This window comes from Mytilus galloprovincialis, chromosome 9 (assembly GCF_965363235.1).
Source record: "Mytilus galloprovincialis chromosome 9, xbMytGall1.hap1.1, whole genome shotgun sequence".
In the NCBI taxonomy this organism is placed as follows: Eukaryota; Metazoa; Mollusca; class Bivalvia; order Mytilida; family Mytilidae; genus Mytilus; species Mytilus galloprovincialis.
In genome coordinates, this window is record NC_134846.1 from 92,694,569 (window position 1) to 92,748,519 (window position 53,951).

The 53,951-nt window shown below is 32.8% G+C and overlaps 1 protein-coding gene and 2 long non-coding RNA genes across 3 annotated transcripts; 2 read left to right on the forward strand and 1 right to left on the reverse strand.

Annotated features, from left to right (window-relative positions):
• Positions 1-5,757: 5,757 nt before the first annotated feature.
• Positions 5,758-18,416, reverse strand: LOC143046376 (uncharacterized). The gene is made up of 8 exons (XM_076219517.1): positions 18,303-18,416; positions 12,185-12,244; positions 10,627-10,821; positions 9,917-10,087; positions 9,097-9,252; positions 8,656-8,692; positions 8,133-8,243; positions 5,758-7,337 (listed from the first exon to the last, which is right to left on the reverse strand). Exons 1-8 carry the CDS (start codon positions 18,382-18,384, stop codon positions 5,828-5,830), a joined length of 2,322 nt encoding a protein of 773 aa, XP_076075632.1. The 5' UTR covers positions 18,385-18,416; the 3' UTR covers positions 5,758-5,827.
• A 1,488-nt stretch (positions 18,417-19,904) lies between these two features.
• On the forward strand, positions 19,905-24,808 carry LOC143046378 (uncharacterized). The gene is made up of 6 exons (XR_012969148.1): positions 19,905-20,030; positions 21,325-21,399; positions 22,141-22,224; positions 22,736-22,783; positions 23,332-23,397; positions 24,489-24,808. It is a non-coding gene; the product is annotated as an uncharacterized LOC143046378 (long non-coding RNA).
• A 19,299-nt stretch (positions 24,809-44,107) lies between these two features.
• LOC143047115 (uncharacterized) lies at positions 44,108-53,712 on the forward strand. The gene is made up of 2 exons (XR_012969415.1): positions 44,108-44,213; positions 53,637-53,712. It is a non-coding gene; the product is annotated as an uncharacterized LOC143047115 (long non-coding RNA).
• The last annotated feature ends 239 nt before the right edge of the window (positions 53,713-53,951 follow it).

Genomic DNA, 53,951 nt, shown 5'->3' on the forward strand with positions numbered 1-53,951 from the left:
TGTCTCTTCAGTGATGCTCGTGGCCAAAATATTTGAAATCCAAAGCTTATATAAAAGATGAAGAGCAATTGTTAAAAAGGTCCAAAAAGTATAGCCAAATCCGTGAAAGGAATCAGAGCTTTGCACGAGGGAGATACATTCCTTAATTTATAATAACTTCTAATATTTATAACAGCAAATTTTAATAGCACAAAAAATCCGTATTTTCATACCAGTACCGAAGTACTAGCGGCTTGGTTGGTGATATTCTCGGGGACTAATAGTCAACCAGCAGAGGCATCGACCCAGTGGTAGTAATAACATTAACGGTAGCAATGTTCCTGCACCAGATGCGCATTTTGACAAAACATGTCTCTTCAGTGATGCTCGTGGCCAAAAAATTATAATTTGAACAAACTTACATCTTGTACACAACATATATATAATACAATTTCGTTTCAATCTGACATAATTTCAGTGGAATATATTATTCTGTGTCTTTCTGACAGGCAATGATTCATATAGTTTCATTCCACTGTCTGACATCCTTTCAAATTTATGCATATTTCAGTGGCAAGTAGATCCTGCTCAACACGCGACACCCGTCCCGTTGCTCATGTTATTACAACGCCGATAAATAGTCTAACTTGGTAGGTCACATTCATGAATAGGGAAGGGGATTGTAGTTACGACATAAGGAACATATCCGATATCATCGGTGAAACGGCTATTCCAGAACGGTCAACAAACCCGTGATGGCGTCCGTAAAATTTACAAAGTGATGATTTCAACTTCATCATTTGGACTCTTGGTCTAGGAAAATGAAAATTCACAATTGAGAAAACGAAATCATCCCTTTTGTCGTAAAGTTTGTTTTACAAACGACCCTCATAGTCAATATCTCGATTATATAAGTCCTAATCAAATGGCAAAAATCTAAAGCCCAAGTACATCAAACGAATGGATAACTGTCATATTTCTGACTTGGCACAGGCTTTTTCTTTTGTAGAAAATGGTGGATTAAATTGGATTTTATAGCGCTAAACCTCTCACTTATAAGAATGTCGCATCAAATTCCATTGTATTTACAACGGTGCGTGAACAACTTTTCAAAACAGACATAATAGGTAAAATTGTCAAAATAGGGGTACATCAGCCAACGTATATACAAATGTCTTATATTCAGGAGGGCCAATTCATACTTTGTCAGATACCGGTACCACTCTGATTCTAACAACTACTCTGAAAGAGAAATTATCAAGATGCTTGATTGCTTGATTGACAGCATCATAGCTACGTTTGGATGACTTGTTTCTGAACAAACAATCGGCATTCCAATGAGAACCAAGTGTGCTCCTCTTCTTAGCGACCAATTATTTTATTCATTTGAGGTTAACTTCATACAGGATTGTCTTGTTAAGTGCATCTTTGTCTTCGAACTTGAATTAAAGTTAACAAAAGATACAGTAAAGTCTAACTCATATCGTGACTTGTATCTAGAAATTGACAATTGCAGCAGTATTCCAGCAGCGCCTTCATATGGACTATATATCTCCCAGGTAAAACGGTATTTCAGAGCTTGCATTTCCTATCATGATTACCTTGATGGACGGTTTCTGCTTACAAGGAAACTATAAACGAAATGGAGTTCATAGCGGTGAATTTTATGAAAGCTATCAAGCATTGATTGACTGTTATGGATAAATCTGTTCGGTGACAATGAATATGATCAAATAATAATCATAACCCGTCCGTCTCGAATGTGACCTACCGAATTAAACTCATCATCGGATTTGTTCTTTTACTTACAACACGACCGGTGCCACATTTGGAGCACATGTAATCATCCCTAGTTGTGTTTAAAGCGGGTTATTGTTGCTTGCTTTTGTGTGTTGTTTTATACCGGTAACAGTCTCGTCTATCCCTTATCATACAAAACGTTTTTCTAATTAAAATTGTCACATTCACTAGTTAAAACATTTATTTTTGTTGTCTGCTATACGGTCGGGTTGATGTCGCTTTGACACATTCCCATTTCCTTTCTCAATTTTATTTGACCCATGGTTTATGAATTTGGTGATGTCTTGGTGTTAGATATCAATTACCAATCAGCTATTGTGAGATGACTTATCACTTGATATGAATTATCCATTTATCTTATAGAAATAACAAGTTTTGTGATCTCTTCTCTGGAGATTATCCACGGTTTAAGTCTAGTTCTAGTTGCTCAGTATTTAGTTTTCTATGGTATTTCAGGTTTTTGTCATGGCATTGTTGTTAGTTTGTCTTTTACTTATGACGTTCTTTTGTCACCTTTCGCCCGAGTCTCTTTTATAAAATTAGACATCATTCAAAAACTAATATTCGGCTTGAACATTCTTGATGACGGCGAATCCAGAAATGCACTTCGAATGCATGGCATTTAAACAGTGTTCATTTTATTATGGCGACAGTATAGTTAGCCGATGCTCACATCTCGTAACTCGATTAAGAAAAGAAATGGCAAGGTAAAAATCTTAGGGTATCGCATGAACTCCAAAAGAGAGAACGATTGAAATATATTTGTTCTTTTTTGATAAACAGGATTTTTTTTTATCAATATGATGTCATGTTGAACATTCATATCTCAGATGAAACAAAATGTCTAAACTTGCATTTCCCATAATGATTATCGTGATGGAGGGTTTCTCCAACAAGTAAGCTTTCAAAACAAGTGTTTCGAGTGCTGAAGTTGAAGTCATCGTATCAACAATTTTCGGACATGATCAGTTGACCGTTATGGAACATCTTTTTCACAGATGACTATGGATATTTTGTTATTTGTCGTATCCGCCGTCCTTAACTGCGTATGAAGCATGATAAGACTTATCACCGATATTTTAAGACTTTATCTGCCTGACCTACCTTTAATCCAGAGTGAATCTGTCAATAAATATACTTGATTCTTTAAAATAATAAGTAGTAATCACCGGTTTTCTCTCAACATTTTTTTAATGATTGAACCGTAAAAACAGTATGATAGTAAACTATGAATTATCTGAAACAATTTTAAGAATATAGTTGTCTTGAAAGAGGGACGAAAGATATCAAAGGGACAGAAAGTTACAAAGTAAAGTAAGAAAAATACCAAACTTCAAGAAAAATTCAAAACGGAAAGTTCCTAAACAAATGGCAAATGCAAAGCTCAAACACGCCAAACGAATGGAAAAACACGTATCATATTCCTGACTTGGTACAGGTATTTGGATGGCGGATGAGTCTTTGTTTGATGGCTTGCTAAAACTGTCACTTGTATGACAGTCATATAGAATTCTATTATATTGACAGAAACCTTGTGTCATAGCTTGCTAAAAGTCTCACCTGTATGACAGTCACATATAATTCTATTATATTACTAACGATGTTGTCAAGATAATTGAATTTGATGCGACTGTCATACAAGTGAGAGTTATAGCGTCTAAAAGCCAGGTTTAGTCCACTTTTTTCCAAATTTGAAAATGTCTATACAAAGTCAGAAATATGACAGTTGTCCGTTCGTTTGATGGTTTTATTAATATTTGATTTTACCATTTTATTAGGGACATTTTTTTTTTTTTTATAAATTTCCTGTTTACAAAACATTGAATTTGTCGAAAAACTAAGGATTTTCTTATCCCAGACATAGATTACTTTAGCCGTATGTGGCACAACTTTTTGGAATTTTGAATCCTCATTGCTCTTCAACTTCGTACTTGTTTGGCTTTATAAATATTTTGTTATGAGCGTCACTGATGAGTCTTGTGTAGACGAAACGCGCGTCTGGTGTACTAAATTATAATCCTGGTACCTTTGATAACTATTTACAGTCATAATAGGTAAAAATGCCAAACATTGAGGTTCATCAGTTAATATTGTTATATCCTCTTAATCGCATCAAATAAACAAATATGACAACAAAGAAAAACAAACATAGACACTCTATAGACAAACACATAATCCTGGTACCTTTTATAACTATAGGCAAAAATGAAAGACAAGAATAAAAAAAAAATGACAATAGCAAAAAATTGAAAACAAATCGTTTAATAATTTCTTGCGTCCGAAACGCTTTTCAAAATTGCAAAAGGGAGGAATATATAAAAGAGGGACGAGAAATAACAGAGGTAAATATCGAACCACGCCAAAAGGACTTAACATTAAAAGTGAAAAAAATATACAAAGACATCTAAAGAACACTATCATACGCTAATAAGATGATAAACAACGTCGGTACCTAGAATATATACTTCTTGGTATTTTCCATGAATCTTTGAAAATAAGGACGAGACGTTTTTGACATAACTATTGCTCATCAACTTTCTGCTCATATACTGGCGACGTTTATAAAGCCTAAACAGCGGTTGCAAGCTCTGGAATACCGATTCATCATCAATGAGTTTGGAAATACTATGAAGTAAGTATATTTCTGTTACGGTGTTGGAAGATCGATTCGTTTTTCATAGATTCTGGTACAGATAATTAACTTTTATTTCTGGAGGATAAATTAATGGAACCCATTCAAAAAAAGGTTTGAGCATGATTAATGCATCAATGGTATGATACTTAACACCTAACGGGAGAATTTGTACTTGACTTTGATGTGACGAATCAGTTTAATTGAGGTCTGGAGCTGGCATGTCAGTGAATGGTAATAGTCCTTTGTTCATTGATGTATCATTGTCATTTTGCTTAGTTTCTTTTGATACCTATTCTGACAATCGACTCGGACTTCCGTTTAACTGAGTTTAACTGTGTATTGCTATGTGTTTCTTTATTCTACAGTGGCTAGAGGTATAAGGAGTAGGTTGAATACCTATTGGTGGCCTTCGGTTGTTGTCTGCTCTTTGGTCGGGTTGTTGTCCCATTTCCATTCTCAATTTTATCTGAATGTGAAATTAAATTATCTGGCTTCTTTGATCTTCTTGTATTTGACAAGTTTCTATAGAAACTTCGACTCCATGAGTGGTCGGCAAGAAGAGGTGCACAGTTAGTTCCCATATGAATGCAAACATTTTCTGAAAAAGACAGCCTCCACGTTTAACAAATATATGTTCAATAAGAGACTCCAGCATACCTATCACTAGTTCCTCCGTGTAGCTTGATTTACCTTTTTGTTAACTATTAACAACATTTATCTGCAAAATGTTACTCGGAAAAAAAATCTTGTCGAATCTTCAAACGTTTTAAATCAATTTTGTCAAGTTCAAATTCATTCACATAAAATATGAATACACAAATATACAAAGAAACACTATTCTTCCTTTGTTTGTTTAATTTTTTTTTTTATATAAATTTCCTGTTTACAAAACTAGGATTTTTCGAAAAATTCGGGATTTTCTTATCCCAGCAATAGATTACCTGAGTTGTGCTTGGCACAACTTTTTTGGAATTTTGGGTCCTAACTGCTCTTCAACTTTGTACTTGTTTGGCCTTAAAATTTTTTTATCTGAGCGTCACTGATGAGTCTTATGTAGACGAAACGCGCGTCTGGCGTATTAGATTATAATCCTGGTACCTTTGATAACTACTTATACCTTGAAACATTAAAACAGTTTCAACAGCAATTGCTTATTCTTGTTTTTTCAAAGAAACCAGTTTTATAATTGTACGTCAAACGCACGTTTCGTACCAAATTCTTCAGTAACGCTGAGATAAAAATAAAAGTTAAAAAAAGTCCAAACAAAGTACTGAGTTAAAGAGCATTAAGGTAAAACATAGAAAATAATTTTAAAATTTGATTGCTTTCTATAATCAAACAACTTTAAATATAGTTTTTCTTTATTAGTGTAAAAATCTAATTGGTATAAAAAGGTTGAAATTTTGCTCATTATCAGCATGACTGGAAACTAGAAGCCGTGGGAATGCACGTTGAGGAAGCTGTAAAACTGGTACAATGCAAAGCCCGCAATACTGCTGGATTCTTCCACACGTGACACAGAAGAAAGTTTTGCCATTTTGTAGAATGAATTGCATACATCCCTTCCATCATGTTACGAGCTAGGACGATCTGACCTACCGACTCCAGGTTATGGAGTGTACTAAGCAAACTTGAATCTACTTTGGCGTTACTGACTTCAGTTGTATTCGGAGTTCCTCGGATGTCATCCAGATCGTATCCCCAGTAGCAGTGTTCTGTTGGAAGTAAATTATCAGCAATAAATCTCACAGTTTGGTATTTGTTTCGGAAAACGCTTCCTCGAACTTGTCTGTGAATTTTACAAATGACCTCATGATTATGAACTGCAGTTTTTATGGCGTTACCAATCAAACTTAACTCATGGCTACTGCATACTGGGACATTCATGTAGTTGTGAACTGTTGTCAGACCACGACGGATTTGATCGAGGTTTTGACCCCAGTAACACGATTTTGTGGGTAGTACAGATTTAGATATAAACTTCAGAAGATCAAAAAGATTGCTAAACATTTTCTTTGTTCTGACTGGCATACTTCTTTTAATAAATCTGAATATCACCACCGGATCTTGATTCTGTTGTTTTACCTTCCTATTGATTTCATCTAGAAACGCTTTTGTCTCTTTAACTTCTACTATTTTATGCTGTAGAGATTCAATATTTCCCGATAATTTGTTTACAATTGGTTGTAAGTAGTGTTGCTGAAGAGTTTTTAAGTTACTTGGATTAGAAAGAGCTACAATAGCAGGATTGCTGCATCTGTTATGTGAATGACCGTATGTACGCACGATAAAAAAGTTTAGTAAACGGAATGTGAACTCATACTGTTTCCCTTTACCTGATAGTTCCTCGAGATACTTGACGACATATTGACAAAATTTATTTTGAAATGATTTCATATCGTTGAAGGCGCGATCAAGTTTAGTCCTGGCTCTAATAAGGACGTTTTTGTTACTCTGCAATTGATTTCTTACTTTCTTCTCATCTAAGACACTTGAAACTACATCTACGATTCCAAAGGCAAATGATAGAACAGCACCGATGCCAGACATTGCTAGCGCCATTGAAGTGGCACTTTCTGCGACAAGTGCTGGCATAGCCATTAAGACCTCCATGGGAAGCATAGCGACGTCATTTCCGGCTGCAGACAATACACTGGATAACCAATCGTCATAGTGAGATAAAAAATTGTTCAGTTGAGGAAAATCATGTTTCATTGAGTTGTAAGTTTGCACTAAGCTAGACAAACTTATATTGAGGGTTGTGTGTAACTCTGGTATTTTTATTATTCTCTCTTGAATTATTTGAATTTGGTCATGTATTTTATCTACTACTGATTCAAACTCTTTTGGCTGTCCGTATAATGTCAGGAATCTCTCCTTCTCCTTTTTTAAGGATGGTAAAAGATGGTTCTTGATTTCATTTCTACAGTAAAAAGCAATTAGTAGTATCAAATATAACTGTGAATTCATTCAAAATAGTTTTATCAACCTTACAATAATCGTTACTGAATATTATAATTAACAGAAGTGTTTGTCAGGACTATTATTTTGTTTTATAATAAATTATGGATGTTGCATAATTTTAAATTAAATGTCAATATCTACCTATTTTAAAAAAATATTTCCTGAAATTTGTGTAATTTAACGAAACAGTCTTTACCAAAATCTACATTTTTACATCTTTATATATCATGTATATATACCAATAATAGTATTTCCGTATACAAAGTCCCCTTTAAGATATGATATAACAAATGAAAACAACACATTTTAAATTGCATGCGTCCGAGGCGCTTTATTTTGGTTTATCACCATCAGGAACGCTCAAAGCCGAATATTGCAAAGCCAAAATTGTTCACTAACAGTTGATGAACTATATGACCAAAAAGGGCCTATACAAAAATAGCAAATTACATAAGTACAACTTTCATAAGGGGATCTTTATGATTTATAAAGTTCTAATTGAAAATTGTAGAAGGTTTTGTTATAAATCATGTCAGTACCGAAAATCTGACTGCTGAGCTGATGATACCATCTGGAACTGCAGAGTTTCGATCCAGCCCTCTGAAAATAACACGCTATAATTGAATGCTTCTGATGCGTCTAACATATTGCTTTCTTATCTGCCATTTATCGTTATTCCTCCATATGAAAAACAAGGTTCTTAATCAAAATTGTATCCGAAGTAAAACCCTGTATTCTCTTTTAATATTATTACCTCATGGAACAAACACTTGGATAATACAGACATCCCTTTTTAGACTGTACTACATGTAACGTAGTTGTTGTCGCAGCGGTTATTACAGATACAGCAGCGAATATAGCCATACTAGAAATAAATATAGAATAAATATTGATATACGGTATAATGGAATAATGTTGTCAACTACAGATACAGCAGTGAATATAGCCATACTAGAACACATAAAGAATAAATATTGATACTTGGAATAGTGGAATGTTGTTGTCAACTTCAGACTATATCAGCGAAAATAGCCATGCTAGAAAAGTATGAAATATATATAAATAAGGTTATTCTGGGACATGCAAACTTTTTGCAAATGTTCCTTTAAGTGCAGAGATTGTGCTAGTTTCCATCGTATACATGAGCTGCGGCATATTTTTTTTTAATGTTAAGTGAACTATAAGGTTTTACGTCAAACTGAAGAAGACAAGGTATTACTATATTTGTGAATTGCTTAATTTTTGTGGCCAGGTAAAACATAAGAATGGCTACTTACAAGATAAATCTCTTTACTCTCACTCCTGGTAAATGATCTAAACAATGAAGATTTAATAAAGACAAAATAAATGTATGTATCAAAATGGCGGTGGAAATCTTTCAGTTTAAAAGTGATATTTCAAAAACATTTATATTTGCTTCATATTATGTCAAATATACAAATTTGTTTAAATAGTGTACTAATTAATAGATGGTTTCTTGTCATATGAAGGAAACATTCACATTGAGTAGAGGAAGTGAAATGTACGTGAGTGAACAAATACATTAAAAGTAGTAAAATGTAACCACTTGTAGAAGTTATACGGGGAGGTAAATCAACAGCAAAATATGTTTTCTCTAAAAACATGTTCCTTTCTACACTGGACAACAAACCACCATGCTATTTACAGTTGACTGACACAAAGCGCCGTAAAAAAAGGTGTACTGCAATACAACATACCTTTTACACATTCCAAGCGAAAAGTTTCGTCCAACTCCCATGTAATATCCGTTCCATTTTTGTTTGGTATCAACATTCCTGGAACACCATCTCCGGGGAATGAGGCATTTATTGGTTGAATCATAGATACAAAACTGCCATTGATAGTTGATTTTCCTATAAAAATAATACATAAATGTAAGATATCATCTCTCCAAAAACTATTGGACTTAGGGACCTACCAAATCAAACTTATCATCGGATTTGTACTACTATGAACAGCACGACGGGTTTAAATAATTGTCAGCCGACTATTGGAATGGATAATTTACGACGTATATAACTACAAATTGATACGATATTCCCGTGCTTGTATTTCCTATCATGCTTTTCTTGATAGAGGATTGCTGCTCTCAAGGAAGCTATTAACCAAGAGTTCCAAATGGTTGAAAAAAGTTGAAATCATCTCTTCGTAAATTTTACGGACGCCATCACGATTTGGTTCACTTCCCTTTTCACCTACCGAATAAGACAATTTACCGGATTTGTAATAACATGAGCAACACGACAGGTGCCACATGTGGAGCAGGATCTGCTTACCCTCCCGGAGCACCTGAGATTACCCCCATGCAGTTTTTGGTGGGGTTCGTGTTGCTCAGTCTTTGGTTTTCTATGTTGTGTCTGGTGTAATTTTATTTGTCTGTTTGTCTTTTAAATTATGTTATAGCCATGGCGTTGTCATTTTATTTTCGATCTATGAATTTTACTGTCCCTCTTGTATCTTTCACCCCTTGTTTATGCGAATTTACTGAATATATAATGAACTGATAAAATAACATACCAATTGTCCATGCATTCAGTTTTGGTACAACGAAAACCTCTGTTTCATTGTCGTTTATAGATTTATATCTTGTTGCTAATCCTGCCTCTGGTCCTTGTCTAGTGAACTTTGCTAGGGTGACACCTTTAGGGTAGTTTTTACCTCCGGTAAGACTTAGTGTGTCGCATGCACCTGTTGATATATGTAGTACAGTAAACTGATAAAACTATGTTGCGTAACACAAAATACAGATACTTAAAAAAAAAAAAAAAAAAAAAAAACCCAACTAAACAAACAAACATTCAAAAGAATTTATAAAATAATAATAATTGTAAAATTATTGTAAACATAATACACCAGTAGTGATAATGATAATAATAATATTGATAGTCATACTACTACAAATTATAATTGATTAATGGATAGATGGATCGATTGATTGATGGTTGGATTGATAAGATGATTGATTTATTGATGGATGGATTAATTGATTGATTAATTCATTGATTGATGGATTAAATAATGGATTGATTGATTAATTGATTTGTGGATGGAAGGATTATTTGATTGATTGATTGATGATGATGATGATGATGATGATGATGATGATGATGATGATGATGATGATGATGATGATGATGATGATGATGATGATGATGATGATGATGATGATGATGATGATGATGATGATGATGATGATGATGATGATGATGATGATGATGATTCCGTACCACAGGATACTATGTTGTCGTCAATACTAATGTTTTGTTGGCACATCTGGAGAGAGAAATAGCAAGAGGAACGATATTGTCCCCCTTGGTCATCACAAACCATTCCGCCCTCGTCAGTACATCCGGTACTACTACTGGCACACACACATTCCGTCCCATCAAACTCTTCCCAGGGACTACAAGTGTCAGGAGCATCTGTTTAATAAATAATATAATGATTCATCTACAGTAAATTTGTATAAAATAAAGCAGTACTGAGTATAGTATAAGAAGATGTGGTATGAGTGCAAATCAGACAACTCTTCGTCCAAGTCACAATTTGTACAAGTATGCACCTGTTGATATATGTAGTACAGTAAACTGATAGGTCAAAGTATGGTCTTCAACAAGGAGTTTTGGCTTACAACGAACAAAAAGCTACAAAGGGCCACAAAAAATGACTAGTATTAAAAACCATTCAAACGGGAAAACAGCGGTTTAATTTATATAAAAAACGAGAAACGAACCACATCAACAAACGACATCCACTGAACACCAGTAATGTCGTATTTATTTTATTATACTAACACAAAAGATAAAAAAAAAAAAAGAATTTAAAAAAATAATCACAATTGAACTCTTTTTATTAACATGGCTGTATTCATTCCAATACTGTCTAGAAAAATGTAAAATATTTTTTCCAATCCCCATGAATTCATTTTTTTATATACTGTCCATTGTATCATAAATGTCGGGAATCATTGTTTGCACAAGCTCATGAGCACTGCCAAAATTTTAATAACTTAGACTGCAAATCAAAATTTTTATGGTTAATGACCACTGAAGATCAACATATACTTAAAAAGTTAAGTATTTTTCTTATCCAGAGTTTTGAATTGAGATCCACAAATTTTGTTAATGGCTAAATCTCGTTTAGTTTATCCATATATATATTTTAAATTCAAAAATAAAATTTAAATACACATTTTTCTATCTATGTGTATGCATATTTCATCTATTAATATGTAAATGCTTATATATGCATTAATAAACTGCAGTCAAATCTCTAAGGTGCTTATCATATTCTTGCAAATGTGAAAGAAATATAATTATATACATAAATATCTAGTAATTGGTTGCTGTGTGTACATGGGAGAAAAATACCCCTATATCTATTACTTTCTCTTCCATGTGCATGCAATAACTGTTCAGTGTTCTATTGTCGTGTATTTCATTTTATTATTTCATTGTTATAACACAAATCATTGTAATCAGTGATTGTATGAAATTTAAAACCCACAAGGGTCCATAATTGGATTAATAAAGTATTCTTATTCTTATTCTTATTCTTATTCTTATAGTAATATGTTAGCAAAAGCTGGATAATATTCAGATTGGATATTTCATTATTTTCGCTGCAAGTAATAAGTTGATAGCAGTTTAAGTGTAGAATAGTCAACTCCAAAATAACGCGAATGTTACAATGAAGGAATTGCAATTATTTTTTTGCAGGGAAAATCTCTCTCGATATACCCTTGACTTTTACTAGCTTAGAATGGCAAAGTGATACATTTCTTACCAGCTTGGTCGTAATCTACATGATTTTCATACGAAACACCACTAACAGTTAATGCCACTGCTGAAAAATAATGTGGAAAAGGTTAATATTTTAATTTGTTTCCTCGTACTTTATTGAAACTTCAAAATGCACACTACTTTAGTTATCTGGCGACGATACACTGTAAAATATTTTATGAAATACGTACTTGATTAGGCCTTATTTTTTCAGTTGTGAATGTTAATACGCTGTAAATATGAATGCATTAGTAGAAAATAAGCCAAATGAGCGAACAGCAAAACGGAATGTGCGTTCAGCTGATAACACAGTATAGCATTACTGACGTAGAAAATCAAGAGTAAAACAGTACTTCAAGTTTAAGGATTCTAATCAAGGATTCGGGTAGAAGATATGTAGTTCATGGAGCAAGGATTAAGATAGAATATTTGTTAGCCAGTTCAGGTTTTTTTTCCATATATGAATTACAAGTTTTGAAGATCGCCATATATTGTGCAGACAAATGTCTTTGGATTGTTTTACTTTTAAAATTCATGCAATTTTTATGCATATTCAAACATACAAACAAAAACAGTTACTAGCAACAAAAGTCAACACACTAATGTGATAGATTTGTATTTTTTTAAATTACCACCAGAAGTTAAAATAAAAGCAGCAGTTCGATAAACACAAGCCAATACAACACTACGTTAGATATTTCTTACTTACCAACAGAATAATCACAAGCCAATACAACACTACGTTAGACGTTTCCTACTTACCGAAAAAATGTTCAAAAGCCAATACGTGTCCCTTTCAAACTAACCAGCTGAGTGTTCAAATAAAATCAGTACTATTAACACAAGCCAATGCGTGTCCCTTTCAAACTTACCAGCTGGGTGTTCAAATAAAATCAGTACTATTAACACAAGCCAGTACGTGTTCCTTTCAAACTTATTAGCTGAGTGTTCAAATATAATCAGTACTATTAACACAAGCCAGTACGTGTCCCTTTCAAACTTACCAGCTGGATGTTCAAATAAAATCAATACTATTAACACAAGCCTATGCGTGTACCTTTCAAACTTACCAGCTGGGTGTTCAAATAAAATCAGTACTATTAACACAAGCCAATACGTGTCCCTTTGAAACTTACCAGCTGGATGTTCAAATAAAATCAGTGCTATTCACACAAGCCAATGCGTGTCCCTTTCAAACTTACCAGCTGAGTGTTCAAATAAAATCAGTACTATTAACACTTGTCAATATGTGTCCCTTTTAAACTTACAAGCTGGGTGTTCAAATAAAATCAGTACTATTAACACAATCCAATACGTAAAATTGAGAATGGAAATGGGGAATATGTCAAAGAGACAACAACCCGACCAAATAAAAAACAACAGCAGGGGGTCACCAACAGGTCTTTAAAAAGTCGGAATGCGAGTACATATGTTCAAACTCTTTTAGATCATTTTTTAGTAGCAATAAACAAAATAACTATGTCAATTGGACATGCTTTGATACTATTTATGCACTTGAATTTTTACTTGATAACATTTTTGTTCGCTTTGGAGATTCCGTATATCGTCAAGTTATTGGAATTCCAATGGGGACTAACTGTGCACCACTTATTGCGGACCTGTTTTTGTATTGTTTTGAGTTACAATTTATGACTAAAATTAGCAAAGACCCATCAAAACAACATTTGATACAAAAATTTAACAATACTTTTAGATATTTGGATGATATATTGGCTCTAAATAATGACGACTTCAGTATGTATACTAAAGAAATTTATCCTGTAGAACTTACTTTAAATAAAGCTAATGATAACAATGACCACTGCCCTTTCCTCGATCTTGATATCTATATCATAAACGGGAAGCTTAATACAAAAATTTATGATAAAAGAGATGATTTTTCATTTCCTATTGTTAATTATCCATTTTTAGATGGTGACGTTCCCTTGTCACCATCTTATGGTGTTTATATATCTCAACTTGTACGATTCGCTCGTGTATGTAACAATGTATTAGATTTTAGCGAGAGAAATTTATGTATTACTGAAAAATTATTACACCAGGGTTTTCGATATCACAAACTGGTCAAAACATTTACTAAATTTTATCATCGGTATAAGGAAATAATTCGTAAATATAACTCAACATGCAGACATCTTATACGTTCAGGTATTTCACATCCAAAATTTTATGGAAATATTCTTTATAAAGCACAAAAATGTCAGTATTCTCCTCAGAAACTAACAAAACCTTTAAATAGACTTATTAAAAGGGGATGTAGTTACGATACTGTTGTCAGGTCATTAAAGATTGCATATTTTGGCTTTAACATTGATTCACTGATAGGGTCTTTGCATCGGAACTAAACACATTTATTTCTAAAAAAACAGTTGTTGGCATGACACGGGTTATGTTCTTCTCATATATTTTATGATAGTATGATACTAAACCCCTAACGGGAGGGATTGTACCTGATATTCATATGATGAAGACATAATCTTTCAATCAGTTTAATTGAGGTCTGGAGCTGGCATGTCAGTTAACTGCTAGTAGTCTGTTGTTATTTATGTATTATTGTCATTTTATTTATTTTCTTTCCCGTTAGGGGTTTAGTATCATACCATCATAACATATATGAGAAGAACATAACCCGTGTCATGCCAACAACTGTTTTTAGAATAAATGTGTTTAGTTCCGATGCAAAGACCTTATCAGTGACTCAATATCAACGCCAAAATATGCGATCTTTAATGACTTGACAACAGTATCGTAATTATATCCCTTCTTAATAAGTCTATTCAAAGGTTTTGTAAGTTTCTGAGGTGAATACTGACATTTTTGTGCTTTATAAAGAATATTTCCATAAAAAATTGGATGTGAAATACCTGAACGTATTAGAAGTCTGCATGTTGAGCTATATTTACGAATGATGTCTTTATACCGATGATAAAATTTAGTAAATGTTTTGACTAGTTTGTGATATCGAAAACCCTGGTGTAATAATTTTTCAGTAATGCATAAATGTCTTTCGTTAAAATCTAAAACATTGTTACATACACGAGCGAATCGTACAAGTTGAGATATATAAACACCGTAAGATGGTGACAAGGGAACGTCACCATCTAAAAAAGGATAATTAACGATAGGAAATGAAAAATCATCCCTTTTATCATAAATTTTAGTATTCAGCTTTCCATTAGTGATATAGATATCAAGATCGAGAAAAGGGCAGTGGTCATTGTTAGTATTAGCTTTATTTAAAGTAAGTTCAACAGGATAAATTTCATTAATATACATAATGAAGTCGTCATTATTGAGAGCCAAAATATCATCCAAATATCTAAAAGTATTATTAAATTTGTTTATCAGATGTTGTTTCGATGGGTCTTTGCTTATTTTTGTCATAACTTGTAACTCATAACAATACAAAAACAGGTCCGCAATAAGTGGTTCTAAGTTAGTCCCCATTGGAATTCCGATAATCTGACGATATACGGAATCCCCAAAGCGAACAAAAATGTTATCTAGTAAAAATTCAAGGGCATATATAGTATCAAAACATGTCCAGTTAACATAGTTTTTTTGTTTATTGCTACTAAAAAATGACCTAAAAGAGTTTGAACATATGTACTCGCATTCCGACTTTTTAAAGACCTGTTGGTGACCCCCTGCTGTTATTTTTAATTAGGTGTGTGAATTTTTTCTTAATGAGAATGTGAGGCAATGTGGTATACAGGGTAGAAAAATCAAAACTTTGAACAGATTCAAAATCACCAATATAAGCATGCAGTTTATCAAGTACTTCCAACGAGTTCTTGACACTCCAAAAGTAATTTATTCCACTATTTTCGAAGGCCTTATTTGAACAATTTATTATCAGGTTTTTAATTGTACCAAGTGTGCTGGTAAGAAGAATAGACAATTTAGTAGTTGAACAATGGCTTGAAGACGAAATAAATCTATATTTGTAAGGGTTTTTTTGTAGCTTCGGAAGCCAATACATAGTTGGGACTTTCATTGTATTTGGCTCTGCTTGTAAAGCGGTGGCTAAAAGTTAATGTTTGTTACAGATTTCGTTTTCTGAAAATGAAGTCAGTTGGAATGTTGGTGAATTGGTGATTTCCTTTTTCAAAACCTCAATGTAAAATTTACGTCAAACAATAATAATATTATTAGCAGCTTTATCGGCCGGGACAAAAACAAATTCCTTGGCTAGTTCTTTTAGTTTATGTTTGATACGAGAAATAGGTTTATTGTGGTTATTGTTAATAGTAAAATGTTCTTTAAAATGTTGAATACGTATATCAACTATCTTCATTACTGAATTAAAAAAAGAGTCCAAAGATTTTTTGTCAGCTTTTTCCCGTTTTGTCCATTTCTGCAGTAAGTATGGAGTGAGTCGTGGATGATATTACGACACTCATTCCAAATAATAATAGACGGGGGACGATATTTCGGTCCTTTACTGAGGAATGGTTTTAACTTTCGGTCTTGAACGATGTTAAGATCTCCTGTTATAACATGGGAAATGGGTCCATAAATATATTCGGAATTACTGCAATTACATGAAGTAGGTGTATTTTCACTGATATTAACATCTTTACACAATTGACTATAATTAAACACAAATTTCCGGGTAGAGTTCTTGTAAATATAACAAATAAGAGGTAGCTCAGTATTGTCAAAATATCCAGGAATTTGTTCTTTAACAGAATGGTCGTTAAATTTACCGGCAATATTTACAAAATCAAAGCCTTTATTGACATACTTAATTTTAATAAAATGTTTTTTTATGATCTTCAGGGCGATCATTTTGGGAAATAATTTAAAATAACAATATGCCATAATAATTTGAACAATTTCATACTTAGGACTGCTATATGAAATTGTGTTGCAATCCTCCAAAATTTTATTTAACTTATCAACCGGTAACGAACAGAGTTTTGTTAACAGATAATGTCTGCCGTTGTTTTTTGAAATAGAAATTAGGTCCGAAATATTGGTATGATTGGCCCGAAATTTTCTTTGATTGCGATTTGTTCTACGACCGTGAGAACGTTTTTTACGAACAGTTTTAGAAACTATATCCAAAATGTTAACGGAATTGGTTCTAGATATATTACCAATTCCCATGATATTATCATTTAGACCGAGAGGGTAAACTGTCTGTAATTTTTTAATCCAATTTAATTCAATTATTTTCCGTGATCGTACAAACTATGAATGCAATTCACCAGGCTGCTTATTTACTACTTCTAAAGGTTGAACTGCTAAATATTTAAAAGGATGGTTGTGCTTCTTAAGGTGTTGGTAAATGATACTTTTGAATTTATTGGGTCTTTTAAAACGATACAGATGTTCTTGAGTGCGTTTAGATAAATATCGTCCAGTTTCTCCTACGTACTGAATACAACACCCCGGTTTGTTTCATGTGAGTAAATAAATAATACTGTTTGTTTTTCAAGTTATATCAGTTTCAAAATTTAAAGAAAATGTGCGACCATTAAACGTGGACCTTACCGTATTGTTGGTGGAAAGATGGGGACATGTAAGTCATTTTTTGGCATGACACTTATCGATAGAAGGGTAACCACGATTTTTATTGTTAAAAATGTTAGCGATGGTAGTATTGTTAGATAACGTACCCCTTTTAAACTTACCAGCTGGGTGTTCAAATAAAATCAGTACTATTAGTACAAGTCAATACGTTTTCCTTTTAAACTTACCAGCTGGGTGTTCAAATTAAATTAGTACTATCAACTCAAGCCAATACGTGTCCCTTTTAAACTTACCAGCTGAGTGTTCAAATAAAATTAGTACTATTAACACTTGTCAATATGTGTCCCTTTTAAACTTACCAGCTGGATGTTCAAATAAAATCAGTACTATTAACACAATCCAATACGTGCCCCTTTTAAACTTACCAGCTGGGTGTTCAAATAAAAGCAGTGCTATAAGAACAAGTCAATACGTTTTCCTTTTACAGTTACCAGCTGGGTGTTCAAATTAAATTAGTACTATCAACTCAAGCCAATACGTGTCCCTTTTAAACTTACCAGCTGGGTGTTCAAATAAAATCAGTAATATTAACACAAGTCAGTACGTGTCCCTTTTAAACTTACCAGCTGGGTGTTCAAATAAAATCAGTACTATTAACACAAGCCTGTACGACAATGTTACAGATTTCTTGATATTTTTATCCATGATACTAAATCATCATTGTGACAAAAGGAAACATTAAACAAAAAGTTTTATGATAAAATATGGGACACATTTGGGTTTCCTAGAGGATTAGATATGTGGGAGCGATGTTTCGGAATGACAGGTGGATTTCATTTTTTTTTCTATTTCGTTGTTACGTTATAAATATTTTAATAACATATATCTGTCGCTTGCCTGTCTTTTTTTGAAAACAAGGTGAAGGGGATTTTGCTTTAGAAATGTTTTAGTTTTATGACAACGGTTGACCTAATTCTTACGTGACATACATGATTTCCACATAGAGCTACAGCGCAGCAACCATGTTGAATTATTGCGTGCTTAAACTTAATCACCACAACGCTAACCTGAATTATGTAAATTTTCCCTGTTAGTTTAATATGAAACGCATGTATGCTTAATACATATATATAATTGAAAGTATTTCAGCTTCCCAAATGTGAACCTTTCAATTATATGTAGCAACATTCCAGCTGCGCATGCATACGGTGTATATATTCCTGGACTTGTTTTTCCTATCATGATGTCCTTGATAGAGGATTGCTGCTAACTAAGAAGCTTTTAAACCAAGACTTCCATATGGAGAATCATCCCTTCATTAATTTTACGGACAAGTTGGTTGGCCGTTATGGTGAAACGGATTAGTTCCTCATATCGTAACTATAATCCCGTCTTCTGTTCACGAATGTGAACTACTTAATTAGACTTGTTATCTTGTTTTTACTAACATGCGCAACATGACGGGTGCCACATGTGGAGCAGGATCTGCTTACCCTTCCGGAGCACCTGAGATCACCCCCAGGTTTAAGTAGGGTTCGTGTTGCTTAGTCTTTGGTTTTAAATGTTGTGTTTTGTGTAGTATTGTTTGTTTGTTTGTGTGTTTTTTTTAATCATGGCATTGAAGCTTATAACCAAAGCTATTGATTCACGACATTTTTCACTTTGTAGTTTATGGGGAACACTGAAAATTGTGAAAACATCAATTAAATTGAAAGTCAGATCGATGCATATTTTGACAAACTTTCGATCAAATGGATTCCACTTATATATTCCGTCCTTAAATGCTTTTTTTCATGTTACAATTTTCACATAATGAAAGAAATAGTTTGATGAAATCGCTAGATATTTGAGAAGCCATTGTAACAAGGGAAACATTTACATAGTTATTATTAAGTTGTTGAATTATACGGTCTATGTAAACTCTGGGCAACTTTTGTTCAGCAAATTTCAACTAGATTAAACAAAACTTAATTAATCCTTGATATAGACGTAACCGGTTACAAACAACTGTATAGTCTGCTTATTTTGCCTGTGAACTTTGAAATTTAGACCGATTAAAATGTGACCAAACAGTTATTTGTAATTCTCAGTCATATTTTGACACATGAAACACCTTATGTAAATACTTTGTAAACAAGAAGTTTCCACTGAAATAATGTTTATAGGTCAGGGTATTAGAATTGACAAAAATGTGTATTTATAACACATCTTTATCTAACATTTGAAAAAACCCCAAACATTTCATCCTATTTCTGTGACATATAAAAGCACTTGAAGTAATATATCGGTCGCCAGACTTGGACTACAGAGAATAATAGGGGATATCAAATAGACTTCATGTAAACTTTAAGGTAAGGAGGCATATTATACATAAGAGGAGTGGATGAAGTAAAATGTACAGAATAAACTATTTATGTGCACAGTCTGGAAACAATTCAACTTCCATTAGATATGCTTATGCTTTCGGAACACAAACCTATTAAAAGTTAAAGACAAATGAAAAATTCTAACGGGACAACCAAAGCCGTACTGTTTAACTTTGCAGGTGAATTTGAAATACTCATACAAAGTTAAAATATATTTCGAAGTTTATGTACTTGAAGATGAGAGGAGAAATACCAAAGGGACATTCGAAGTCATAGATAAAAAATAAATTGAAAACACCATGGTAAAAATAAAAAAAATATAACAAATTACCTTCTGGCTACAAGACGAACTGTAGTTCTCTTAATACTGACGTACTGTATTTCCAACTGCAGTGGGACCGAAACAGTAGATAAGAAATACTGTCGTGTCGTTCTATTGAAAATGTAGATCAAATCGATATATTATTAACATGCCCGACCGTGAATTGGAGAAGCCAGGGCCGGTTGGACGTTTTAATCCTCATCTTCGAATCCCTCCATAATTCAATCGTCTATCCATCCATTCGTTAATCTAGACAACCATACGTCAATGCGTTATCAATCTTGCAATCCCTATAACCCTCCACAATTCTTTCGCTAATCCATCAATCCGTCAATCTATACAACTATACACCAATGCGTTGTCAGTCATTCATTCCTCCCTCCATCCCTCCAAAATTATTCCGTCCATCCATCCATTCATCAATCTATACGTCAATGCGTTGTCAGTCTTTCCATCCCTCCAGAATTCTTCCGTCTATCCATCCATCCATCCATCTATACAACTATAAGTCAATGCGTTGTCAGTCTTTCCATCCCTCCAGAATTCTTCCGTCTATCCATCCATCCATCCATCTATACAACTATAAGTCAATGCGTTGTTAGTCTTGCAATCCATCAATCTATACAACTATAAGTCAATGCGTTGTTAGTCATGCAATCCATCCATCTATACAACTATAAGTCAATGCGTTGTTAGTCTTGCAATCCCTCCATCCCTCGATAATTCTGTCGTCTCTTCATTCATTATTCCATCTATACAACTATACGTAACTGTTTCATTCCCCTTCCGTTTATTTATCTATTACTATCAGTTCTCATTCTTATATTTATATATACCTTAGATTTTGATAATCAATATGTGCGTCCTTTCTTTTTTATTACATTTTTCTTCTGCGTTTTGACTGCCTCAATGAAAAGCATAGGAAACGCTTACACGAATATGTTCTTGAACTTTCAGTTTCCTTCTCCCCAGTTAACATGTTGTCGATTAAAAGGATTGTAGTCATTCTCCTGGCAATCAATTACTGTCGAGGTAAGAAATATTTATATGAGAAGAAACATACACGTGTTTAAATAGATGAAAGAGAACGTGTATAACGAAAAATTTAACAAGATTTGTTGACAAAAAAAGATAATGATGCGCCTTTTATATTTTTTTCTCGAATATCAAAAGTATGCATTTTGTTTTTCTGCATCCTTGATTTAAGTATGGAACATCAAATGGTGCTTTTGTGGTTAGGTTCTTGTCGAGAAGCTCGAAAATTCAAAGGACGCTGTTTTCTTGACTAATCGGTTATTGAGGTTGAAACCCTAATTGTCCTTAAATGTTCACCTGCCAATTAATTACAAAAAAGATCAAAAGTTTCAACAATCTTCGAAGCACTTAGTATGTCCTACGATAAGGTACAGATTGTCTTAGGTAGATGAGGATACATTAGAAACCTTGCATTATTGATGTTTTTTTTCTAAAGTTTTATGAAAATGTTTGGATATTTTCACACAAAACTGCATATATCAACATGTAAGGTATTGAGATCAACGTTAGATTAGCTTTCTGTTCCTTTAGATATACGTAAAGATACATTTTAGTTGTGCAAAATGCTTAAAAGAGGGACGAAAGATACCAGAGGGACAGTCAAACTCATAAATCGAAAATAAACTGACAACGCCATGTCTAAAATGAAATAGACAAACAAAAGTACACACGACACAAAAGTATGGTTACGTTTTAGTACCATTTATATCATTATGAAGCTTATTTATTGTCTTGCAGCTGAACAAAAGTTTCTGAATGATGGAGTCATAAAGAGGATTAAAGACCCAGAACTCAAACATTCATTAGCCATAGATGAAAGGGGTGAGTACGGTTAAAATTGTTGAGTTCGTGGTCTATTGGTTAAGACAGATGTCTGCAGGGCTACAGGTCCCGAGATCAATTCTAACTCGGGTAACTGGAACTTTGAGTACATCAGAAGGGTGATTTTCAACCTACAGATCACATCTCTGCTACCCATATCGGAGTTTATACTACAATGAATTTCTTTGGGGTATCGGTAGGGAAAAGTTGCCCCGGACTTTGATCTAGAGATCAATCTGTTGATATCTATTCGGTTCCCGCCCAGGAGCCCGGTTGCGCTTTCCGTGTTCTTTCCTTACCATAGTAACCTAAATCCCGTTGTCATAGCACTGCCTTTGGGTTGGCGGTGAGAATTGTCATTGTAAACACTTTATTGACACATCTGCATTAATCATATAAGGGAGTGTACACGAATTTTACTGTAATAGTCTTATCACAAAAAGAGCTATCACTCCTTTGTGTTCAGCAAAATATTTATTTAGTCCACAATCTTCATGTTATTCATTTCTAGGTATTGAGCTGTTGCACCGAGAGAAAAGAGGCTGGGGATCAGTTATATGTAAGTAAATACTATGCAAAATTAAGCTTGTCGACTACAACAGAGAGATAAAAGATACCAAAGGAACAATCAAACTCCTAAGACAGGAATGAACTGAAAACGCTATAGCTATAACAGGAAAAGACCAACAGAAAAACATCAGTATACAAAACACAACATAGATAATTAAACACCGAGCAATAAGAACCTGACGAAAAGTTCCCTTTTATCTAAAAGCTTGGTAAAAATGATACGCTATAATTGAAGACAACTGCTCACCTTTTTGCTGCACATAAGTTTTTTTATGTTCTCGTGTTGTTCAGTCTTTATAATTTTGTGTTTTTTTACATGCAGTGCTCTGTCTTCCAACTTTTGAGCTTTTCCCTTTTCTTATATATATGCAATTTTGTGATGGTCTCGTTTGAATTGTTTTACTTTTTGTTATGTCGAGGCGTTTAAAAAACTATAGTTGTTTACATCAATGTCATTTGGTCTCATGTAATAATACTGTATCTTCTTCCTTGTTTTTAAATACAATGCGAAACTTTTAAAACGTTTTTGTCTTGCAGTTTCCGGTGTTTCCATGCTAGTGAAGGCAACGAGCCTCGGTTTGACTCTCGGAAGTGCGCTATCAGGTAAGTAACTTGATACATGGTTCCTGTTATAAAATCAGTTAAGAGGAGTTTGTTTTCAGTATTTGTAGGGATTCTTTGATTAAGTGTTTTCTCTTTCTTGTCGATTTGTAATTTTCTCGAAAAACAACATCTAGAGTGTTCAGAATAAAAGAATGTCGAAGAATTGAAAAATATATTTCGGAAAGGAATGACCTTCAAAATTGTCTTTTATGAATCTGACGTTAATTGTCAAAGTCGAACTAAGGATATGATCATAACCGACCTTATGGCATGAAAACTTCTTGTTAATCAAAATCCGAGACGAAACAGTCAGGGGCATAATTTGAACTGACAACATCAGTGTTCATTGTAGATCAATTGTTTCGACCAGTCGGCCCCCGAGGCCTTAAACAAGCTGTTTACCTCTCTTCATCGAAATGAAACAAATAAACAAACTATAATGCTTAGAGAGAACATACTCATAAGATCTAAATTCTAAAAAAGGAGGACATGTAAGTTTCCCCCCTCACCTGCCAGATATTCATATACCTGAACGAAATCATGTACCTCGGCATTCGTCATTTGACGTCAGATCATAATATTTTTTTTTTTAATAATTTTGGAAATTATGGTGCTGATGGAATACCTATGTTAGTTTATGTTGAACTATTCACAACGTTCTAGAAAAACAGATGCTCTCTAGAACTTGCAGTACATTGGCATATTTCTATTGTGTATGACTGTATGTTGACTTATAGATTGGTACCAAGTCAGGAATATGACTTTTGTTTTACTCTCGTTCTGTTGGTTGATATAGTGTGATTTTTATATTGCCACCTATTTAAAACATTATAATTAAGTTAAACATTTGAATTACAGATTAAGAGCAAGTTGCTTTCTTTCGGTATTGTTTTTTCAATTTAACTTTTTTCAAACGTCCATTAAAAACTCAGACACAATGATTACATATTGTTTGAAGCGCGTTTGGTCTACACAAACTCACCAGTGACGCTCGAATAAAAAAATTAAAAGACAAAGACAAATAAAGAACGACTGGTATATTATACATTAAACAATATTCTATTGAACCGCTTTTCCCTAATTATTTGTAGAAGGATGCATGTATTACCCAAGTATTTGCAGAAATAAAGATGAAATTGCACGCCTTGACGGGGAAATAAAAACCATGACCAGTAAATATGAAGAAGAATACATGCACAGTAAAGAAAGATATTATAACCTTAAAACGGCCACAACAAATAATGGATATATTGACTATTACATCAATCATACCCTTCAGGCTGTAGAAAAATTACAAGAGGTCGAGGAAGATCTGACATTACTATTGGAAATTAAATTACCAAAACTGTCACAAATGGCAGCTGCGACAACTAACGAAACGTACGAACACTATCTTGGACATGCTGTTGGTACCTTAGAATATCGACTTACCGATCTAAAGCAGATGTTACTTGAATATAAAAAGAGTGCTCTTTTGGGTATTGTTGTTCAGTTTGTGATTGAAGCCACTGTTAATAAGTTCATCAGTGCAATTCAAACAGCATACAAACAAGTTCTCAGTAGTGAAGACATTCTAGCTAGCACGTCTGAGGAATTGTGGTCAAGAATGGACGGGTCACGAGTAAGAAACACAAATACGAATTTCGGAGTAGTTAAAAAGTTGAAAATGGCTCCTAAGGTTTTAAAACAAATGGGAAAAAATTTCGGCGAAAGTCTCCGCAGTTTTGGAAAAAACATAAAAAAATGGACAGCTATCAAAACCTGGAAAGGATTTAAAGGAAAATTGAAGAGCACCTTTAAATCCCCATTACAAAAGTTAAAAAATGCGAAAGAATTCTTCTCTCCTTCAAAGAACAAGCTGTTTGTGAAGAACTACCGACTGAGTTGGTCACAGAAAGCAATGATGGGCATCGGCATTATAGCTGATGGTATTTCCACAGCCCTCCAAGTCAAACAATGGAAAGATGTTGCAGACAAGATGGACAAAGCGCGCGAAGATTATCAACACTATCATAATAACTTAACCAATGAACTCGAAACTATTGCAAATGAAACTGTCAAAATGGAAGGTATATGGACAGACGTTGTCCACACGTTCCAACATTTAAGTTTACCGTTTAAACAATTGGTGGAGAACTCAACAAACTTTAGTAACTTTTCTGACGTCATTGGACTTCCTCGCCTTCCGGTCGATACATCTGATCCTTTGTTTACTATTGATTTTAATTCTATAACAAAAACATCTATAAGATCTCAACAAATTAATGTCATAGAATTTTTGAAAAAGGTGAGCAATAACATGACGGAAATTCACGACAAAATGTTAGCGCGAACAGTCCTTTATAACAATACATTAAGTAAGTCGGAAATAGAAGAAACAGTAGGAGATATGCAGTCCGATATAAAAAGTATTTTAAAATTTAGCCCGTCAGGAACGATGCGAACATTTGGCGATTCTTTAACACTAGCCGATACAGTTTGTACAGTCTCTATATTAAGATATGATCTGATAGAGTATGATTATTTCCCAATAGACAGTTTCAGGCCTCGTTGTGATGTCAATGCAACCACGTTTGACCGTTTTAACCGACAAGCTTATGCCAAGAGGAAATCCAAATTGATGCGAGACGTTATAGTTCGTTATGTAAATAGCAGCCAGTTGGAATCCTTATCAATGTTAGTTGATGCTGTACACAACGCGTATTCTGGTGTCGCCGACAAACATATCGCTTCCTTTGGTAAATCAATCACAGAACGAGACGTCATCTGTGTTTTAGTTGACACGTTCACTAATCTGTCCATTTACGATTTTATCAATCTGAGTTCATTACGATCTGATTGTTCGACGGTCAGCACCGGACAGTTTCATAAAGTTCTAGAAGACGGTAAAAAGCTTAGAGACGTTACTTTGGCTGTAAAAGCTGCTCTTGATGGTTGCATTCAATATAAATTTTGTCCATGTTTGTCAACGGTTGCAAGCACCAACCATGTTGCTGAAAAAGACATTGTATATGCCGTACACCATATTGACCCCTCCTGGCAACCAAATAGATCCGCTCAGTTTTGTGGGCCTACAGGATGTGGATGTTCTCACCTTTGATAGAAGGAGTAAGAACACAATGGAATACAGTGACCGAGTAAATTCAATTTTAATTATATCTGAAATTTTAATTTTTCTCTGCCGATTTGGAGTCTTTATGTAGTCGGATGAAAAAAAAATAGCTTTCGTTTTTATGTTGTACTGTTACAGCACTGTCCCAGGTTAGAAGGAGGGTTGGGATCTCGCTAACATTTTTAACCCCGCCATATTATGTATGCATGTGTCTGTCCCAAGTCAGGAGCCTATGATTCAGTGGTTGTCGTGTTTACGTGTTACATATTTGTTTTTGTTTATGTTTTGTACATAGATTAATCCGTTAATTTTCTCGTTTGAATTGTTTTACATTGTCATTTCGGGGCTTTATAAAGCTGACTGCGGTATGGGCTTTGCTCATTGTCGAAGTCCGCACGGCGAACTATAGTTGTTAATGTCTGTGTCTTTTGGTCTCTTGTGGAGTGTTGTCTCATTGGCAATCATACCACATCTTTTTTTTTGTAATCAAATATAAGGCCAGGTTTGCTATCTTTTTCACTGTAAAGAAAAGTAGTTGTTAAAAAAACTTTTTCCCGCTTTACTTATCTTCTTATCCATAGCAAAATTTGAACCACAGTTTTGACTGTTTTATAAATAAACAGAACCAGGAAAAACAAAATTTGACCCAAGGTATTTTGAACTTTGTCATATCCTCTTACAAAGTATTCACGAAATATTGCAATTTAGATAAAACCAAGCCTTTGTTTTTTTTTCTCTTTACTTAAAGTTAATAACTTAAAAGGTATTTAATATCTAAGCCTCCTTTGCTGTTGAAAAGCATTTCTAATATTTCTTGTTTTGAAGAGAGTATACGCCTCATTCTTCGCCGGTTATAATTTGTGATTAGTCGACCCTTACTCATATTGCACATTGGGTTCTTATTGGTAAATCGAGTTCATCGTTTTGAATGTTTTACTGGCGTCATCATGATTTGTTGACTGTTATGGAATACTGTATCTGTTTTATGTATAATGTTCAATTGTTGTATCATGTCCTCTTGTTCTCGATTATTACATCACTGAATTTGAGATATTAACGAAGTACAATAGGTAACTGGGCCAGTATCCCTAATGCGCCTCCCATTGAAGAACACAAAAGTTGCGCGTAAAAAAATATATACAAGTCTTAATTGAAAACAACGTTTAAACCTATGATTACGTTGGATAAAAACCGCAATTTTTATACGTGTGCATATAAAACAAATTTCGTTGTAGAGGGGTCTAAATATATCACAAACAATATTATTCAAAAGACCAAAAAAGTGAAAAGTATATTTTAACAAAACGCATTTGACTAACAGGTTGAAAAACTGATGTTATTAAATCCTGCTGACTACCGTTGACGATCACATAATGTAACAAAATGGATCTTAATATTAATGTAATACCAAACAGAAAACAATAAGCTTGCGGCAAAGATGTTATACCACAATCATGAGGTGCAACAATTAGTACACCATATCCGGAATTCGACAATTGATATCTCTTCAAAACAGTAATTGGAAGGTCATATAATTTTACTAAATTTAGGATAGACTCTTAAATTTTAAAGAGACGAGATAGGATAAACGAATTATATGAACCGGAGGGAAAATATAATACAAGCTGAAACAAAAAAATAGAAAAAAGTCTAAATTGAAAGATTTATATATATGAAAAATATATTGACTTCAAATAATGTGAGACATAGACTTATATTTCAACGTACAAACATTGTTTACACCCAGTAGTCAGCACTTTTTGGGCTGACATGAATTATCATTGCTATGGTTATATTAATAAATTAACTGTTTACAAATTTTTGAATTTTTGAAATACTAAGGCTTTTCTACCTCAGGCATAGATTACCTAAGCTGGATTTGGCAAAACTTTTAGGAATTTTGGTCCCCAATGCTCTTCAACTTCGTACTGTATTTGGCCTTTTTAACTTTATTGGATTCCAGCGTCACTGATGCGTCTCTTGTAGACGAAACGCGCATCTGGCGTATATAAAAAAATAGTCCTGGTATCTATGATGAGTTTATTTACCAGTTATGCAATCCATTAATTTTTAAAACCTATACTACACCAATAAATCTTATACAATAACAGCATGAATATACATGTGCATTAAAAATAGCCAACAAACGTACAAAAATGTAACACATTGACCGTGCTCTAAGTAAAAAAATACACGTTAATGTACTTAGCTTTTATTACTTCTGAATACAACATTGTCTACATTACTTAACAACCACATCAACTGAGAATGAATATTTTTAGTATAAGTAATGTTTTTTTTAATAGTTTTCCTTAAGCTAAAATAAGAAAATTGTGGACAGTTTGATTGAAAATATAACTCATCTTCAACTGAATTTATATTACATTACTTACAAATCCTCTATTGGAAACCCAGAGAATACAACATATTGGAACTATATACAAAATATTATAATTGAAAACAGTAAACTGAAAAATAGGAAACCCAGCAAGACATTTTGGTCATTTATACAAAAACCCAGAAAAGTGAAACCAAACCCCCCACGATTAGACTGAAGCACTATTCAATCAATTTAACATTTACCACACATTAACCTTTAAAATTATCACACATTTGTGAACTAAAATCATTATAATCAACAATACACAAATCTGAAATGAAGCAAATCATTATCCCTCAGAAAGAACATCTGAATTACCAAAAAAAAAAAAAAAACCCCACAAATAGCAATTGGTCCAGCCTAGTATCACCTCATTTTCAAAAAGAAGTTCACCATGAAATCTCACATTTTCCTTTTTGACTTGTTTGATTCATCAGTAAATACAGAAACAAACGACTACAGAGAGGCAATGGTTACACCAGTATTAAAAAAAGCAGAATCTAAACCTGAAAACTAAAGGCCCAGCTCCCTAGCCTTTATTCCTAATAAATTATTAGAACACATAAGTGTATCATCTATAATGAATTATCTAAATACTTATCAAAGGTACCAGGATTATAATAATAATTTACTATACCCACTGCTGCATGGGTTCAGATCAAAAGTTCGCTGTGTAACACAACTACTAAATTGTTATCAAAGGTACCAGGATTATAATTTAATACGCCAGACGCGCGTTTCGTCTACATTTCGAGCATTGAGGACCCAAAATTCCAAAAAGTTGTGCCATATACGGCAAAGGTAATCTATTCCTGGGGTAAGAAAATCTTTAGTTTTTCGAAAAAAAATAGTTTTGTCAACAGTAAACTAATTAAAATGACTATATAATTAATATTCATGTCAACACCGAAGTGCTGACTACTGGGCTGATGATACTCTCGGGGACGAAACGTCCATCAGCAGTGGCAACATTCACACCACAAATACTTGATTATAGCAAACGGTAGACAAACTAAGGTAATTATCCAAAATAGTTCGACAAACTAGACCACCATAGACACATCATTTAGACTTACATAAATTGGAACAATCGGAGCAAGAACCACTAATGTATTTTAACCCAGACAAATGTGAAATTATCCACATTACAAAAAAAACCCATAAAACAATCATCTTTAAATACACACTACAGGATTATATATCAAAATTCACCGACAAAGCAAAATATCTTACCATTACTAACGATCTGACATAGAATTCACGTATAAATAACATCACAAATAAAGCAAATGCACCACTAAGACTTATTCAAAGAAACGTAAAAACAAACAAAATAAAAACAAAAGAACATCCATTCTCTCCCACAATTTACCGTTTTTATTCATTTTCCCCCCTGAACAAAAAGGTTATTGAATTCCTTACCATACCAAGTAGATTGTAGCCCGGACGTAGAAGCATTTAGGTCTGGTGCAAAATCAAATATATATATATATATAATATATATTACTAGATTAAAATCATGTTTTTATCTATGTACAAACAAATTCCAAAAAGATGTTTAAAAATTATTGTAAATATATTCTGATTTCAATTGTTTTCCCTATATTGTGTGCCTTCTTGTAACCTTCAACAGATTAAAGTCAAAGAAGTATAATGTAGATGTATCTATGGGAGTTTTTGGCATAGAATATCTACCAATTTTAATAGGAAGGTTATGACACTGATCCTGAACCTTGTCATACTTACAAAAATGTACTCTATCATTATCATTATTTACAATAGACAATTTAGAAAAAAACATCATAGATAATTTATATGTCCTCAACTGATCACTAGTTATTTAGTTTCTGCGACAAGTGTTTATAAAATATACACTGAATATACTTTCCTATTGCTAACAAGAAAATACTTTAATAAATTACAGATTCTTATATAAGTGTGACAATCCACATTCGGTTAAAAAAAAAATAATACAACTTAGCCAGCATTGTTGTTTATTATCTATCAAAGAAATATTTTCAGATAATGCTTCCGACAGTAAATTAAGGTTAATCATTATACAATCAAATCCAGTACTTAACGATTATGTTATAAACAACTGTAGAAGTTCAGATTTTAATTTATTTTCGGAGCATATTTTCCTTTAAAACAAAGTGAAATTAAACAAACCACATCATTTAAAATCCTTATTAATGGAAGTTCAAAATAATTCTAATGGTTTCTGTAACCTTCTTGGTACTTTATATTTTCAACGATAATAGAAGCTTTGAATATTTTTGTTTTCGGTAATCATTGATGATTTATTTTGGAGAACACAATTTATGTATCAGCTTAATAAGCTTTGTACTATTTTCAATTACTGCCAATTATGTTAGATTGGATCTTGTGAATGTTTTGATGTTTAACAAGTGTTCAGGTTAGAGGGATTCAGCGCTAACAAACATGTCTAACACATCTACATCTAGATGTGGTATGATTGCCAATGAGACAACTCTCCACAAGAGACCAAAATGACACAGAAATTAACAACTATAGGTCACCGTACGACCTTCAACAATGAGGAAAGTCCATACCACATAGTCAGCTATAACAGGCACCGAAATAACAATGTAAAACAATTCAAACGAGAAAACTAACGGCCTTATTTATGTTAAAAAAAAATGAACGAAAAACAAATATGTAACACAAAAACAAACGACAGCCACTGAATTACAGGCTCCTGACTTGTGACTGACACATACATACATATTGTTGCGGGGTTAAACATGTTTGAGGGATCCCAACCCTCCCCTAACCTGGTTTTTTTTTCAATTCGCTTATTAGCGTTCATTATGGTAGGAATGTTTATACAACGTGCAAATTGTGTTTGAGGGAAATGGGAAAATTATTCAGTCAGTATCTCAAAATCTCTAGAAAGATTAAACCTGCTCATCATACATAACTATTGGTAAACAGTCAAAAGTAAAATAACAAAAATACCGAACTCGATTGCAAATCCAAAACGGTAGGTCCCTTAAAAATTGGCAATACAAAAAGCTCAAACACATCAAACAGATGGAAAACAACTGCATCAAATAACTGTCTTTCAGTTTAAATATTTTAACCAACTATTACTCTATTCTCACTGACGATTTGTTGGTAACAAATTTCTCAATAAAAACAAAATGGTGTAACATTTCTGTTGACACTCAGTTTATTATTTTTACTAATTCTATTGACATTTACTATATTAATTTCAATTTTGTATCAAACTTTGATATTACCACTTAGTGTATTAATCATAGTTTATGTGTCAAACTTCAGTGAACATTTTTCTTTTTCACATATATATGGTGCTTTTCGGTTACACCCACCATCATTCCAAGTTGAACTATCATAGTTGTAAAGACGTACACAATTTCCCTCTCCTAATGGTTCTCCGGGGTTCCAATTAGTAAAACCAAGTTAAGAATTGTCAAAAAGCAAGCCATCTCTATTTTCCATTGACCTAGTATCCCAAGACAATAAGTCTTAGGTGGTCCACCTGAAATGAAATAACAAAGTATAATGAAATAAAGTCTTCAAAATAAAATCTTCCTTTTGTTAGAAAAGTATTTGCATACAAATGTTGATGCAGATACATTTTGAACTCATATTAACTGTCGACACCTTTATTTGAAAATAAAAAATTTCTATAAAGTACAGTAAAAGTAAAGTAAATTGTTTATTATAATGACATGTGTAAATCAGCATAAATATATAAATTTGTACAAAATATATACAATGTAATACACCCGGCCCAATGGACCAATAAGTCACCTATATATTTATAAGTTATGAAAACTAACAAAACCATTCCTGATAAAAAAATAATAAAATGTAACTGTCATTTTCAATTTTTATCTTTAGTTAAAATGACCCGTATTTTGTAAACGATTCGATTTGGACAATTTTCTGATTAGCAGATACAGAAAATGTTTGGAAAAACATATTTACTTTTAAGGTAGCAAAAAGTAAAATCACAAAAATACTGAACTCTAATTGTAAAAGGAAAGTCCCTAAACAAATGTTAAAATCAAAAGCTCAAACACATCAAACGAATGGATACACAGTAAGGAGTGTTATACGGGGTGGTGAAGATGTCATATATTTGACAAAAAGTTGAATAAAACAAGAACTTCAATCCCTTGTAATAATATTTTTTCTAAAACTGTTTATATATATATAGGTATATATATATTATACGAGTCTAAATTGAAAACTACGTTCAAACCTGAACAAAAAGGTGAGAATTATATTTAAACAAAAGGCATCTGACTAACAGGTCGAACAACTGATGTTCTTAAACCCTGCTGACTGCCATTGGCGATTGCCAAATAAAATTGATCACAAGATGTAACAAAATGGATCTGAATATAAATTTAATACTAAACAGAAAACAATTAACTTGTGGCCACGATGATATGCCACAAACACACGGTGGGTATGGTTGTCCTGCGAGAGAACGTTCTGTGCTGGTGATTTGGTCCGTCCTGTCAGGTGCTGGTGGGTCCTGATTCTGTGCTGGTGGGTTTGTTTACATTGTATCAGAAGGTTGCTTAATTTTTCTCTGATGCGTCATAACTACCAAGTAAAATATATTACAACAATATTATATTGCAAAAGTCGTACAAGTTCGTTAAACGGAATTGTCCTGACGCTGTGCTGGTGATAAGAAAAACGGTCCTGGTTCTGTGCTCCTATGTCCTGGTTCTGTGACTTTATATTTTAGTTAAAAGTGGCATATATTCAAGATCATTGATGCTGTACTGTTATTGACTAATTAACTGTTGTCTGCTTTCTTGAAATTGACATTGCTGTGAATCTGTTTACTGTTATTATTATGAGAGAAAAAATACCCCTATTTTTTTGTTTTTTTTTTTAAAATTAACTGTAATCTTATTTATTGGTATGTTAATGGAACCCTTCTTGCCCCCTTTTAAGATAAGAAAATATGTTTACGATTTTCGGGATTACGATCATTTTGCAAGATCACCAAAATACGTTGTAATTTTTACAATACTTATATATAGTAGATGATGTGTATGTTTGTTGTCAATGGACAAATTTCCATAAGAAACCAAAGGAAGTATGTGTTAATAACCATACGTCATCGTACGACCTTCAACAATAACCCATAAAATAAAAACGTAAAAGGTTTTGCATAAAAATGGAGAGCAAATTATAGATTTTTTTTTACATAAATAAGGCCGTTAGTTTTCTCGTTTGAATTGTTTTACAGTGTCTTATCGGGGCATTTTATAGCTGACTATGCGGTATGGGCTTTGCTCATTGTTGAAGACCGTACGGTGAACTATAGTTGTTAATGTCTGTGTCATTATGGTCTTTTGTGGATAGTTGTCTCATTTGCAATCATACCACATCTTCTTTTTTATAAAACAATACAAATCTACACACACAAAAAACTGGCTTAATTTCAACTGGTTATCAACCCGAATCGCTATAAGATCATATATAAGCTCACCTGTGTCGAGGGGTCGTGTGAGGTTCATGTATTGTCTTGGCGTCCGCAATTACAAAAAGATCTTTTCTGAAATTACTTGACCAAATGTAACCAAATGATTTTTCAAGAGTGAATCTAGGAAAAACAATACCTCAACAAACATGACCACTGTCTGTTAAAATGTATTCGAGTTTTTAGTTACAGTCGATTTCATTGAGTATGTAGGCAAAGGTAATATCTTTGGTTAGCTTGCTTGTTAGCTAAACCGTGAAGTCATTGTTAGGTAAGGTATACTACCCTCCTTTCGAAGTAGCCTGGTCCTACAGACAGAAAGATGTGTCATTTGTCGGACAAGTCTACTCTTAAAGTATGGTAGTTTACATAACCTAACAATGACTTTTCTGTTCAGCAAGCAAGATAACCAAAGATATTCCCTTTGTCTACACACTCATTGAAATCGGCTTTAATATTGCAAAAGTTCAAGCAATTAGGGCAAAACTTACCGAGTAAAAAAAATTAAAAAAGGCTGATGTCTATCTACCTTGCACATTTCAGAAAATTCAGATCAGATAACGAAACTGGGTCCAGCAACATTTATAAGCAATTTAAGATTTTGACCCCACAGTTTCGATTCACCACAAATATTCTCGTTACAACGAATCATTTTAAATACAAAAATACCAGTTGCAGCCTTTTGTTTATCTATTAATATATGTATAGGGATAAAGTTATGAAAGGCTGCAGGGTCACCAGGGTGAGGAGTCCATGTCATCTGAAATAAATACTAAGCATAGATCTAGAAAGCGACAGATAATCATGACATTAAAAAAACTCTCTTCTTTTCGACTTTTTTTCGAACAAATTGACACATAAAATGAATTATATAGTATTGTGGAATTTTTAACTTGTGTTCAATTCATTGGTTACATCTTTTACTAGGATAACAATCCTGTCAAGTATGAGCTGGGTAAAATATTTCAGAAAAGAAGATGGAAATGTGGAAATTTTCCGTGCGTCAGGTGCAACAGCATACGAACAGCTAACATGCCTCGTCAGGGTGGAAGCTAAAAAGTCCACGCAAATTTGATTTAAAACCTTATTTCGTTCCAACAAAGTTATTGAGATTTTGTTGAGGATTTAACCATCTACGACAACAAGAATTTTTTTTTAGAATTTACAGCTCTTCTATAAATATATGCAAAGCAAACTATTGATCAAATTGCTTGCTATGATTGTTAGGATGTTTGTAAACGACAGGTAAGTAGTCTGTTTACTATATACTAGAATTTGTTTGGACAATAAACATTAGCTTCAATTCCTGTCAGTTTGTATTTGTCCAATCAAATCCCAGTATGTATTGAAACTCCGCCTACCTATTGTTTGAAAACATCCAAGCAAACATAGCAAGCAAGTCAATCAAAGTTTTATTTTTTGCATGCTTTTATAGAAGAGCTGTACTATATAATGCAAAGGAGCTTTTAAGTTTTTCGCCAAAAAATACTATCAATTTCTTTTTGTCCTATGTAAACGTCCGTACCATATCCTTCCATTCATGATCATTAAATTGAACTGTAAAATATTTCTTGGTACCTTCTTAATTCCTTTATAAGTCTAATGTAAATATAATTATGACAATAACTGTTGTGAGCACAAGATTCACTGCACACTTTTAAAGTTCTGCTTCATCAAACATTAAAATGTGAACTTAAGTTTTGAGACTTTTTTAATCGACACAATTGGGAGTTTTGTATATGAGAACATGGTTTATCTATTAGTTGAAAATGCGGCTTTGAACTAGCTTTCAGTACCTACGAGCATTCGTTGTTCAATAATGTGCGTCTTTGTCTTATTATTTTATGTGATAAATTGTTGTGTTGGTACACCACTGTAACAATGAAGGAGAAAATGAGGACGGTTGGTTGGGCGGAAGTGGGGAGGGGTATGCGGAGCGCTAACAAACATGTCAATGCGGCATGGGCTTTGATCATTGTTGAAGCATCAATGTAAGGGGCATTTAATATCTTAATAAAACTATTCTTATTTTAGATACTATATATTGTTATCTTATATTGGACGAAAGATGTTGTCCTTTTATGTAATTATGAAAAACAAGTTACGATCATTTGAAAACACATATTAAACAGCCAAATGGATGCACAAGAGCTAAACTAGGAGTCATAGATCCTATGATCCTATTGACAACAATTATCTGCCCAGTTTTATTGATTTTGTAACATTTGTTTCAAAAATAACCAACTTTTTATCCAAAATCACCAGCACCGTATCAGGACCCACCAGCACAATGACAGGACCCACAAGCACAGTATCAGGACATAAATAAATTGAGAAAATGCTAAATATTAATAAATTGCAATGTTTTTTCACAAAATAGTTTTGTCGTGTGGATTGCGGTATAGAAAGCGGACTCTATGAGCATTTTTGTTTTATTTTTTCAGTTCTAGATTTTCTGAAAATTAGCATTTTTGTGTTACGCTTACTGAAACAGTTTAGAGTGTCAACTTTTTATTGGTATATATATGAACCCATAAGAAACAAAATTGAAAAATCTCAACTGTTTTCTTCCATTTTTTATGAGTGAAAACGTCAAAAATCATCATTTTCGTCTTTGTTTACATTTTTTCATTGATCACCAGCACCCGTCAGGACCGAATCACCAGCACAGAACGTTCTCTCGCAGGACAACCATACCCACCGTGAAACATAAGGTGTTAATGTTTTTTTGTACACCAGATCCGGATTTCGACAATAAATGTCTCTTCAGTATGTTAGGGATCGAAACGGTATTTGGAAGGCCATATAAAATGTACCCTCATTTTTAGATAGACTCTTGAATTTCAAGAGTCAATATAGGATGAACGAATCATATAAACCGGAGGGAAAATATGATACAAGCCCAAACGAAAAAATAAAAACGAGTCTAAATTGAAAACTACGTTCAAACCTATGATTGCGTTGCAATTTTTATACGTGTGCATGTAAAACGAATTTCGTTGTAGAAGGGTCTAAATACAGCACAAACAACATTTTCCAAAAGACCAAAAAAGTGAGGAAGTATATTTAAACAAAACGCATTTGACTAACAGGTCGAACAACTGATGTTTTAAACCCTGCTGACTGCCATTGGCGATTGCCAAATAAAATTGATCACAAGATGTAACAAAATGGATCTTAATATAAATTTATATAGATTACTCTACAACAGATTTATCCATCGGATCACCAGCAATGATGGTGATACATGGCTGTGTACATTACGTATATACAACTCGTCTAAACATCAACCCAACAATGTTAGATTTGTAAATTAGCTTTCTCAAATGTCGTTGTTCTCCTCTTATATTTAATGCGTTTCCCTCGGTTTTAGTTTGTTACCCCGATTTTGTTTTTTGTCCATGGATTTATGAGTTTTGAACAGCGGTATACTACTGTTGCCTTTATTTGATGTTATATTTGTTATTCTCGTGGGATTTTGTCTGATGCTTAGTCCGTTTCTGTGTGTGTTACATTTGAGTGTTGTGTCGTTGTTCTCCTCTTATTTTAATGCGTTTCCCTCGGTTTTAGTTTGTTACCCCGATTTTGTTTTTTGTCCATGGATTTATGAGTTTTGAACAGCGGTATACTACTGTTGCCTTTATTTGTTCTTCCCTCGCCAGGATTCGAACCCATGCTACTGAGATATCGTGACACCAAATTGCCTGCACTGTAGCCGTCCTGCTAGACCACACGACCACCTGGGCTTCACAAAAATAAAGCTTTCGGTGGCCGTGTGTTACCTTTCCTCGTCAGTTTTAATCTAGCGTCGTACTACAGTACATGATATATAAGGCATGGATATGTTATTGTTACAGATCAGCTCAATTATCTATAGTAAAGGATCCTACAAATTAATGCAAGATACAGTCACAGAAAATAATTATATTTATAGGTACGTCTGAGTCAGTGACAATTCTACAACAGATTTATCTATCGGATCACCAGCAATGATGGTGATACATGGCTGTGTACATTATGTATATAAAATATATGCTTTCAGACATTTAAAAAATTGTAAAGGGTCTAAATAAAGATTTTTTAATAATCGTTTTAGTATGTGAAGTATTTAGATACATTATTTGACACAGGTAGGATGGTTCCGGAAAGGTAATAAAATATGTGTCAACAAAAATTGAACGGTGTATTAACAATATTGACACGAACTAGTGTTTTGTAATTCTGTGTAATCAAATAGATTTTTGATGAATTTTAGAATATTATTCAATATACAACAATTTCATCTGTCTTGTTTTGATAATATTATTAGCGAATTTCGGACAATGAAAATAAGAAACTAGAGATTAAAAAATAATGAGATTTTGAGTGTTTTATTTAGTCTGGAGCAAGTCATGACTATGACAGTTGTTATCAATTCGTTTGATGTGTTTGATATTTTGATTTAGCTATTTGATTAGAGCTTTCCGTGTTGAATTTTCCTCGGAGTAAAGTTTTTTTTGTGTTTTTTCTTTAAACAAGTTTCGACTCTATGGAACTATATTTTTGTAACAAAAGAAATCTTCGTATAACCGATTACGGAGAGTCCATTCATTCAATTTATCACTTATCATAGTTCTCTATGAATATTTCAGGATAAATGGCGGATACACTTTTTATTCTAAAATATTAATTAATCAGGCCATATTCTTCTGATTCTGTTTTTTACGAACGAAAAATATAGTTGCGTATAGCTTTATAAAATTTACTCATATTTTGAAGAATTTCGATGAAAACGATAAAAAAAAATATCATCAAAACAACTAAATTAGTTCATAAACATATTGACGTGGGTAATTAAAAAGTAATCCGAGATTTAACAGAACGGTTATCATTTGATACACTCTTCTGTTTGTAACAGATTGTTATTTTATTCGAATTTAAAATAGTAAGTTTATTATTTTTTTTATATTAACTTGACCTAAATTAATGATTAATGATTATTCAACGGAATTGTTAAAATAATTATATCAACATAGTCTGCTTTTGATTAAATTATATTAAAGGTTTGTAAAGCGTACATGTACAACACGCAATCTGTATATTTGATGTATAATGTATATTTTAAGGTTTTTCGTGGATGATTACACACATATGAGTGTCCGGATTCATTTGGCAATCCTGCCACCCGAGGTGTGTTATACCACAAGAAACATATTAAAACGCGATAGTTTTGTCATTTTTACTTTTTTATACAACTCAATACAATATGTTTATTGTCAATCAAGACCGCCCCAATTTATGGCAGTATATTTACTAACAATTAATTACAATGATTATTATCAAATCTTAATGATATATAATGACTAGATATCTGTCTATGGCAATCATGTATAACTCGTATTCCGTCAAAACTTTTTATTTATAGCAAGGATGTGTACATTACAGTGTAATATGTTATAGAAAATGCTGTGTTATGGCTGCTCTAATCGTAAAACATACCGAGGGGGGGGGGGGGGTTAGGATTTATTAAATGAAAGATAGACTGTAGAGAGGTCTTTCTTTATATAATTCCTATATCACGGTGTATGTTATACGACAAGATATACCTACGTGGAGCTATTATTTTTCAGAACATAGGTCATTCTTTTAAAGAATATACCAGGACGAGACCATGTTTGAATGAAATATGTTTGAAGGAATAAAATAATAACACGTTTCAGGTCATTATTTTCCTTGAAAAAATGCATGCTATGATTTACTTATTAATTATATTCGTTTAGGGATTTGTTTTTGATAGGTGATAGGTGTAGAAAAATCGTCATTACCCGCATTTTCATTTAAGAAAACAAATAATGTGAAGTTGTAGCCAGTACTGCGGTACTGGCATGAAAATACGTTTTTTTGTGTTATTAAATTCGCTGTTACAAAATGTTAAAAACTATTATAAATTAAGGAATGTATCTCCCTCATGCAAAGCTCTGATTCCTTTCACAGATTTGGCTATACGTTTTGGAACTTTTGGATTATAGCTCTACATCTTTTATATAAGCTTTGGATTTTACATATTTTGGCCACGAGCATCACTGAAGAGACATGTTTAGTCGAAATGCGCATCTGGTGCAGAAAAATTGGTACTGTTAAAAAAAATGTTATTATTATAGCTCAACACACATCATTATAATATATTTATACAAGATGAATATAAATGTAAAATTTTCATAACACTTTCAACAAGCCAGATTTAACATATTCGTGTGTAAGATTTTGAAAATCTTATTGATTCATACTGAATATGAAATCATACTATGACCTACATGTATTGATATTCGTTTTCGTGTTGCATTTACATTTATCCCGATTCCGTGCCCCCTTTGAGTCTGTTCTTAACTTATTACATTTGTGTTTACCTTTTACTCTATCGAATGATCAACTTAAATACCCTCCACGTACCCTCATAATGGGTTACAGGGGCCCGGGGGGGGGGGGGGTGTTGGCTATAATTTTTTTATATCATTATATCATGATTATATCTGTTAATGGTGTATTTCTATTGAAAAGAAAATCGTTCTGAATATGTCATTCAAATCATTTAAATTAAATCGTTGAAAAATAAAAATTTGTTCGCGATAGAAATATCATTACTAATAGAAAAAAACCAATAACACCCCCTTTTCATAAACTAAGATGGTGCATTAACACGGAAAAGCAGATAATTTTCATCCATTTTTCACAAATCTTTCTTATGTCTTGCAATAAATCTTTGTCTTCATACATTGAAATCTGGATCAAATATTAACAAAGTGTTGCTGAGAATTGTCATTTTATATGGTAAATGGTGTTTAGGTTCAGCCTTCAAAAACGGAGGAAAAGATTGTTTTTGATTTAAACTAAATATTAAAGATGGACAGTAAACCTTAATCAGCTATAGCAGGCGAATTAAACGTTTATATACTCTGTACGCAGGTCTTTTCCAATGACTTGAAGCACATTTATTTGAAAAATTACATTTAATTTTGTTTCTATAAAAGAATTACCTGTCGGAAGAGAATTATTTATCCAATGTTTGATTAGATAATTAATTATTGAAGCTTGTTTAAGATTTATTTTGATGTAAACTAAAAGTCTCGAAGTGGTTGATGTTTTCGTCAATTTGACAAATATAGCGGTTTACATTTTCATTTTCTTGAAATGTACATTTATCATTTAGCATATTACTCATGGATATCCATTAAAACTCTTGTATCTTTATATTGTTTAAATACTGACCTTAAATTCTCCCAATGTTAATTGTTTCTGAATAGTTACTTCCATTAAGTTTGCCATTTTGGAGAACATTTGAAAACGTACGATTATATTTGAGATTTAAATCTTTAATGATTTAATTTTTTCGTTGTATAAGTTCATATTTTCAATGTTATTTCATTTCTTAACTCGAAACGCACATTCTGGTTTTCGCAAGATTAAAAAAATTGCACGAAATATTTAGATATTGTCCGTTTAATTCTACAAAATTCGGAAATATAATTTCATTGATAAATAAACGTCCTATAAATTTTATTTTATTGATATAAAACCAGCAGTGTTTGAATTTCAAAAGTCCTTGATAGTTTTTGTTTCACTTGTTAAAACCGAAGGGTATATCGATGGTTTAGTTGTAAAGAGAATAGAAGTGTTACCAAATATCATCATATTAAAAACATATATTTGATTAAATGTCGTATGAATATTGTGCTTGAAACAAGACTATTTGTTTATAATCTGGTAAAATTCTGGTTACTGATTTATATCTATAACATTAAAATATGAATATTTACACGTCAAATCTTCATATCTCCCAACGCAAAGGGAAATGAATGTTTTATTCCACTGCCTATGCTTTGTTTACTATCTGAACATAAAATAACACTTTGCATATAATTGTTTTCCGCTGGTTTGTTTAACTAAACACGACATACACATAGATAAAAAATACAAATCAAAAGTTAACAACGAGTCTTTTTGTTTTATTATCTGAAACAAATTTAAACACGAAAATCATTTTTGCCATTGATATTTAAAAACGAATGAAGTTCAAAACATTATGTACATTAGCCGCGCGTAACGTTATCCGATTCCGTCCCGACATTTCAGACTACAATATGATACTGAGTGTAGAATATGTAGATTTATTCAATGACACATGGGATATTCTCAACCTCAAATATTAACTAAATATAAACTATCGATATGAATAAACAGTGGAACAATTACCAGTTGCATTCTAGCTTCCTTATTGTAATGAGCGAAGTTTTCTTTGCTTACCATTTTTGTTCCATGTACAATTACAAATTGCATTATTTAGGCATAATATATATTTTCCCTTGGTTTCATGACCGTTATAATTCAGCAAAGAATATCATATATTCAACAATTTCAAAGTATTATTAAGTTTTCTCCCTTTTGTATGGAAATTTAATTAAGTTATATATCCCTCCCCACCATTAAAATACGAGACAAAGATATATGTTATCTAAAGGTTGCACTTTGTAAATACAGCTGTTTCTCAAACCACGCTTCTTTTGGGAAGATTTAAAATATTCATAGAAAATTAATCTTGTTTACATTCTTGTTCCCAGTTATGCTCTCTGTGTTCTATCTCATAGAGACATAACTTGGGAATGTTAGCAGTAAATAAACATGTGCATATCATTTACATTAAAATCTGTGATTACCCTTCATTCGAGGTAGGGGTAGTTAAGAAAATTAGTAATAGTTTAAACTCTGAAAAGTTCAGGGCATATAAACGTTGAAAAAATGCCGCACAGCCCTATATTTTGACCTTTGAAAAAAAATTGTAGCGCATATGAACTTTCAATTCTTGGATAAGATTTTTTTTCAAAACTTCATAGTAAAAGTGGTACAGTTTAAGCGTAAAAGGAGTTCCTATGGGAAATTGCATTGTCGATATTTACAGAAATGAAACCTATAGGCTCTTGAACGCCTGTAACGCTCACCTGTATCTACTGTTGCTTTGGAAATCATGTAAATTCGGGTTATAATTAATATATTTAATAGCATTAGATACTCTAAGAGAAAATTTCTATGTTCTACTTTTAGCCTGATGGCCATGTTGGTTGGGGCTTATCTGATTTTCATATGACGAAGACAATATCTTTTAATCATTTTAATTGTGGTCTGGAGCTGTCACGTCAATAACTGGTAGTAGTCCTTTGTTAATTTATGTATACGTGTCTTTTTTGCTCAGTTTTGTCTGTAAACTAGTCTGAGATTTCGGCTTCTTTCGAACCTAGTTTTACTGTGCGCCTTGTTCTAAATTGGCTGGAGGTAAAGGAGAGGATTGAAATTCACTTAACACGTTAAACCCCGTCCCACTGTTGCGCCTGTTCCAAGTCATTGGGCTCTCGTCTTTGTTTCCCTTATGTTTTTAAAATTTAGTTCATCTATATATTATGGAGTTTATAATCACGTCCATCTGTTTTTACTCTTAGTTCGGCTTTTTGTCTTTTTGACACATTCCCCATTTCAATCATCAATTTTATATGTAACTTGTAAGCTTTAACCAAAACGTTTTATACTGAAAACTCTTTCCATTATATCTTATACAGATTCATGTGGAGCACTGAAAAACCTACGCGGATTTTTACAACCCCTATTACAAAAATGTATCTACTAGCGGATTTTGTCAGATCATTTGCCAAATTAAAAAGCTACCATAAAAAAAAAAAAAAGTGTGTTGTTTTTCTAGGTAGAGACTGTGTTATCACATGTTCAATGTTAGCCGAGTTAATGTCCACTGACTACGGCCAGTTCATTCGTTTCACACTATTTAAGAATGAGTTTTCATCTTAAACGTAAGTATATAAATTGTTATTAAAGACAATAAAATGTATGCATCTAGAATAAAGGTTGTCCACTTTTATATTAGGAATAAAATATTTTTTCAAATGCAACAGGATATTTTTATGTACCTGGAAATTACTTTTGTAAAATAAAGGCAACAGTGGACGTAAAACAATTTTCAAGCATATGTATGATTCTGTTAAACCTTGTTAGGCATTATTTCGGAAATTCCCTAATGCTGTTTGTGGCTTGTGTATTAAAAGTGAAAACATGTGAATAAACACGTTCTCATCTAAAATTAGAAATTCTCATATGCCACTCAACTTATTTTTGTGTGGAAAGGCTACAACATTTGGGATTATTGATATATTTCGCGTTAAAAACTCACTGTATAGCATTAACAATATTTGTTTGTCATCTTTTGACAAGATTTGTGCTCTTTCTTTGTAAATGCGAACCAAAATTTCATCATTTTATCATAAACCTTTTTCATAGGATGCTAGAATGAACTATTTTAACACCAAGGAAATAGTTCAAGTAAATAAACCTTAAAAAGATACTCATTCTGCATTTTTGTTATACTTTTATGTCATTTTTGAAATATATACATAACATAGCATTTACCCATCTTTATTTCAGATGTTTCAATGAAAAGAATGCTAAATTAAGTCTTTTTTCTCTTACTTGTATTTGTCAGGTCTGTATGCCTGCATACCACCCTGGTGTATGCTAAAACCTCACTGTATGTGTATACTAGAATTTGTCAGGTCTGTATGCCAGCATACCGACCTGGTTAATGCTAAACTCTCACTCTATGCATATACAAGTATTTTTCAGGTCTGTATGCTAGCATACCGACCTGGTTAATGCTAAACTCTCACTCTATGCATATATACTAGCATTTTTCATGTCTGTATGCTAGCATACAGACCTGGTTAATTCTTAACTCTCACTCTATGCACATCCTAGTATTTGTCAGGTCTGTATGCTAGCATACCGACCTGGTGTATGTTAAACTCTCACTCTATGCATATACTAGTATTTTTCAGGTCTGTATGCTAGCATACCGACCTGGTGTATGTTAAACTCTCACTCTATGCATATACTAGTATTTTTCAGGTCTGTATGCTAGCATACCGACCTGGTTAATGCTAAACTTTCACTCTATGCATATACTAGCATTTTTCAGGTCTGTATGCTAGCATACCGACTTGGTTAATGCAAAACTCTCACTCTATGCACATCCTAGTATTTGTCAGGTCTGTATGCAATCATACCGACCTGGTGTATGTTAAACTCTCACTCTATGCATATATACTAGTATTTGTCAGGTCTGTATGCTAGCATACTGACCTGGTGTATGTTAAAAACTCACTCTATGTACATACAAGTAGTTGTCAGGTCTGTATGCTAGCATACCGACCTGGTGTATGTTAAACTCTCACTTTCTGCGTATATAAGTATTTGTCAGGTCTGTATTCCTGCATACAAATCTGGTGTATTTAGAACCTTTAATATATTTATTTTGGCATAGTTAAGTTCTGTATGCCTGTATACGAACCTGGGATATGTAAACCGATTTTTTTTTTAATTTATTTTGGCTTTTTTTCTGCTAGGTACTTGTATGCCTGCATGGATTCTAAAATTTTATTCTGGATTCATGTTTGTATTGGCAAGTCTGTATGCCTGAATGCTAAGTATTTACTGAGTAGTAACATTTCTTATTTAATTATGTTTGCATACCTCCCTTAGAAAATAAGGAGATGTGTATGATTGTGAAATGAAAAGGTTGAATTACATGGATGTAAGGAATTACTTATGTATAGCCTTCAACTTCATTTGAATTTGAAAGAAACCTCTTAATTCTTAACTGCAACACTCAGGGGTTAATTCCCGTATACTAACCCGCTTTTCAATAAACCCTTGTAAAACAATGGAATTCATGGGTTTGATTGTCGATATACCAACGTATAATCCTATACCCTTTGGAACATAAAAGTTTGCATATTTGTTTGACATTTTCAGTTCACGGTATTCTTGCATGCAACACTGGTGTACGGTGAAAGCTTATTTTTCTAGCATGGATACATACAAGCTTTAATTGCTTGTATACCAATCTATGTTTTATTGAATTGCAGTTTTACATACATTCTAGTATTGTCAAACCAAGCTGGTGTTTAGTAAGCTTGTGTTATTGTGTATGGTTTGCCCCAGTCTTAAATGTCTGCATATTTGGTGGCACTTATTAGATATTAAGCAAGCTGAATGGTTTGCATTCTAACCAGCCTTATATTGTATTCATATTTTGAATTGCAAAACTATCATTTTTCATCATTCTCTAAGTTATAGACTTCAAGAGGGGCGAAAGATACCAGAGGAACAGGCAAACTCATAAATCGAAAATAAACTGATAACACCATGACATGAAATATACAAATTAAAGTACACAAGAAACAGCATAGAAAACAAACACAGTCTGAGCAATTAACACGAACCCTAACCAAAAACTGGGGATGATCTCAGGTGCTCCAGAAGGGTAAGCAGATACTGCTCCAAATGTCAAACAGTGGCACCGCACCGTCGGGTTGCTCATGTTTTTACAAACCCGATTTAACTAGCTTTATACAGTAAGTCAAATTCATGAAAAGGGAAGAGGATTGTAGTTATGACGTGAGAAACATATCCCATATCATCTGTGAAACGGTTATTCCATAACGGTCAACCAACTATATACTATGGTAACAATTGTGTATACACCGGAGTTGTAAAAACAAATCCTTCAACCAGGAAAGCCAAAGAATGGATGCCTTTTCTAGTGAAGCCATGCATACATTATTAGCAGAAACAACAAAAAGACTGGTGTTGTTCATTGGTGTCATAGTTTTCTAGGAAGGCATTGGTTTAACCTAACCAGTCACTAAGAAGTGTTACAATTAAATTCATAAGCAACACATAAATAGTTACATGAAAGGTATAGCCAATGTTTGAAAAATAAAATGCTGAAACGAGAAATGGAAACTACATATTATATACATATACATATGCGAGTAAATATTTTACACTTCACAAATTTAACATTGATGTGGCGTGGTCAACTACATCAAAGATTTGATGGTCAATTATACTTAATTTGTTGAATGATCTTTCATCTTGATTATTAAATGTGACAGTTTGCATGTACGGTACATTAGTTGCACAGTAGAATTGTAATAACATTTGGACGTTTATCAAAGCAAGGTTTAATGTAATTTAAGGACAGCGGTTCATAGCACGATTTTGTAAGAAACTTTGCATTGATCACTTATATTGGTGTAGTAGCTTGAAGTAACAATTAAGTTGCGATATAGATTATAATAAAGTAACATGTTGTTTTATAGAGTTGGAACTAAGTAACGTTTTGTATTGGAATTTATAACTGTGAACCTGGGCTGTGAACCTTTTAAATATATCATATATACATGTACTTTTATATGATTAAACATGTGAACATTAAACAGACTTCGTTACTAGTATATAGACGGTAGTGAGTCTATATATATATGGTGAAATATTTAATATCTATTTCTTATGTAAACGGGCAAGAAGGATTAGATCCCAGATACATATATCCAAAATAATGACTGTCCAAAATACACAGAACAAAGACCCGTTTAGCGTTACATTTATATCACAATTACTTATTTTAAAGTTTATATGAACTAAGGGTTCTTTATAGTGGTTGAATTGAACTCGTTCCCTTGAAAAACAAATTGTCGCCATGCATGTGATTGATTGAAGATCAATGACATATGTCATTTCCTTAGTACTAGTAACATTCATTTTTCCAATTTGAACACTCTTGACAAATAGACAAGATGCAAATTATTGTAAGAACATAGTGATTTATTTAAGTACTTCATCTTGACAGTCGCTGCATGATTTTCAAAAAAAATAACTTACAAGGCCAAGACGACCCCCTACTGACGAAGTGGTTATCTTAAAAGTTTACATTACAGCAATTTTGCGCCTGTCCTAACTTGTAGCAAGGAACCTCTGGCCTTTTATTTTTCTTATAATGAATTTTGCGCAATAATTGCATGCTTTGTAAATGACACAAAAATGGAAACAAACTACAAAACCTGCAAGACACAGACATTAATATACTTGATTTTTTTCAAATTGTCGAGTAAAAAATGCTGCTTTTCAGAAACGATTTTTAGTGGCAGGAAACGACTAGAATGCAGGATTTTATGCTATGAACCAAAGAGCTTCTGGGGCCCTTGAGCGGCTCCCATACCCTCTGCAGTAAGACGCTGGCGGAACACTTCCGTGTCCCATATGTCTAATTTGCCAAAAAACGTACCATTATTTATGGGCCTGCTACGCCTATGTATTAGTGAAATAAAAGTATCTGAAGTATCTTAAAAAAAGATCTTCATAAATTACCCTGTTACAGTATTTATTTAAACAGTCTAGTGGCGGATTAAGATATTTTCATAAAGGGGGAGGGGGTTCCAGCCAAGGTTCAGTAATTCCTATATAATCAACCAAATTTTTCCCACAAAAGGGGGACAGGTACCTTTTGTATCCGCCTATGGGACCCAACATGAAAAATAAGAAATGATAATGCATAGCAAAACAATTTACGAAAAAGAAAAACCGGAAAAATATGAACCAATGACAACTTCAACAGTCAGACTTGGGAAAGGCATATAAAGACTATATATGTGGCCGATTTTAACATGTGAGCGCTCAGCTTCCCCCTTTTTTTTTTACCTGGGAAAGTTGTTTCCCTAAAAGTTGTAAGAATAAGACATGAATATCCAGAAGTTTCATAAGGGGGATGAGATAGGGAGGGCACTGCATGACTTCTTTAGAGATGGACGCTTCAGTACTGTTTCCCTCAATAAATCAACTAAAGTTTTCCCACAAAGCACTGGCATAGCACCCCCTTATATAGATTCTACCTCTTGCTACATGTGTACATGTTCAAGTCGACCTCCAAAAAAGAGGGTGTTAAATGAAGTCGTGAAAAATGTACAAAAACAGCTAGGTTTACTTACCATAAATATATCCGACATTCTGTTTTGCTTCTGGTTTATTCAAATCAAGGTAATACTAAATAGAGCGTATTTTTGTCCATTTTCTTCTCCGTGAGGGGAACTCCTTCATTGATCATTCAAATTGTTTACATTTATAAATGACGTCATCTAGATGGAGTGCGTGACTCCGCAGATAAATAGTCCTTTTTTCTTTGACTTTTTAATAATTACCAATACCAAGTATGAACAAAACAGGTTGTTTTGTAATCAATTTCTATTATTCTAATTAAGTGTGCTGGTAAGTAACTTGTGTAAGTCAAGGCTGTCCGTCTATATCCCTCCGCCTTACGTCAGAAGGTCTCTGACGTCATATAAATTTTTGTCAACAACTTTGAACTTGAAATTTTCCGTAATTTTAATTTGCAAACAAAACAGATAACTGCTAGGTCAATAAAGCAATCATAGTCATGGAACTTGAGAATTGGTTTTCATTTATAGATTTACAACAGTGAACGCTTTATCGGTTTGCCTTGCAAATTAACCGGCGCTTTTCTGTTTAACAACGGGAGAAAATAAAAAGGTCAGTGGTAGGCTTTTACATTAAAAAAAAACTTGAAATCGGCAATAAAGTAAAACCACAACTATACTGACGTAAAGGATTTTTTTAAACACCCAGGTTCGTATGCTATCATACAGACCTGTGAACTACAACATCTGATTCAATATTCGCTGTTCTGCATACACCAGGTGCGTATGCTAGCATACATACCTGAGAAATACAATGTATTAATTAAATTTAGACATTAGCATACACCAGGTACGTATGCTAGCATACAGGCCTGAGAAATGCAAGTTAATTTATTACAATTCAGTTCAGCATACACCAGGTGTTAAATATGCCATATTCACGATTTCCAAGTGCTTGATAAAATAAAAATGTGTTTTTTCCTTTATTTTTCTCTTTTTGCATAAGTTTGTCTTATGAGCAATAATTCGACCTATTTGAGCACGAATTATGACAAATTACCGATAATGAGAATTTCTAATTTTAGATGAGAACGTGTTAATAATAATACTTTCATATGTGCAGAGAGACATGCTTACTACATAGTTGACTTCGTTCAACTGATCCTTATAACTACTAAGCCAATCTAAATGTTGCATTATTGTTTCCCCTATTATTTATTTCATTCAAGCGTTGAACTTATGTACCCTTCAATGTTTACGATTCTCTTACTACAGCTGTGTATTACAAATGTCATTTCAACTGATCGGGCGGAGCTTACGTTTTAATTTGCATAAGAACAGTCTATTTGAAGATGTGTGTGATTAAGATGATTGCCGTTATAATTATTATTGATTTCTAATCACCTATCAGTGCAATCAAATGAATTTTCAAAAAAAATAATAACTGGACACTTCATTGGTGAGTTTATCCTTAAACATCTATCTATAGATGGAATGGTTTATTATGAGCGAAACGGTTAAACTCCGCCCAGTCAAGTGAGTAATACCTTATGTATGAGTTTGACTGTCCCTCTGGTGACTTTCGCCTCTCTTTTATACGCTTACGTATGGGTATAAATCAGTTTATGAAAAGTCACATATTTACTTATAGATAATTCCCTTTCTATATTGAATATCAGATCTAACTTTATCTTATTTAGACCTTCTTAATGTTACGAGCAAGGTAAATACGGATAATTATATTTTTAGTTATTTGTGAATTATTCCGACTCTGAAACTTTTTCTGTGATGACTTAATTTCATCTCTAATTTAAAATTTTGAAATTAGACACGACATTAACCTCTGCCGCTTTTGTCACTTTTGTCATGCTAAGATTAACTTGGCTAACTTGTGCTTCAAATTTCTAAATAATTTGTCATTTAACAGGTTATTAATTACAACCTTGTTAATTCTTTCAATGTATTCATCTCCTTCTTGATTGTGTTTTTAACTTTATACCTTCAAACCTCAATTTGCGCTTTTTTACCAATAAGAAAATCTATGAAATCTCTGAATATACAAAGTCTAATCTCTCAAATTCAATATCAGTCATGATTTGGATACGCTGAAAGACTACTAAAGGACATATGAGAGAAACGATATTAAGAAATACATAATCGATTGTGTTTTTTCTTATTCAATAGAGCTATTCCATAAAAAGTAAATTTATCAAAATGCAAAACTCCATGGCAAATTCAAACGGAAATTATTTTAAACAAAAGCAAAATCAAGAGCTGTAACACATCAAACGAATGGAAAACTGTCATATTCCTGAAATTGGTTTAGGCATTTTTTGTGTATAGAAAATGATGATTTTAACCTGGTTTTGTGACTTCCAAAACCTCCCTATTGTGTGAAAGACGCACTGAATTGCATTATATAGACAACAAAGTTTGAGTAGAATCAATAGATAAATAATGTTACAAAGTTTTTTTTGTAATATATATTTTTACTTTTTTCATATCATTCTTAAGTCTCATTTACAAATAAAAATGTCAGCTAATGCTTTTGTAATAGCTCATACATATATGGTTAATCATAGTTGTTACGGATTTTAAAATACTAGGTCAAGAATACATTTCAGAATACATTTTGATTGAGCTCTATTTCTTAAACATATTATCAATGTTTGGCCATTTTTCTTTTATTCTTATTGCTTTCTTGGTCAAGCACAAACTCATAGAAACCATGTTAATCCCATAGTAATGTCTACATGAGTAAACATATCTGTTTGGTATCAGAATACATATACTAAGAATACCTTTAAATACATGATATTTAACACACAATATACCACTTGTTAAGGTTCAACGTATTTAATTAAACATAATTTTACGAGACTGGCATCAAAGTGAGAGGGTTAGCGCTATAAACATGAATACACATGAGTGACCCTTTTCAAAATTTCTCCTCCCCTCTCATGTTTGTAGATCGTGCAAGTATTACAACAATGTCAGTATACTTTTTGTATAAATTCAAATCTAATGAGTTCCAGCCATTTTTCAAAAATGTTTACCAAAGTCAAATGAAAGCTTTATTCTGATTGGCTGAATATTGTTTTAGTATCAAATCAAAAACTACTTCTTCAATACTGTGGGTATAATACAATTTTGTACATTTATCGTAAGTCAATAGGTATAAATTTAAGACCAAGTTTATATTTTTAAAACTATACCCAAAAAAAAAAAATAACAAATAATAACTTGAAGATATTTTGATATAAAAATGATTTAACATATGTTGAAATAATCTCTAGTAATTTTAAGAGTGTTTTTTGTATTAGATTTGGTAAGCGGATGAATTATATAGTAATTTTGATCCTTATTATTTAGTAATTTTAAGTAAAATGGTAAGGGATACCAAGTAATCCAAAGCAAATTTTAAAGTATTTCAAAGTATTATTTAAATAAATTTGCTAGTTATACAAACTTTTCCCGACTGTGCAACCAACATATATGTCGAAATTTTATAACTAGGAAGCATTTAATATAAAAAAAAAAATTTAACCTCATGCAAGTGAACGACATTATGTTGTGCCTAAGCATACTTAAAAAGGCCGTACGGTGAGCTATAGTTGTAAAACTCTGTGTTATTTTAGTCTCTTGTGGAGAGTTGTCTCATTGGCAATCATACCACATCTTCTTTTTTTTAAGTTAGTAATAAGAAGTTTTATTTAAGAAGTACAATTTGTATATGTAATTCTTTAAATGTTTTGACTAAATTCAAGTAAATTCGTTCTACTTAAATATCTTTGTTAAAATAAAGGTTTATCTATGTAACTTGTAATGTTCATATATAAGTTTTTAATTCAAGTTTTGATCTAGACCTTTTTGAACTTATCTGTATATATTCTTATTTAGGAAACACAAATGTATGATTGACTTTTTTTTTAACTAAAAATAATTATTTTGATTAGGAAACTGGACAAAAATAAAGCATCGGATATATTTTAAAAATAAACCGAAATATACAGTTTATCAAACTCTTTTTTTAATAAGTTTTTTCGTTTTGATTTATTTTCAACAATTCATCCCTTATTTCCGTAAATAAGTTTTAAAAACACCCAATTAGAACATGTTGTTCAATTGGCCAACGATATATGAATACTTGCATATATATTTGATTGAGCATTTTTTTTCCATTTCGACTGAATAGTCGGTGATTGGCTTTGTAATAATGTCAGATTTGATGGACATACATGTGCAGTATATGTAAAAATCGTTTTGTTTAAAACACAATGTAAAGAGACATATAAAGAGAAAGTGATGAACAATTTAAGGTTTAATCAGTTGATCTAAACTAAGTTATAAAATATTACAAAAATGCACACGTAGAAAAGATTAGACAGCTTCTTTACTTCCTCTGTATTTTATTTCTAATAGAAGTAATTTGCATATTTTTTTCAGGATCTGAATGCAGTTTTGTAACAGACAGTAATATTTCATGTTACATGTGACCAGTATAATAAAGAATTTCACTGGATTGAGCTCTCTGTCTAAGTGTACTTTTAAGGTTCTTTGCACTGAGTTGAATTTGTTGATATGCGTTTTAATACCTTCTGTATGAATTTTGAAGATTTAAAAACAGACCATCCATATCTATATGTCCATGAAATGAAATTTTAGGTAAGATGTGGAAATATTTTGCATTATCTATCACAAAATAGCACATGGTACTACTAAAGCAATAATAGTTACCAAAGGTATCATGATTATAATTAA

Bases quoted from the DNA above. Each gene is read 5' to 3' on its own strand.
- LOC143046376 (XM_076219517.1), bottom strand. From the start codon at position 18,384: ATGGATAAAAATATCAAGAAATCTGTAACATTGTCGTACAGGCTTGTG. The intron at 10,822-12,184 runs GTAAGAAATGTA...TTTATTAAACAG, and splicing joins TGTAGATTACGACCAAGCTG to ATGCTCCTGACACTTGTAGT. The intron at 7,338-8,132 runs GTAATAATATTA...TTTTTACTGTAG, and splicing joins CCAAGTGTTTGTTCCATGAG to AAATGAAATCAAGAACCATC.